The sequence below is a fragment of the Nicotiana tabacum genome, chromosome 23, assembly GCF_000715075.1.
Source record: "Nicotiana tabacum cultivar K326 chromosome 23, ASM71507v2, whole genome shotgun sequence".
Taxonomy (NCBI): Eukaryota; Viridiplantae; Streptophyta; class Magnoliopsida; order Solanales; family Solanaceae; genus Nicotiana; species Nicotiana tabacum.
The window spans coordinates 12,935,457-13,007,545 of NC_134102.1; the positions used below are offsets into that span (position 1 = coordinate 12,935,457).

Consider the following 72,089-nt stretch of genomic DNA (forward strand, 5'->3'; position numbering starts at 1 on the left):
GATTTTGTAGAGGTGAAGAATGTTTGGACTACCAGAAAGGAGCTGGAGAATCTTGGGTTCCTTGTCGAGGCACTCACGGTCGGTGGAATCGAGGAGGAGGGATTTTTCGATGGATTTACAGGCGAAGGAATGACCGGTGACCGGTGAGAAGCAGCGGTAGACGGTACCGAATCTACCACGCCCGATTTCTTCGCAGATTTGGAAGTCGCTTTTCAAGGCTTGGCTCATATTATTATTTAGGCTTTTTTGTTTGGTGTTTGGGGTTTTGTTGAAGGAAAGAGGTGGTATTTATAATAACAGAGTAGGGGAGGGGTTTTGTGGAAATCGAGAAAAATCGAATATTCGCATAATGCGCTGGTAGGTTTTACTTGGAGGACAGAAGAGAGATTTCAGGACGACGGTTTGTCTTTTATTTTTATTTATTATTATTATTATTTGAGTTTAGGTTTTACATATATTTGTAGTATAAAAAATATTTTATAATTAAATTACTTAAACGAAAATTGTGTGTAATTTTATTTAATAATATTGTGAGTGATATACTTTAATCATTTTAAATATAGCAATAGTGCTCGGACTTACTTTAGTATTCCGTTTGTTTCAATTTATGTGATATAATTTGATTCGACATAAATTTTAAGAAGCAAATTTTTTAAAATTTGTGATTATAAGATATTTAATACGTATACTCTTATATATGCTATAAAATTTGTGTGCTGTTAATGTTTTTTTATTAAAAATAAAATAAAAGTTTTAATATTATATTTTTAAATATAAGAATGTATTATTCCATTTATGTATTAATAAGAAAGTCACAGGGGAGTAACACTTTAGATAGGGGGGAACTCAACCCATGCAAGGTTCATGCTTAAGCTGTTTGCTTCCCATTTTAAATTGTCTATAATGTGCGGTCTGAAACATTCTTTTAATCTTTTAAAACCATTTTTATATAGCTCATATAATTATTTGTTTTATATGAGATTCTTTTCATTCTAATTCGTTTGAAAGAGCAAGATAAATTTCTAAATTTGATTTTTTTATTTATTTTAAGCTTTTATTTTATTTTTAATAACATTTTTTATAATCATAAAACTCTAGCAACACATTTAAAATCACAATTTTTAAAAATATCTTTGATATGCGCCATACAAAATAAAGTAAAAGTAGTACTCCCTCGTCCCATTTTATATGATGATATTTGATTTGATACATAATTTTAGATTTTTTTAAAAAAATTTATGATATAAAACATGCCATAATTATATAACTCAGTTTAGCTTTGAAGATTACTCAAATTTACTCTTGAAAAGCAAAAAGTATCACATAAATTGAGACACAGACAATATTTTGATTTCAAGAATTAGAAGTTTCGTGAGTAAATATTGTTATTTTATATGGACAAATATTATCCATGGACAAATGGCTAATTTTCAAAAAAAAAAATAATTAGATATCTTATTTTATTTTCACTAATTAAACAATAGTAATATTTAAATAAGATTTTCGTCCCCGTTGAAAGATGTACCCTCTAATTGTTGCTTTCAATCGTTGAATTCTATTCTTTTAATATATGCCACAATAAAAACAATGAAACCCAAAACTTTATGAATGATGAGAAAGTAGCATATCTTTTGCAGCACTACTTCGTCTAATAACTTAATTGTGTAAGCAATTGTGTCATCTTTCATTTCTTTTTTCTTTTTTTTGGTTTCCACAAGTGTCCGGTACCCGCATTGGAGCCATTCGGGGAGTAGCGCTCCCTACCAAAAAAAATTTCATACTCATGGCTCGAACTCAAAATTTTTAATTAAGGGAGGAGCAGCCTCATCCACTTCACCACATACAATATTGTGAACGGCGAGAAGGTGGACTTTTCTGTATTAAATTGAAAAGGAAACTTAAATTAAAAAAAGTACTAGGAAATTTGGACTTAATTCTTTTGAGAACTAGGTTGAATCCCTCAACCTGGGACTTGTTGCTACTGGTGTTGCTAGATAGACGTAATCCCAAATTCCATGCTTATGCAAGATTTAGAGTTACTTTACTCCTTAGTTGTAAGGTATTTAATATTATCATATATTCTTTTAATTTCACTAAATAATAGTCCCATTTGACTATTGTTTCATATTATTATTGGCGGGTTGGATATCTTGTTAATTAATATGCGCACTAGTATTGGTAATTTGGTATATATTTTGCTGGATTATTGATGCGTGTAAATATTATTGAGGTGATTATTTTATTAGCTAAAAGTGATGTAATACCAAAAATAGCCTTAATTAGTTGTCGGGATGTTTACTAAATGTGAACTACCATTAACTTGATTATTGCGTTCTATAAAACAAGTTAAGCTAACATAATTGACACACTTGGCTTGTTACTATTGAGTTCTTTGTTGGGCTTGAATCACATCTACTTTTTCGTTAAAAGAGAAAAAAAAATATATATATATATATATATATATATATATATATATATATATATATATTATATAATTTTACCTATAATAATGATAATATTTCCAAAAGAATTGGGAAATGATTTGGGGATTAGATAGTAGATATTGATAAGGATAAAACAAGATTAAAAAAATTGTTTTTCTTTTGATTTGTTAAAATGAACAAGTAAAAATAAAAATGTATTTTTAGTATGTTGACCAATTAAAAGTGAACCGAAGAGTAATACACATTTAAGAAGGTTGTACTTTAATAAATTACAACACAATTTGAAGGAGGCATGTGGTTACTAGATAATATCAAAATGGACCTCAATTATTGCAGGACAACTGATTAATTCAAACTTTCCTCTTAAGAAAGTGGTGACGATCCCACCAAGCAAATAAGATCAAAATGCTTATCTAATATTTCACTTTTAAAATATAAATAATAATTATATTATTAAGTTGTCATTGAAAAGGAAGACTTAACGTAACTGGTAAAGTCATTGTCACGTGACCAGAAAGTTAAGGGTTCGAATCGTAGAAACAACCTCTTATAAAAATGTAGGGTAAGATTACAATAGACTCTTACTATCCGACGCTTCCCTAAATCTCATGCACAGAGAGAACTTAATGCAACACGTTGTTGTTTTTAAAAAAAAGATGCCATTCACTTCACGATTTGAAGGTTCCCCACTCTTTGATTTTTAGCCTAATGTCACAGGTGAAAACTGAAGATTGAGCTGGTCCACTCATTGTTTGCCATCATTATTAATGTTTTTGCAATTGTGCATCATGATTACAGGACGATCCAATCTCATCGGAGGTCTAAAGCAAAATCTTAATAAGAGGCCTTAATATATATTATTTAATAAACATCATTTTTGTTAAAAATAGACAAGTGAGGATGTAAAATTAAAAAAATGAGAACTTAGTTTTATAAAACACAGAAAATTAAATGAATTTAACGTTGATTGCATCACAACTGAAATGGGAGAACCTAGAAAACATAAGTGACTCCTTTTTTTTAGTAAATCCCTTTCTATATTTGGTAACAATTCAACTTTAGATTTTTTCTTTTTACCATTAATGAGATGATTTCTAGCCCAAAAACTTTTATGATTTATTTAAGATTACAAGTTTCAAAAGTCTTTCTTTATTTCATGAAATCCATGTCCAGTCAAACACTTTCATATAAATTGGGACGAAGAAAATATAATTTATGTAAGTAAAATAAATAATAAGTTAGATTATTAGATATAGTTACGTGACCAACTAATGAATAGAGAAATATTTAAGTAAAAAAGTAAAATAAGATTGACAGAAAACTATTTTAATTATATTAATTAGAGGAAGCAATTGAGTTATTAAAAATTAATATGACAATAAAGAAATAAATTTATCAATAATAAAAGATAATTATATAAATAATATACTACTATATACACAAAATACTAGTAATTTTTGGGGCCTTAAATTTTTGGAGCCTATTTAGGGTTGGGGCGCCGTGATCATGAAAGGTTGTGACAAGAATAAAGTATTCTTCTAACTTTAACCATAGATTATGAATTAGAATAGTAAGAATGAAATCACCTTTTATAGGAATATTTATTTCCAAAGTAAAATTTTGTGACACAAATTCGAATTAGTCGAACCCGGTAACAAACAATCCGGATGGGAACCAAAAGTAAATTGCTTACCCCAATTTTCATTCCTTTCTTTTGATGAAATATCCTTGAACCAAGTGGAGTATAAGAAAACCAAGCCAACTGTTCTAATCCCCACACATCCTCGTGATCTCTGGGGTCTCAAACACACTCTATATATAGACATATCACATCTGTTTCTGTTAGTATAGTGTTGAAGAATCTTAGAATAATGTACTAAGTACTATAATGTTATCTTACTAGTACTTCTTTTTCCCTTTTCTAATTGACAATTTGGATTCTTTCTATGCACAATTATATCTAATAAAATTTTCAAATTTGTCGTATTGGTCGTCCTTTTATTCCTGCTTATAAGATATATATATATATATATATAAATACCTTGAACCAAGTGGAGTATTAAAAACCATGCCAGCTTTGGTATTTTCCTATCCCAATTCCAAGTGCTGTGGCCTCAATAACATCTGTTTCTGTTAGTATTATTAAACTGAGGAAAATGGTGTTGAGGAATCTTTTGATAATTCCAAGTTAATTTATTTTTCCTTTTTGATTGACAACTTGGATGCCTTCTAGAATAGCCCATCTTGTACTAAGTGTTTGTAGAAATAAACAAGAAAAGATTCATTGGATTCAGATAATATATAAATCATTCGATTATTGTTGCATAATTAAGACTTATAACAACAACAATAATATACTCAGTGTATTCCACAAGTGAGTACAAGAAAGATAGAATATACGTAGATTTTACCCCTAGCTTATGAAAATAGAAAAATTATTTCCTGTAGACTATCGACTCTGCATAATTAAGACTTGAAAATATCATACAAAAATTAACCCAGTGACAACCTGGGAACAGTGTTGATTCCTAAGTTTGGATTCAGATTTCTTTTAAATTTTTAAAGCTAGTACTAGATAAACTTTTAGAAAACTAAATTTCTGCGTTAAGGTTTCGAATAAGTTTTGGAAAATCAATATTTGAGTAATTTTATTTAATGAGAACTTCTTTTTTGTAAGATACTAATATAACAATGTCTTGTTTTCATACAAAGAGACTTCGATTTTAGTCTTTGGCGAAGTTTCTTAAAAGATCCTTCCAAGTTCCAACCTAATTTCCTCAATAGAAACTTTTCCGATTTCTAAAAAAGTAAAAATGCAAACTTCTTATAATAAAAAAAAAAAGTTGTTCTTTTTATTTCCTAAATTTTCGTCGTAAGAAAATTGTCAACAACGAATAACGAACGTACGGTCGATTAGAGTCAAAAAAAGCAGTTTGAAATTTGAGACGAGGAAGCTTAGCAAAGAAGTGTACGGTACTTTAAGCACATTGACTAAACAATGGCACAAATAACACTACTATTGAATGGTCCACAAAACCCACAACAAAACAGAAAATGAAATTATGGTCCCAAAACATCCCTATTTTCTACTAATGTGGTCCTAACCTCCCGTGCATCAAGAACCAAGAGATTCAGATATTTCTGGTGTTATTTCCGCGTCTCAGTTTAGGTGAAGAGACAAGCAAAGGTACGTAGTAACCTTTCGTAGTACGAAAATATTTCCTTCTGATCAATAAACAAAAAGATAAAATATGAATGACGAATATGAAAACGCTTAATTTTTTTCTGATTTTTAAATATAAATATTTTTCATTTCTTAAAAATGATTTATAGGTCTAAGAATTCACACGAAAAATAGTATAAGGCACAAAATTTCGTAGGCGTTTGGACATGATGAATTGATTGATTGATGTCTAAAAGAAAGTAATATTTGAAATTAAATTGAAAGAAGGTATTTAGGAATTATAATTGTATTTGAACATGAAAATAAATTTGCACAAATGTGTTTGAATTCTATGATTGTTAAGCCTTTTGCTCATTAGAAGTCGTAGGTGGGATTACGTACGTGGTCTCATCACCAACAAGTAAACCAAAGTAAAGTTGATGACTACTACTAAAGAGTAAAGAAAAATGAAACCACCACTACCTCCCCCTAAATGTGTAAAATGTGGAAATAATAAATTCTTGTCGAAACTAAGTCGGCTGCCAGAAGCCTTAAAATCCACCTTCTTTGTCCCAATTTATTTAAACTTTTTAATTTTGATTATGAATTTTTTCAATTTTTTGAAATAAATTTACATATTCGGAAACTGCGTCAAAAAGTATTATAAGACGCAATAATTACTAATTTAAAATATTTAAATGACACATGAAAAAATTACAATCAAAGAGTAATTTGTTTGACTTTCAAAATTCGAACACTTTTACATAAATTAGGATGAATGAAGTAATATAGATGTGTATCTAGATGACTATATATCGTACCTATGCTTGCAAATTAGTTGGTACGGTTGCAACCACTACCCTCAGTTTACTTGCACATAATTTGTTTAATCTCCTATTATTGAGTTCAATTATAGTGTACATCTATTAATTAATTTAAAATTTAAAATTCGTCTCTAACTCTTTGTTAAAAAAGACGAGCAATCTTAGGGACGTGGGACTAACAAAACATGGATAAGGACTTTGATAGAAATCTGGCGATTAATTAGAGACCATTTATAAATACAAGAAGGGAATACGAGAGCAATATCAGCACCTGCTAGTATTTAGACAGCGCAGCTAAACCCATGTGGTAGGACAAATAGCGCTATCATTTTTTTAATATCAAGGAGATATATATATTGTTGGAATAAGTGTTTCAATAAAATTAAAACGATGTATTTGATAAATTAATGTATTTATAAAAGACTAGTATTATTTTTCAAAGTGAATGAATGTGAATTCATTCTTGATTTACCACGTACGTTTTGGTTTTAGCAAATACATTTGATCTTCCAAATTCATGAATATATTCATGATCTTATTAAATGATAAACTTGTCTTTCAAGAGTTTTTAGCCTATAAATAGGGCTGATTTTCTTTGAAAAATACAAGCAAGTCACATACTACTTTTTCCTTAAAATATTATAAGAGACATTGATCAAATGGTGAAAATATAGATTCAAGAATAGAAGAGCAACATTCTTGAATGCTACTTGTTGTGTGGCTTAGTTGAATCCCGGAGATAGAGTTGTCATTTATTCTTCCGTTGATCGTGGAAGAGACTCCAACTATCTTCAAGAAATATTTTCTCTATGTGCCTCTAAGCCAAGTAAGTTTATTTTTTATTTTCTAATATTGTTGTAATCCTTGTTCTAACAATTTGAAGATAGTTTGTCTCTATGGCTACTATATCAATTTCGAGTGGTGTTCCATCTTTGCCAAATCCAAATTTTGAAATATTTGATGGCAAAAACTTTCCTAGATGGCGTGAAAAGATGAAATTCTTTCTACGACGTTTGAAGTTAACATATGTTCTTGAACAATCTTGTCCCAATGCTCCTAGTTCTGAGGTAGCAACTAATGAGGCTACTTCGATTAGAGAACAAATTCTTAAGTGGCAAGATGATGATTATTTATGCAAGAATTATATTCTTGAAGCAATGACCAACAAATATTATGATCAATATTTTGCCAAGTGCAAATCTGCCAAAGAACTTTGGGATACTCTTTAAGCTTTTTATTTGTCAGAAGAGGCGAGCTTAAAGAAGTTTCTTGTTTCAAATTATATGGAATTCAAGATGATTGATGACAAGTCAATCACTGATCAGGTGCAAGAATTCCAGTTTATAAATAATAAAATTGCTGTTTCTAGAATTAATCTTGATGAAAACTTTCACGTCGGTGTTATTATTTCAAAACTTCATCTGTCATGGAAAGAGTACAGAAGCAAACTTTTACATAAGAAGGAAGATTTGACTCTTGAACAATTGTTGCAACATTTGCAAATTGAACAAGAGACTAGAAATCGTGACACTAATATTTTCAAGGAACCTGTCATGAAAGCTCATGTGGTTGAAGAGAAATCAACCAAAAAGGAACCGGATAATAAGAAATTTACAAAGATAAAGAAAAGTAAAAATTTTAAGCGTACTAGTGCTAATTCTAAGTCAAGTGAGTGTTATCACTGTCATAAAATTGGTCACTATGCTCGTGATTGTAAAATTCTTAAAGATGAAAAGAAGAAAGGAAAAGTCAACAACAATATAAATGATGAACTTGTAGCGATGGTCACAGAAGCATTTGTAGTAGAAAATCAAGTTGAATGGTGGATAGACACCGGTGCAACTCATCACATATGAGGTGATCGAAATATTTTTAAGACCTATGAATTAGTGGGGGACGATAAAGTCATGTATATGGGAAACTCGTCCTCTGCCAAGGTTGTAGGAAAAGGAACTGTTGAGTTGAAGTTTACTTCCGGAAAAATGCTCACGTTGAAAGACGTATATCATGTTCTTGACATTCGGAAGAACTTGTGTCAGGTACACTACTTTCGAAGCATGATTTTAAAATAATTTTTGAGTCAGATAAATTTATTTTATCTAAGAAGGACATGTTTGTAGGAAAAGGCTATGCTACAAATGGCATGTTCAAACTCAATATTGATAATGAAAATATTTCTGCTTATATTGTGGAGTCTCTGGATTTATGGCATGAACGTTTAGGTCACGTGAATTTTAGATCCATTCAACTTATGGTAAATTATGGATTAATTAAAAATTGTGGAAAAGATCATATTGCTAAGTGTCTGTGATGACCCGATAGGTCATCTTATATTTTAGAAACTAATTCTACATTTCGAGGTCTCACAAACCTCATCTTAACCTCTCTCGATTTGCGTGTGCAGTCTGAGTGTTCTTCCGGAAGGTCTATATGTTAAAAACTGATAAAAAGAGAATTTTTGCCTTAAAAAAATCAATCTAAGTTGACTTCGGTCAATATTTTTAGCAAACGGATCCGGATTCGTATTTTGACGGTCCCGGTAGGTCCGTATCGTAATTTGGGACCTGGGCGCATGTCTGGAATCGAATTCCGAGGTCCCTAGCTCGACACATGGAATTTTGATAAAAAAAATTAAAAGTTTGGAAGTTTAAGGATTTTTAGAATTGATTGATGTTTGGTCTTGTTGATACCGGGTCCGTATTTTAGTTTCGGAGTCCGATACAGGTCCACTATAATATTTAAGACTTGTCTGTAAAATTTTATAACACTCCGAAAAATTTCGAAGTATTTAAGTGTAAAGCCCAGTAAAGTTTGCAAAGGAAATAATGTTTCATGATGTCGGAATAGGCTTACGTGTTTGAGGATTGTAGAAATTCTTCGCTGCGAGCTTACTCGCCGCGGCTCGGACTTTTTGGGTTGAACAATGCATCGGAAAGTAAAGGAAAATTTTCAGCGAAAAACTGCATTTATGCGGTCCATTATAAGACCGTAGAACCACTCTGCGGATCGCATAATGGCCGCAGAGTGAGGCAGTTAATTGGGTCAATTGGAAGCAACTATGCGGTCGACTATGCGACCACATAACTGTTATGCGGTGCATTATGTGACCGCATAATAGTTATGCGGACCGCATACACAGACAGTTCTTTTGGCTATTTTGTAACCAATTATGCGACCGATATGCAGTCCGTATATCGGTTATGCGATCGCATACCTTATTCCGGAGCTTCATTTTTGGGTTTGTTAAACTCGATCCTATTTCGTTAAATACACTCTTTGGGCTATTTTTGAGACATAATATGATATTCTAGAGTGAGAGAGAGTGCCCTAAAGTGAGAAGATGTTCTTCAATAATTATTCTTCAATTCTTGCTCAAGTTTTGGAAGATTAAGAAGGAAAGCCCACTAGGTCTTCATCCTAGAGGTAAGATTCTACACCATAAACCCTAATTTCGAAATTTTCTGAAAAATGGGTAACTAACAGGATAATTTTTGGGCATGAGAGTTGTTATTTTACATGCGTGTTTTATCAAAGGGTGTAGGAAGATTGTTGAGCTAAAAATGGTAAAGATTGGGTTGTGGGATGATGGAATCCGTCATAAAAAGGACATTAAAACCTTATGCATACCTAGTGTTTAATAAAATGCTCAAGTGAGCTAGAACCATGATCATCTTCCAAATTTTGATTCAATTTGTTATATTTCTACAATAGATTGAAGTTGCTAAGAATTCCGGAACATTTAGAGTGTAAGGAAGCTCAAGTGAGGTATGTTGGCTAAACTCTTCTCTTAGAATTGAATCCCACGATAATCATGTAAATTATGTAAGTCCCGAGTGATTCATTATGAAACTGGCTAATCCGAGTAAGATTGGGGTTGAAAGAAATATGTTCAACAAGCATCCCAAATACTTTATTCATGTTATGTTACCAATTGAGGATGTGTTAAAATATGGGATGTGCATTAATAATGTTTCGACTTTAAGTCAAGTTTAAATGAAGGCTATTATGCCAAGTTTTGTGAAATATCTCTATGTGCCTTAGACTCTAAATTGCTCACATGTGTACTACACACCTTGATTTGAATTGTAATTGTTGTTGTTGATGATAATGATATTTGAGATTGATAAGGTGAGCATGAAATACTGAATATGGCCAACGTGCCAAGAATGATCTTATAATTATGGCCATTAGTGCCAATGAAATAAAAAGATATGAAAGAAATACGAAATGCGATGATTGATATAATAAAGTTGATGTCTCAAATAAGACAACCTAGCCGGTCGGGTCGTGATCGAACACCATGCCGCACACATGGTGGTGATTGTGCTGAAAATTATAATTAAAATGGTAATTGTGGTTGATGTCCCTAATGGATAGCCTAACCGATCGGATCGTGATCGGACTCCGTGTTAAAGACAGTGGTACTGATATTGAGAAAAATTATGGTTGATATCTCTAATGAGATGGCCTAGTCGATCGGGTCGTGATCGGACTCCGTATTAAGAGTACGATGGTACCGGTATGGAGAATAATGGTATTGTGGATAATGGTATATCGATATTAAAAATCTCCCAATGTGAGATATGAAAATTAATTTGAACAATGTCTTGATCCTAAATTGGGGTTTGATGTTAATTAAGGTTTTCATTGATATTATGATAATCTTATTTGTATTATTTGTCATTCTATAGAGAGGGTGTTTAGTTATACATACTAGTGCTATTCGACGCTGCATCTTTCAATGGATGCAGGTGGTTCCACAGCAGGAGATATTGGTTAGTGATAGCATTGTACCTTCTTCCCAGCTGACTGGGTAAGCCCCACTTCATTCCGGGGTCATGAATCTTTTGTACTTTGTGTATTCTGTTTGAGGTATAACTGGGGCCTTGTTGCCGGCATTATCATTGTACTCTTCTTTATCCATAGAGGCTCCATAGACATAGCGTGAGTTGTGTATTGGTGCTGGTAAGATAAACTATGCTATGTTATGGTTATATTATTTATCCATTTGAGACTTTAAAATGGTGAAACTTATGGTAAAAAATTGGTAATTGCAGACATGACCACTTTATTGTTTAATTATGGAAAACATATATTCTCTTTATTCATGAATGAGTTTGGGTAGAAGGAATCTAACAAGCTTGCTCAGTCGAGTTCACTCGGTTGAGCGCCGGTCGCGCTCCTCGGTTTTGGAGCGTGACAAATTTGGTGAGAAACGGAGTTGATTTGACGTAATTCGGACGTGCGGTTGTGAAAATAGAAGTTTTAAAGTTTTCTTGAAAATTTTATTTGATTTGGTATTCAATTATTAGTTCTAGGTGTTATTTTGGTAATTTGATAGCGCGAGCGAGTTCGGATGATATTTTAGGACTTGTGTGCATGTCTGGTTTGGAGCCCCGAGGGCTCGGGTGAGTTTCGGATAGGCTTCGGGGTGTTTTGCACTTAGAAAAATCTGATTTTTCTGCAGTTTCATGTGCCTTCTGGTTTCCTTCTTCGCGTTTGCGAAGGCACTCTCGCGAATGCGAAGTAGAAACTGGGATGGCTGGGTTTTTCTTCTTTGCGAATGCGAAGTCTGGGTCGCGAACGCAGAGCGATCGGGGCTTTACTCTTTGCGAACGCGACCAGCTCAACACGAACGTGTAGTGTTTAGGACCTGGGGGAGGGAGTCAGTCACTCTTCATCGCGGACGCGAGCAAGGACTCGCGAACGCGAAGGCCAGGGGGCATAGCCTTTACGAACGCGATAAGAATTTCGTGATCGCGTAAGCTTGGCAAGCTCAGATCTTCGTGAACGTGACAGTGTCCTTGCGAACGCAATGAACACTGTCGTCGAGCTATTAAACAGTCCCATTACGGGACTTAAGCCATTCTTTCAACTTTTCAAAAGCCAAACGGCCTAGAGACGATTCTCCCAAGCTAAATTCTTCCCCAAAGTGTTGGTAAGTGATTCTAAACCATTTTGTTTCAATTACCCATTACATTTCATGAATTTCCAACCTAAAATCTAGGATTTCCATGGTAGAAATTGTGGGTTTGGGTAGAATTAGGGATTTTTGGAAAATTGAGATTTAGACCTCAAATTGAGGTCGGATTCCAAAACTAATTGCATATTCGGGCTTGGGGGTGAATGGGTAAATGAATTTTGGTCCGAACCCCGAATTTTGACCAAGCGGGTCCAGGGTCGATTTTTGACTTTTTGGGCAAAAGTTTAGGAAATCTAAATCTATGCAATGTAATTGATTCCTTTAGCAATGTTTGATATTATTGAGTCGTTTTTGAATAGATACGAGTGGTTTGGAGGTAGATTCTAGAGGAAAAACTGTGATTGAGTATTGACTGGCCTTCAGAGCGAGGTAAGTGTCATGGTTAACCTTGGCTTGAGGGATTAGGCATTATTCGCTTATTTGCTATGTGTTTGTATGTTGAGTATAACGTATAGGTGAGGTGACGAGTACCTATGCGTTGTTGTTGAGTCATAACATGCGAGTGAGTCTTATTATTGTAATCGTGGTATTCCCTGATCATATTGTTCATGATATTGATTGGGTATTGACTCAAAGTTGAGGTTAGTAACGTGAAATTGAATGTTGAAGTAAGACTTGTTCTTGATATTTCTATCTCCCTGTTGTTATTGTTTATTGTCTTGGTGAGGGATAGTGTTAAAGCACGAAGGGTGATTTCGTGCAACATTTTGTGAGTGAGTGATAATGCCCGAAGGGTGATGTCGTGCCATGTTATGAGAGAGATTTAATGCACGAAGGGTGATGCCGTGCCATTTTCTATTGTTTCTTATGGTGAGGTTTAGAGTAAAAGCACGAAGGGTGATGTTGTGCACGTTCCTTTACTGTGTTTACTTATTTTTTTCTGTTAAAGATATATCGATTGATCATGTTCTCATTCCTGTTGTGATTCCTTGCCATGTAATCCCCTCAGCATGTCCTCTTCCCAATATTTCTCGCCTTGCTTCTTTAGTTGTTGTTATTGTTGTATATATTGATATATATTGCACTGGTTTATTTGTAGGTGTCTTGTCCTAGCCTCGTCACTACTTCGCCGAGGTTAGACTCGACACTTACCAGTACATGGGGTCGGTTGTACTGATACTGCACTCTGCACTTTCTGTGCAGATTTTGGTATCGGCTCAAGTTGATCGAGATTTTAGCTGTTGGACCCGTTATCCGGAGACTCAAGGTAGATCTGTCGGCGTTCACAGACCTTGAAGTCCCCGTCTATCTTTTCTGTTTTACTATTTCTTTCATTCAAACAGTTGTATTTCTCTCAGGCTATTATTTGTAGTGAATTCTAGAATGCTCGTGAATTGTGACTCCAGATCCGGATGGTAGTAATTAATGCAGTTTTTATACTATTCCGCACTCGCTATATTTTATCTTAGCTTATTTGCTGTTATTTACTGAATGTAATAAGAATTTGGCTTAATAATCTCTATCGTTGGCTTGCCTAGCAAGTAAAATGTTAGGCGCCATTACGGTCCTGACGGTAAAAATTTCGGGTCATGACAGTGTCTTACTTATAGTAAGTGCAAGATAACAAAAAAGCCTTTTAAGTCAGTTCAAAGAAAATTCACACTTTTGGAATTAATCCGCATTGATATTTGTTAGATGGATTGTATGTCACGTAATAGAAAGAGATACTTTATTACTTTTATTAATGTTCATTCAAGATATACATATATCTTTTCATTAAGAACAAAATATGAGGCCTTTGAGACTTTCAAATCATATAAAGCAGAAGTTGAGAATAAATTGAGTTTGAAAATTAAATCAATTAGATATGATAGAGATGGAGAGTACTTGAGTTCAGATTTTATTGATTTTTGTGAAAGACAAGGTATTGAGAAATAATTGACTATGTCCTATATACCACAACAAAATGGTATAGCTGAATGGAAAAATAAGACTTTCATAGACATGGTTAATTCTATGCTTTATGGATTTGGTGTGCCTGAAAATTTGTGGACTGAAACTTTATTTTCAGCCTGTCATATTTTAAACCGAATTCCTTCCAAGAAATTTGATACATCGCCTTATGAACTTTGGAAGAATCGAAAGCCAAATATTAATTATTTTAAAGTGTGGGATTATTTGGCTCATGTTAAATTACCAGATCAACATATGGCTAAGGTTGACTATAGAGGAATTGATTGTGTGTTTATTGATTATTCTCTAACCAGTAAGGCTTATAGATTCTTAAATCTTGAAACTCCAAGTACACACACAATTGTTGAATCTGTACATGCTAACTTTTTTGAGCATATTTTTCCTAAGAAAGAAGGATCTCCAAAACAAGATACAAGTTCTTCTACACCTCATCTTAAAAGAAAAGCAGTTGAATCATTGGAAGAAAGTCAACCAAGATGTAGTTCTAGATCAATCAAACCAAGAGATTTTGGACCTGATTTTCAAGTCTATTTGATAGAAAAAGATCCTGAAAGTTATGTTGAAGCAATGTCTTCACATAATGCCACTTTTTGGCGTGAAGCTATTGATGATGAAATACATTCTATCATGTCAAAAAATACGTGAATTTTATCAGATCTTCCTCCTGGATGTAAACCTATTGGCTGCATATGGGTTTTAAGGAAGAAATTGAAGTCTGATGGTACTTTAGATAAGTACAAAGCACGCTTGATGGTAAAAGGTTTTACTAAAATGAAATATATTGATTATTTTGATACTTTTGCACCAGTAGCGGGATCACATCCATTCGGCTTTTAGTTGTTTTAGCAGCAATTTATAGATTGATAATTCATCAAATGGATGTGAAGACTGTATTTCTGAATGGAGATTTAGATGAAGAAGTTCACATGAAACAACTAGAAGGATTTGTTATTCCTGGTCAGGAACATAAAGTTTGTTAGCTTCTTAAATCTCTTTATGGATTAAAACAAGCTCCAAAGTAATGTCATGAGAAATTTCAAAAAATTATGATTTCTAATGGCTATTTAATTAATGATGGTGATATTTGCATATTTAGTAAATTTCAAGGAAACTCTGGTGTTCTAATTTGTCTATATTTAGATGACATATTGATATTTGGAACTGATATTGAAAGGGTCAACGAAACTAAATAATTTCTTGCTTCTCAATTTGAAATAAAAGATCTTGGAGAAGCTGATGTGATTTTGGGCATTAAAATTATAAGATCAACTAATGGTTTGACTCTTACTCAATCAAGTTATATTGAGAAAGTTCTAAAGAGATTTGGTCATTTTGACGATAAGCCTGCTCCTACTACATTTGATCCTAGCATCAAACTAGTGCGGAATTCTAGTGATGGTGTTGATCAATTGACTTATTCTCAGATTGTTGGGAGTCTAATGTATGCCATGCATTGCACTAGGCTAGGTATTGGTTATTCAGTAGGAACCTTGAGCAAGTTCACTAGTAACCCCGGAGTTGAGCATTGGAATGCCTTAATTCATGTTTTAAGGTACTTAAAGGGTACAATTAATGTTGGCCTATATTATTCTACATTTCCAGCAGTTCTTGAAGGCTATAGTGATGCTACTTGGAATTCTGATCCGAATGACTCTAAGTCTATTACTGCTTGGATTTTCATTTTGGCTGGAGGAGAAATCTCATGGAAATCAAAGAAGCAAACATGTATTACTCACTCAATAATGGAATCAGAATTTATAGCTATGTCTTCTGCTGGAGAAGAAGCTGATTGGCTTAGAAGTATTCTGGTAGATATTCCTATATGGAGTAAGCCAGTGCCACCTTTGACTATCTATTGTGATAATAAAGCTACTATATTTTGGGCTTCAAGTGATTGTTATAATGGCAAATCAAGACAAGTTCGTTTTAAACACAATTATGTGAGAAGATTATTGGAGGATGGCGTAATATCCCTTCAATATGTGAAATCCATGTTTAATTTAGCATATCCTTTGTCTAAAGGATTAGGCAAATAGTTGATGGTAGAGACTTGTAAAGGGATAAGAATAAAACCTGTTGTAAATTGACTGTTCTTTATAGAAATCCTACCTAATGATATCATCTTAGGTTTAAAGGGACAAACAAGTAATGTTACAATAATTGAGCACATTAATAAAATTTTCATTTTCAGAAAATTTGTGATAGGTGTGCATATTCCTACTGTAGAGGAGGATGAGATTTTATTCTCTTAATAAATCTATAAGATCGATTTCGGTTGGGGTGTGTAGGAACACTCTTGATAGATTTACCGATACTTTGTTGTGAAGGAGGGCGAGATTAATTTCTGTTAATGAATTCATAGACTATTTGGTCGAAGTATGCAAAGTAACTCTTGATGAATTCACCGCTTTAAGTACGACGTGGAAGCCGCTTCAATAAAAATTTTGACAGGAAAATCTTAAAGCACTTAGATAAAAGGATTCATGACACATGGTCGTACGGTGTCAAAGAATATCGATTTTCATCGAAAAAATAGTAATGTGCATAAGGTAATTTCTACTTCATTCAATGAACTACTTAGTTCAAGATTCGTTTACCAAATAGTCAATGATTTAGAATGCCTTCACTAGCTAATAATTCAAGTCCAAAAGATACCATTATTGATGCATGTTACTAGATTAATGTCTCAAAATTTTCAAAATTTCTTGAAACAAGTGGGAGATTGTTGGAATAAGTGTTTCAATAAATTTGAAATAATGTATTTGATAAATTAATGTATTTACAAAAGACTATTATTTTTCAAAGTGAATGAATGTGAATTCATTCTTGATTTACTACATATGTTTTGGTTTTAGTAAATATATTTGATCCTCCAAATTCATGAATATATTCATGATCTTATTAAATGATAAACTTGTCTTTCAAGATTCTTTAGCCTATAAATAGGGCTGATTTTCTATTCGAAAATACAAGCAAGTCGTATACTACTTTTTTCTTAAAATATTATAAGAGACATTGATCAAATGGTGAAAACATAGATTCAAGAATAAAAAAGCAACATGTTCTTGAATGCTATTTGTTGTGTGGCTTAGTTGAATCCCGGAGATAGAGTTGTCATTTATTCTTCCGTTTACTCGTGGAAGAGACTCCAACTATCTTCAAGAAACGTTTTCTCTATGTGCCTCTAAGGCAAGCAAGTTTATTTTTTATTTTCTAATATTGTTGTAATCCTTGTTCTAATTTATATGAGTTCTTTTTAAATTTAATACCCGATATTCGAGGTAAAATCTCGCATAATTCGAAGGAATTTTTACATTCTTATACACTATTTGAAACTTTATTACCTTCCAGTTTCAATTTAATTACATTATATATACAAATTTACCAATTATATACACTTTAGGAGTTAAATGAGTATCCTTTTATATTAGGAATCAATTATTTCCCATCCTTATTCTCTCTCCCTCCCTCCCTCCCCCCCTCTCTCTCTCTCTCTCTCTCTCTCTCTCTCTCTCTCTCTCTCTCTCTCTCTCTCTCTCTCTCTCTCTCTCTCTCTCTCTCTCTCTCTCTCTCTCTACGTCTCTCTCTATCTCTCAATCCCTAATTCCAGTAATGTAGAGCAAAGGAAAAGAGAGCAGCAATTCCACCATTGACATCCATTAAAAAATTTTGAATTCGAATTTGGGTTTTTAAAAAATATTATTTGTTTGAATTGGGTGTTGTTGTAAACAATTGGGAATTCTCTCTACGTCTCTCTCTATTTCTCAATCCCTAATTCCAGTAATGTAAAGCAAAGGAACAGAGAGCAGCAATTCCACCATTGACAACTATTAAAAAGCTTTGAAGCTTTAAATTTTCAAAAACTATTATTTGTTTGGATTGGGTGTTGTTGCAAACAATTGAAAATATTATTTGGAGTTTATATCTCAATTTTGAGGGTGTTTTGGTGAAGATTAGACTTGGTTTTGGCTGAATTTCAGATTGAAACTCGTAGAAGAAGAAGACATGACATGCATTATACTTACGAAATTGTAGTAAAGTTGTAGTAACGTTGTAGAAAAATTATATTCTGTTGTTTATATATATTTTTTATTTAAATATTGTATGAAAGTTGAACAATATTGTATAAAAATTATATTTAAGTTGTATGATATTGTAGTTATATATAACTGGGTGAAAATAATGTGTGAAAGTTGTAGATAAGTTGTATAATATATAATTAGTTGTATGATATTTGTTTTTACTATGTATAAATCAGATACAAAATATATAAAAGATATATTGTATAAAAAATATATTTAACTTGTATGATATTGTAGTTGAGCTTAACTATGTAGAAATAATGTATGAAAGTTGTAGATAAATTGTATAATATATAATTAGTTGTATAAAATTTATTTTTACTATGTACAAATCAGATACATAATATACAAAAGAAATATTATATAAATTTTGTATAAAATTTACATTTAAGTTGTATATTATTGTAGCTGTATTTAACTGGATATCTTTAAAGACTTGCATAGAAATATTTTTTCCTTAGGAAAAACTTCTATTGTACAAATTGGTTGTTTTGCTTACATTTTTTACTTCCTTTTTAAACTTTGATTTTAACAGCGGGCGAATTGGTGAATTTGAGACCCTTCGCAATCGCTGCTACTGCCACTTTAAAATACATCATCTTTTCTTTAATTATGGTGGTCATTGAAATTGTGAGTAGAGAAAGTGTTTCAGGCGATTATAGGGATACAGCGGTATAAAAGCCCATTTTAGGAGAATAAAATATTGATAGCATTGAAAGTGAGATGAATATGTGCATCATAACTTAGCAATGAGTATATTTTTGTTCTCCATCATTCATTAATTAAGGCGGAAGAAAAATAAGGAAAGAGAAGAAGAGAAAAAAAAGGAAAAAAGTGTAACTAAATTACTTGATTGAATGCACTAATAATTGATTGAGAGTCTTTTAAGGTGGAATGTATATATTTTGTAAACAAAACTTGTTTAGGTCGGGTAATTAACTAAATATGAATATTTTGGTAATAAAGTTTTAAATAGTGTATAAGAAGATAAAAATCCCTAATTCGAATTTGTTCGGTGTAAGGCCCATTAAAGGAATAATGTTTCCTACAAAGTTTTTTTTGTCCATTCCAGTGACTCAAATTTTCAAGACTTTTGTTTAATTATTCTCTCCATCCTAACACAATCCACAGTGGTGGAAGATAAATGAGTCGATGTAATATTGATATGAATACTTTAACTACCTATTGGGTGGGGTGGGAAAGGAGAAAAGGGAGGTGTGAAAATTCAATTTTCTTTATATTGCTATTTCTCTATATATATATATATATATATATATATATATATATATATATATATATATATATATATATATATATATATATATAGTAATTTCGGAAATGATTTTAAAAAAATAAAAAATAAAAATAATTGAACAACTTTTATTAAATACGAAATATGACGGATTAACAACCGTAAATTCAGAATAATCGTCGATCTGATGGTACGTACCCCACAGTCACTAACCTAAAATTTTGAATACGAATATCAGGATGGATAAATGATTTAGAGAGCGATCATGGAAAATTTTACAAGAGATTGTTTATATAAAGTTGTGCCTATAGGTCATGAGTTCGAGCCGCGGAAGTAACCACTAATGCTTGTATTAAAGTAGGCTATGTGCATTATACTCTTTGAAATGCGGTCATTTTCCCGAGTCAATGCAGGATGCTTTGTGCACCGAATTATATTTGTTTTCTTTTAAATAAAATAATGTGATTGAGTTAAAAACGAGAACCAGGCCCGGTAAACAACGCAGCTAAACCCATGTGATAAGTTATGTGGAGCTATTATTTTTCAAGTAAAAAGACAGAGAAAAAGAAAGGAAGAAATGAGAGAGCCATAAAAAAGATATGTTGGCTAACGTATCAAAATTTGAAGATTGTGAGATTGATATGAATCGGACATATGGGGTGGGGGCTACTGCCAATTTTGTGGAAATTTCGTAAGTTGTCTTAATGGAATGCATGTGACTTGTTTTTTTGGAATCTCTTTACTTGACTCGAACGTTTTGTGTCTTGTGGATGGTCCATAACTTTTGAGTTTTTCCAAAAGACACTCATTTGACTAAAGGATAAGCAAGCAGTGCTTTTACATACATAAGAAAGTGAGAGAGAGAAAAATAGGTACAAGTGCTTATGAATTATAAGTCCCATAAGTCTAGGGTCCATGTGCCGCAACAAGTTGTAATAGAGCGGTAAGGACGACTTCATTCTTTACGGAGGTTTTAAGTTCGAACTCCGATTATAAAATCAGTTTTAATAAAGAACGAGTTACCCCTAAAGTATAACATAATTCCAACACGAGTTCAAATTAATCAAATCCCAAAACAGATAGATATAGAAGGGGCAAAAGCAACAAAAAAAAAAAAAATAGATACACATGTTAGGATGTGGTGATGGTAGTGCTGCTTTTATGTCTTGAAAATGTAAAAAAATAAAATATCCAATTATATTATTTATAAGATAATTGGTAAATATCAATGGTTTTCATTTTAATGATACTACCGAAACCTTTACTCAGTGAATTGGCTAGGCGGCCCATAAAAAATCTCTCTTTTTAGTCAAATTAAATAAATTATATTCCTGTTTCTTTGCTATTGATTCAATGTCTTAACTTTCTCATTGCTTGAATTTAGTCAGAGATGCATTTTTCTTCACATTTGAATAAGAAAACAAAATTAAGAAGAGGAGAAGGAAAAGGAAACTTAAAAAGAAAAAAAAGAGAATATACTTATATTATGCTTATGGAACATGAAAACTCCGTAGAAGCCAGCCAACAGTGTCAGTTTCTTCTAGTATTTAAAAGAAGACTAACTGACCATACTTTTCACATTGAAGGCTTTTAGGAGAAATTTGGGGTTGATCAAAATTTTGAATTTACGTATATTCGCCTTTAAAAAACTTGGATTTCTCAGGAAGAACAAGCATTAAATAAATGAGTCCCTAGGTCAGTTCAACAAAGTTAGGTTGCAAAATTCAAACTAGTCTGCCGATAGAGTGAAGTATAAATTTTTGTTTATTATTTACTACTATGAGTAAATCATGGGAGATACTGTGGTATCACAGATATGGTGTGTTTGATATATATATATATATATATATATCACTCTAAGTATATGGTTAGCTTTTTAATTTCTTAATAACTACAATGGACTAACCTGTAAATTCCTAGGAAAAAATATATATATATATATATATATATATATATATATATATATATATATATATATATATATATATATATCACTCTAAGTATATGGTTAGCTTTTTAATTTCTTAATAACTACAATGGACTAACCTGTAAATTCCTAGGAAAAAAGAATCGTAACTATAACCTATTAAATTATTAGAAATTTATTCGACTGAGACCGGAATGCGGTTAAAGAAGCAAGTGCTAAGAGTTAGTTTTGAAAAGAAGAAGTGAAAGGAGTGATACCAAAAAAAAAGTATGGGGAATAATCTTGAATCATAGAACAAAACATAGTTTAAATTTTGCTAAATATGAACTAGAAATTTAAGAACAAGAGAGGGAGTATCGAATAGGATTTAAAATATATTAAATTATTCTTTACAATTAAAAAAAATATATCCTTTATTTCTTTAAAAAAATCGTTTTACTTTACTATGTATGGAAGCTATGTATATTGTTTTGATGGGGTGCTGTGATTGGTTCTTTGAATCTCTTTGCTACAATTTATGAAATGCTTCTGGAAGAGACACCTATATTGATTTATAACATTAGTCGATTCTCAAATTTTACGGCTTTAGTACTTTCAAGACCATATTTTTTATATTGGTTTGAGTTTTTCTAGAACATATAATAATTGACTAAAAGAATAAGCAAGTAGGGTTATAAAGAGGCATGAGAGTGCTTATAAAGTAGTAGTAGTTCTATTACAAGTCAAAGGTGCGTTAGTTAGTTTGCATGTGGTTGGTTTAAGTTGTGTCCAAGCATTATTTGGGAAAACGTTGCAAGTCATCCCAAGAACAAGGTGGATAGTTTTTGGTGGGAGGGAGCCGAGAGTCTATCGAAAACAGTCTCTCTATCCAAGGGTAGGGATAAAGTCTGTGTACACACTATCTTCCCTAGACCCCACTAGTAAAATTATAGTGGATTGTTGTTGTTGTTGTTGTGCAATCTCAGCAAGTATGGGCAAATAGGCAAATAATATGCCGTCAAAGTTGTATATTTACGACCTATATGTCACGAATAATTCATAGAATCAGCAATTAATACTTGCATTAACGTATGCTGCCTACGTCACACTCCCTTAGAATGCAACGATTCCCCGGACTTGTGTGAACGCATGGTGCTTTGTGAACCAGACTGCCATTATATATTGTCAAGGATAATATGATGAATAAAATTTCTTTATTTTTTACTAAAGTTCAAATCTTAAGAATGAAAAAAGGTTCTGATAAAAAGTATTTTTCACTTTAAAAGAATAAATTCGAATTATCGGAGCCTCAAAGCACAAGGGAAAACCAAATAAAAAAAAAGCAAGGCAAGTAGGTTAGCTTCTTACTTGAATTAATGTAATGATATGCAGGATATACCATATTCTCTATATAAATTATATTCAGAAGTTCCAGTTCTTTGAAAGGTGCTAGGCACTTGGCAGCCTCCATTCCTTTGACTTTCTCATAAGTTGAACAAATGTGCTTGACAGAAAATATTTTTGAAAAATAAATTATATTTTAGTGGTTAGTTAGCAAAAGATTTTTTTCAAGGAAAACAATTTTTACTGAATGAAAAAATATAAATTCCCAAATGTGCTTGACAGAAAATATTTTTGAAAAATAAATTATATTTTAGTGGTTAGTTAGCAAAAGATTTTTTTCAAGGAAAACAATTTTTACTGAATGAAAAAATATAAATTCCCAAATGTGCTTGACAGAAAATATTTTTGAAAAATAAATTATATTTTAGTGGTTAGTTAGCAAAAGATTTTTTTCAAGGAAAACAATTTTTACTGAATGAAAAAATATAAATTCCCAAATGTGCTTGACAGAAAATATTTTTGAAAAATAAATTATATTTTAGTGGTTAGTTAGCAAAAGAAACTCAGTATATTACAAACATAATCATCGTCCTACACAACGATTGAATGCCCTGGATACTGTAAACCCGCCCAATGATCCGGCCCAATATGAAGCCCAAAAAGGGAAGCAGAAAGCCCATTTTAGAGTAGCCGGCCCAATTGTATTTCTCATTGAGCTGTGTATTTCGTGGAAATGACACTAGGTAGCCACTTTTAAGTATGATATTTAAAATATATCTACAGTTTACAATATATTTAAAGATTAGTCAATTTTCTCAAATTTCAGGAAAAGGCGTCCTGAAATTTAAACCTCAATTGTCCTAAAGTTCGAAAATTGCGTCCAGAAATTTGAATCTTATATCCTGAATTTTAATTAGCAGTTCAAAATTCAGGACACTTAGTCGTGAATTTCAAATAACAGTTCAGAAATTCAGGAAACTTAATCATGAATTTCAAGTTAGCAACTCAAAAATTTAGTATACTAAGTCCTGAATTTCAAATCAGCAGTTTTAAAATTCTGACCACAAAAATTTAGAGTCCTGAAATTTTCTAAATTTTGGGACGAATTGGCTAATCTTTAAATATAATGTAAGTTATCAATATATTTTAAATAGCAGGAGGCCCGTGTATTTTGAATCAAAAAGTACATATTTTGGTCAAATTTTTGAAATTGAAAGACTAGCTAATAAAAGCAGGTTGGTAATTGATAGTTAAGTCTAGGGTGCTCATGGTTCGGTTTGGATCGTTTTTTTCTTAAAAAGAAACCAAACCAAATACGTCGATTTTTCAAATATTGAAACCAAACTAAACCAATTAAGTCAGTTTTTTATCAATTCGAATTTTGTCGGTTTTTTAATTTTTTCGGTTATTTATCACTTTTTTCTTAAATATGAGACATACACTACCAAACGCATTTTCCGGCAACTATATTTTCAACATAACACTATCAAATTAATTGCTCTTTGAGAAATCTATCATTTACGAAGATATATTGATGATAATTGAATCAAATAGTGATAAATAATTTAATTATTCAATTAAAAATTATTTTTAACATGAAATAAATTCTTGTACTTAGCAAAAGAAAACTACCAATCAAACTAGAATGTAAAAGCAAAGAATTAGATTATTAAATAGCAAATAACTAGACTAAAAATATACATGACTAATATGTACCATAAAATTTTAGAAACTTTATATAAAAATATACATATATATAGGTGTAACAATAAATTTAAATAGCTACTTTTATAGTTGGTTTGGTTCGGTTTTTTCCGGTTATTTTTTGATTAAAACCAAAACCAAACCAAATTTGATCGATTTTTAAAATTCAAAACCAAACCAAATCAAACCTAAAAAGTATCGATTTTTTTGGTCGGTTTGGTTCGGTTATTCGGGTTTTTATGAACACCCCTAGTTAAGTCCATTTGGTCTTTGACGAATTGTCTTTGCCGTATCTTGTTTTTTGTTTTGTTTTGTTTTGTTTAATAAATTCAAGGCTTCCTAGAAAAACGTGTATTATAAATTCTTTCTAATTGGGAAAGAGTTATAACCCCATCCAAAAATCTCCAGCAAGATTTCAGGAAAAAATAAAACAAGAAAAAAGAGAAGAAGAAACAGCTTCTGAATTAAAGAATTGAAGATGATTAAATATGGAAAAGAGCGTATTCGGCGGTTATTCGTTTTCAAAGTCATGAATAAACTATATATATCATATATGGCGGTATTCCGATGATAATATTAATCTGTTTGCATTTGAATACATATATGCTACTACAATATTATATTTAGATTTGAACATTGAGCAATTAAAAATTGTTTGTTTTCTCATCATCTTAATGTGTATAATTTGTCTCTATCAAAAATTACTATCATAGAATTAAATAAATTAGTAGAAAAAAATATTGTACCCAAAAAATATTCGAATATTTACTGTAATAGTTTACATGGTTGTTGTATAAATTACTTTTCTTATGAACAACATTCTAAAAGCGGACAATAATATTTGTAAGGTGGTAGTTGATGGCGGTGATAGTTGTGGCTGGCGGATGAGGCTGGTGGTGATGGTTGACCTTACATACAAATGTCCGTTGTTTAAATTTTTTTTTTAGGAAAAATAACACTGTATAACCGTTTTTAAAATAATAGCCGAAAAATATTTTTTTTTGTATACATATATTTTTGTATGTTATATACAAAAAATATATAAATTTTATACACATTTGTGCCTATCCGATGGAATTCTGTCACGGGCGATATTTCGCCCTTTCTTTTTGTATGATCAGAATAATTTTTTTATAATATAACTTCAATTCAATAATTAAGAAAAAAGGGCGAGAAAGGACAATAATGGGTTTATATATCATCAAATTAAGCAATTCTTGCAACCCGAAGTTAGTGCACTTTGTTCTCTAAAAACTACACATAAACAAAAAATTAAAGAAAAGTACACCTACTCAATAAAACAATGAGGAAGGAAAGAAAGAGAAAAAAAATAAGAAGCTTTACTTCATTATATGAAATTAATAGCAATCATCCACTAAATTACACAATATATACCATAGTTGACCAACAAATATATAGGGGAAACTTTGCTGGCATTGGGCTACATGTCGTTAACTACTCACAGAGATCGAATGCTAGCTAAAGCAGCGGCTAATCTAGAAGTTTGACTATGGATTCACCTAAATTCAGTATCTTTTGCTCAAATCTTCTCTATTTATAAATATTTGAATGTAGATCCAATCATTATTACAATATTAATTTGAGGTCGTTGTAGAAAACAATAAATTTTAAATTCTGGATCCGCCAAGTACCGAAAACGTATCAATCGTCAATATGGAGATGGTGGGGGTGGGAATACTCCTGGCCTAACTCTGTAGCGATCCTTTGTGGCAGGATCAGGAACTAGTAATAAATGACTAATTATTGTACCGGAGCTCGGCGGTGGAGGAGGCGGCGGAGCAGGTCTCCTCCTGGCAGAAACAGCTAGCAGTGGCCAAATTCCTAAACCTAAAGAGGCTTTGTCTATGCAGCTATTTTGAAATATGGCTACTTCTTGAATTAGTAGTAATGCAATGATATAAGTTATAATCACCCTCATACTTTAATATGGAAGCTGTGAAATTTCTTCTCTTTTTTGTTGATTTCTCTAAAATCTTATTGCTGGAGGTATTGGATTATAACTTTATTTGATTCGTCAGAATTTATAATGCAAGCCTTGCATACTAGGAGGGCTTGAATTTGTCAAAAACTTGAAAGAAGAAACAACATTAATATCAATTACAACAACCTTGAATTAGTCTTTAACTTCCTTATCAGTCCGTCAATTTTTTGTTTCACAGAAATTCCTCCGTTAATTAATGGGGAGAAAATGACATGGGGGGTGGGGGTGATTCTCTAATATGCATGCACTTGTAATTAGCAAGGCAATTTCTTTTAGTCTGGAAACCTTGCATGTTCACATGATCAAAATATGACTTTCTCTAAACTCCCCAAACATGTTAGGGGACTTACAAACATGGACAGATGGAATTTCCATTATTTAAGAGCATATAAACGGAAGAGAGGTTTGGCACAACCGGTAAAGCTGATGCCACGTGATCAGAAGGTCACAGTCGAACTGTGAAAACAACTTTTCGAAAAAATGTAGAATAAGATTGCGTACAATAAACTCTTGTGGTCCGGCCCTTCCCCAACCCCGCACATAGCGGTAGCTTAGTGTACTGAGCTGGACTTTCAAGAGCATATAAACTAAATCGGCTCACATTATATATGAACTCCCTTGAACCATCTTAGTGGAAGAGGGTGGCAATGATGACTATGCATTGGTGGTTTGTGATAGTCACGCGGTGGAGGCTGACGATAGAGGTGGTTGGTAGTGATGTTCAGTGGTGGCGTTTTGCAAGGGAGGCAGATAATTGAGATTGTTGTTTTTCAAGGAAAATAATTTTTATTGAATGAAAAAATACAACTTCCCTCACTATTTTGATAAAAGTAATTTTCCTTTACAACTATCTCTTCTTCGAACAAATTCAGTATATTACAAAAAAAAAAAGAAAATCATCCTCCTGTACACCCCAGCAAAGGTTCAGTAGACCAGAGATCGATTATAAGCACGGTGGAGCTACAGTTTTGCTTACGGGTTTTGCAGTCCGAACCCTGTACATGTGTATAAATAAAACCGGGGGAGCATCTCATCCATGATCGAGTACATCTGCCGCGTGCGTTCTCACCATCTGTGAGAGAATAAGAGAATGATACTTAGCACAACATCAACTGCACGATAGGAGATGAAGACAATAGTCGTTTCCTAACACCACATAGCATCTCGAAGTTAAGTACGGATGTCTCCCTACCGATCCGCAAGACTCTACTACGCCTGCTCATAACTTGTGAGACCTACATGAACCTAGTGCTCTGATACCATGTTGTCACGACCTAATTTCCCAATAGGCCGTGATGGTGCCCAGCGTCGCTACTAGGCAAGCCAACAATGAACTAGCCATGTATCTAATTCCTTTGACATTTTAGAAATAGTTGATTCTTAATTATTAAATAAGTAAGAGGTGAGAAATTTAATAAAATAAAGTGTAAAAAATTATAAGAACAAGTGTAGTGAAATAATTACTCAAAAATCATCAAGTGTCTACTAGCAAAATTTTCAAGACGTGGTGTCACAAGTGTATGAGCTACTAGTAGAATATATAAAACACTAAACTACTGTCCGAATGGAATAGATAAAAAATAAAAGCAAAAGAGAAACTCCGGGTGCTACAGGATGGACTCGGAAAGCAGCTCACCACGAAGTCTCGAAGTATCAGGGGTGTGCACTGGGATAACCACCAGATGCACCTGCCTCAAAACTTGCACGATTAGTGCAGAAGTGTAGCGTGATTACATAAATAACATATAACCAGCAAGTATTCAGTCTAACCTCGAAGAAGCAGTGACGAGAGGTGGACATCGACACCTACTATGGGCCAACGATAAAATACCAAAGTTCTAAATAAGCATGGATCATATAAATAATAAATATAACTCAGTAACAAATAATGAATAATAATTCTTCCACTAATAATAAATTCTAAGTCAATTTATGTCATTAAGTAATTATAACCGCTCAAGCCATAAAATAATATCAAATATAATTGGGCTCCGAGTATTATCACACACGATTTATGCTGAGGTCGTACATTCCGATTCATAAAATATGCCATGTGCACTGCCGAGGGTCGAACGACACGAACCATAGATGCATCTATTAACCTCCCGAGGTGAACAACTCGCTCCCATGAGAGTAGAGGAAATTTACCTCGCTCGCGGAAATACTTGCGACGCGAGTGAACATGAATTTCTTAGAGTTATTATAAAATTCTTCTATTCTTCCCAAACATAAGAAGTCTATACTAGAGACTTTAAATCTACAATTCCTTAATCTCAACTCTATTTAAGACAATTAATATGCATAATCAACATAACAGTGCAAACAAAGCATGATGTAAATCTAAGACTACCCGAACATCACATGGAATTTAGTTACGTACGGACTTTCGTCACCTAGTGCGTACGTAGCTCCCCACACAAGTAATTCACAACAAATACATCTAAGGGGATGGGTTCCCTCGTACAAGGTTAGGCAAGAGACTTACCTCATTCTCAAGCTCACTTCCGATCTACAAATATGCTTTAAATCCTCAATTCGGTGATAAACGACCCAAAACTAGTCAAATGTTATAATAATTAACCAATATACGCTCAAAAGTTAATAATTTAGCTATTAGAGTAATTATCCAACCCAAATTAGAAGATTCTTAAAATTCACCCCGGGTCTACGTACTATGATTCCAGAAATATTCGAAGAAAGTTGTTACCCATAACCTCAAGAACTCAAATATATAATTTTTACCTAATTCCATAACCATTTTCGTGGTTAAATCCCATTTTTATCAAAACCTAAGTTTTTCATCTAAACCCATAATTTTCATAATTTTATATGTTACAATCTACCCATAATCTATGTATTTAACTTATATTGGATAGAAATTACTTACCTCAAATAGCTAGGTGAAAACCCCTCTCTAAGAAGCTCTAAAAGCGCCCAAGAAGTGAGAAAAATGGGTTAGAAATGGCTTAAGTCCCATAATAAATGAGCCTTTCTGCCTCCAGGACTTCCGCTTTTGTGGATATATGGTCGCATCTGCGGCTCCACATCTACGGAAAAAGCCTCGCAGATGCGGCTCCCCCTTGTTGGCAAGTTATTTGAGAAACGGTAAAGGTTATACTTACCTTGTGTTCATATACTGTATCTCAAGCTCGTGTCGCGTAATTCGATAATTCCTTTCCTTTCTTGTGGAGCGGGCCGAATGCCTCGACATGATTATATATTCACTATCATGCATGTATATTTGTGTTCTTCCTTTATTGTGGAGTGGGCCGCACGCCTCGTCAGTAGAATAGATGCATCTACGGTTCGTGCCGCTCGACCCTCGGCAGTGTACACATTATTCTGGATCGGGTCGTACGACCTCGACATAATCATGCATTATATCGCTAGTAGTACGAATATTCACGAGATTATCCTTTCACTAATGCCTGGCATTTTATATGGTATTGCGCTTATTCATTTGATATTGGCACTTGATATTTCTGAGCTGTTGAGATAGAATACGAGATTGAGAAATTGATATCGTTAGAAAGAAATTTTGGAAGATTGTGTTAGTTACAGTTTTACCTCACTACTACTGTTGTGCTTCTTTTATGTTTATGATTTACCATATTGATTTAGTGGACCACTAGTAAGTGTCGATATCGACCCCTCGTCACTACTTCTTCGGGGTTAGGCTAGATACTTACTGGGTACGCGTTGATTTACGTACTCATGCTGCACTTCTGCACTAAATGTGCAGGACATGACAGGTTCATTTGGTGATCATCTTGGCGCATAGGCGCAACTGTTGAGGAGACTTTATGTGAGCTGCATTCCAGGCCATACATCGCAGTCCACAGAGTCTCCATTGTACTACTTATTTTATTCTGTCTTATTTACATTCTGGACAGATGTATTATTATTATGGTACTCCTTAGTAAATGCCCATGTACTTGTGACACCGGATTTTAAGGGTGTTCTAGAACTTGTTATGGATTGTTTTACACTGATTCACTTTCACTTATTATTTTAACGAAACTGCACGTAACTACGATTTATTTTAATGCACTAACCTAGTTATCCAAGAGAGACTTATGTTTTTTAAAAATGGTAAAGGACCTCAGGACCGATTTTGCGGGACCGCTGCTACGACGCGTGTGCCGCACCTACGGCTTTGGCCGCTTCTGCGGTAGCTTCCTTCACACCAGCGCGTTCGCAGGTGCGCACCCTCACCCGCATCTGCGGTTTCTAGACTGCCTACGCTGAGCCACTTCTGCGGCTGCTGGCTCGTTTCTGCGAGCTCGCACCTGCAGCTGGCCCTCCGTAGGAGTGATTGCACCAGAAGTTGGATGCTTCAGCTATTCATCCAAGGCCAAACGACTTCCGCGCATCGTCCGAATGGCATCCGGGGCCCCCGAGGCCCCGCCCAAACATACCAACAAGTTTGTAAACATAAAACGAAATCGCTCGCACCCTCGGAATGCGGAAAACAACATTAAAACTAAGAATCACAACCCAAAACCAATGGGATCAACTTATGAACTTCAAATTCTTCCAACTTACTCTGAACGCGCCGATTCATACTTAAACTACTCGGAATGATACCAAACTTTGCGTGCAGGTCTTAAATCACCATACGGAACTATTACCATGCTCAGAATCACAAACGGACCTCGATAACACCAAAATCTACTCCAAACCAAATTTAACGAACCTTTAAACTTTCAATTTTATGCGCCGAAATGATACCGGGTCATCCAAAAGCCGATCCAAACATATGCCCAAGTCCAAAATGATCATACGAACCTATTGGAACCGTCAAATCCCGGTTCCGAGATCATTTACTCAAAATGTTGACCAAAGTCAAAATTAGGTATTTAAAGACAAACTAAGAAACCGAGTGTTCCGATTTTAACCCGAACCCTTCCAAAATAGTAAAGGTACATACGTGGAGTCTTATCTATGGGAATATGGATCTAGAAAGTAAAATGACCGGTTGGATCGTTACAGTAAGATTAAAGAATATTTATGTAACAAAAAAATTCGAAAAGCCCGAAAATCCGACAAAATCGAACAAATCCAAACCGATATAATTGGTTGGTTTGGTTTTGATAAAAAACGAACCAACCCGGTCCATGTATACCCCTACTTGCATTTTTGCTCAATTGAAGCAATGTTTGAAGGGGAGTCTTGGTTTAATTGGTAAAGTTGTAGTCATGTGATGAGGAAGTCACAACCTCACAGGTTCAAGCTGTGGAATCTCTTGCAGAAATGCAGGGTAAGACTGCATACAGTAGACCCTTGTGATCCGGTCTCTTCTCGGATTCAGCACATAACGGGAGTTTAGTACATTAGGTCGCCCTTATGTCTTGGTAGGAAACTTTTGATTAGTCAAAAATGTGGAAAAAGAAGAAATATACTCCTCCCGTTCCCATTTAGTTATAGGATAAGGTTCAACGTGTTCATACAAAAAAAAATATACTGTATTAAAGAGTAATTTGACTAATCTATCCCTTATTAATTTTATAACAAAAGATATAAATTTTCATCACTGTAGTATTGTGCAACATATAAAAACCATCCTCTTATGGCCTTTCATCTGACATAATTTGATATGAATTATGCAATTTCGATAAATAAGAAGTTTATTTATGTTCTTCTAAGTCAAAGTAGTCGTCGAATTATTTGAAAACGAGACATTATCTTAAATTGTATATTCAACGTTCAGAGTCCATTTTTGCCCCAGAAATGTTTTCAATTAAAAATTTATTTACTTTACTCTTGAAAATATATAGTACTGTACTCCCAGCTTTATAGAAAAAGTTGACTTTATCTCCACTGTTAAGTCAATTCATTTCAAGTTATGACGTTTAATAATTTGATTCTTAGAGTGGTATATATGATCATTTTAAAAAAAGTGGTATATACAATCATCTCATCTAAAAATTTAAGCTTTTAAAAATTAAAGAATGCACTTTTATTACTAGTTAATTATATTTTCACATGCTCCCTCAATCATGATTCTTTTTCATGAGTCAATCACGTAAAAAATTATTTTTATAATGTGTTACAATGAGACTCTAAAGTTGAATCTATGAACTCTTCCTTATCTTTTTAAATGAGATGGTCACACGCTTCAACAATAACGTCTCTAAATTAATATAAAACCTAAACTAGCTTGAACACGAAAAAAGAAAAAAAATCTTAAAATAGGTGCCAATCTATCACGAAAATGGAGTGACTATGTAAATCATGAGAAGTCAATGCAAATAAATTTGTTGGACTAATTCCTTTGAACAAGAAAGAATAACGCGTTATATATTTTGACTATGTCGTCAAGAAAACAAACTAAAATATTCACAAGTTGTACCTAATACCTAAAATTGCTAAAAGTGAAAAAGAAAATTCTATAAGCGAGCTAAGGCCCCTTAAATAGCACCATTATATATATTCATTCATAATTCTCACTTAATTCCATACATCACAATTTGATACAATTATGAAGTCAAATATAATTTCATTTCTACTGATATGTTTGTTCATCTCCAGCCATTGTGTGGAAGCTGCAATATTATTCGCACAAGGAATTGCCAGAGAATTAAGAGACAAAGTAACACCGCCATCACCAGAAAAAAATAAGAATCTTTTTATGTTTGCCCCTCCTAATCCTAGGGCACAACAACTTCCGTAGCCGCCGCGGCCACCACCACCATCTCTACCACCACCACCACCTCCACCAGAACCAGCAAGTCCATGAGCACCATGTTCACCACCACTAAGTTAAATATGTTGCCGGAATCGGAGCTAGCCTATTAGGTAGGGTTGAGCTGACCCCAATTATTTTTGTTTAAATATAATATTTGTATTAGAAAATTTATTAAATATATATAAATATTTAATTATGGATCCAATCACTAAGATAAGTTATGGCTTCCGAGACAAATTCAAAACCCATAAATTTCAAATTCTGATTCCGATTTATTCCAAGAAGAAAAGAGTAATTGTAGATTGAGCTAGCTTGTTTGATTGTTTCTGATCGATTTTGCTAAGTAAAGAGGTTAGACAATAACATGTTTCCCACCCACATGTACTACCCTTTTTTTTTTTTTTTTTTTTTTTTTTGTGGGTGCTTAGATTTGGTTTTGGAAGGATAGATTTAGGATTAATATTGTTGTGATATATTTTCTTATTATAATGTATTATTTTCATTGTTTTGCTTTGGTTAAAAATAAAACGTGTTTGAACAATCTGGCTGAGAATTATGATTCATTTAACATCAGAAGCGATAGAGAATACTATAGAAACTTGTACAACGTAACGACTATCGAGGGTTTCATTATACAAGCTCAAGAATCTTATGAAATTATGATGTTTACCGGAAAAATCGGATAACATTAGATTTGTGGATGGTTCTAAGGATATGCGATACAATTTGATATAAATCGCGTAGAGAAATGAAAATATGTGTATTGTTGACTGTAAGAACAAAAATAATAAGCAAAAAGAATGAATAAGTGAAACAAGCACAAAGGGATAACTATCAATATAAGAAGTGATCTTTTTTTCTTCCCCCTTTCTAGCTTACAAGGATTCCCCTTTTATAGAAGAGGGTCATTACCAAAATACAATAAAGTAAAACATGTAGTGGAAGACCCATGATGACTTGTCTCTTCCTTGATTCCCGCCAAGATTCTCTCTCTTGGTGTGGTTGCAACGGCTCTTGTCTGTGAGCTCGATACTAGCTCGAACTCGTTACCGGGTCGGGCCCTTCGGTCTTGGATCGAGTTCGACCTTCGAGATGGGCGTCGCGCATTTCCGACCTCGAAGCAGTGCCTAGCGGATCGATTCGGTCACGGGCTCGATAGGATTATCGAGCCGCCTCCTCGAGCGACCTTCGGGCTCGAGGTTCGTTAGTACCGACCTCAAAGCTCACTCCCAAAATCTCATTCCGACTTCTTAACACTCGAACTCGATCGAACTTAGGAAGGCCGAAATCTATTTCGACCGTATACAAATAGTTCCCTCGTTTCTCGAAAAAGAATGTGGCGAGAAACGATATGATTTCCCAGCAGCTCGATCAGATATACACTGATGTTTTTATCGATCCCGACCATGACGTATGTAATGCTCGATCATCTTATGCGTCTTTATAGTCCCCGACTTCATTGAGGATACCCGAATTTTCTCTTCCCCGATGGGAATTGCTAGTTACCTTCGGTCCTTGGTGACCGGAGAAGATCAATTAGTGATGAATGCAGAGCGGCTTCCTGTTTTTTCAACGAGGCCCAACATGCTTTGAATCGGATAACTTCTGATGGCGTTTTCGCCGCTTCTGTACAAAAATTTTGTAAATATAAATCTTTCTTCTTTTTTTTTTTTGAAGAGAAATGGCGCTTCAAACTAAATAAACAGTTTGAATTTAAATCTCTGTTGCCTTCGGGCCTCGTGGGTAGTCCCCTTTGTTTTATCGGGTTCGAGCGTCCTTCAGCTTAAATAGTCAAGTGTTTGTTTTAATTCGAAGAAATGAGTAGTTTTGCTTGAACTAATGCAGCCCGTAGGCGTAATAGTCGAGCGAGTGATGGCTCGAACTCGAAATAAAGGTAGCCCGTAGGCTTAGCAGTCGAGTGAATGATTCGAATTTGATGCAATGTAGCCCGCAGGCGTAATAGTCAAAGTAGCCCGTAGGCTTAATGGTCGAGCGAGTGATTGCTTGAACTCGAAATAAAGGTAGCCCGTAGGCTTGGCAGTCGAGCGAATGATTCGAACTCGATACAATGTATCCATAGGCGTAATAGTCAAAGTAGCCCGTAGGCGTAATAGTCGAGCGAGTGATGGCTCGAACTCGAAATAAAGGTAGCCCGTAGGCTTAGCAGTCGAGTGAATGATTCGAACTTGATGCAATGTAGCCCGCAGGCGTAATAGTCAAAGTAGCCCGTAGGCTTAATGGTCGAGCGAGTGATTGCTCGAACTCGAAATAAAGGTAGCCCGTAGGCTTGGCAGTCGAGCGAATGATTCGAACTCGATGCAATGTAGCCCGCAGGCGTAATAGTCAAAGTAGCCCGTAGGCGTAATAGTCGAGCGAGTGATGGCTCGAACTCGAAATAAAGGTAGCCCGTAGGCTTAGCAGTCGAGTGAATGATTCGAACTTGATGCAATGTAGCCCGCAGGCGTAATAGTCAAAGTAGCCCGTAGGCTTAATGGTCGAGCGAGTGATTGCTCGAACTCGAAATAAAGGTAGCCCGTAGGCTTGGCAGTCGAGCGAATGATTCGAACTCGATGCAATGTAGCCCGTAGGCGTAATAGTCAAAGTAGCCCATAGGCTTAATGGTCGAGTGAGTGATTGCTCGAACTCGAAATAAAGGTAGCCCGTAGGCTTGGCAATTAATTATTATTGCGCATTAATTAAATTGTGTAGATCATTGTTACGCATTAATTAAATTATTTTATTTTATTATATTCTTCATTATTGATTTTATGTTTATATTTTTAAATTTGCTTGACCTTTTCCTGCTAATTGTTTTATCTGTTTAGTTGGAACTTGGTTTCGTTTATTCTGTGCATTATTTGAAGGTTGATTTTTTTTTAAATTAAATATTATTAATACGAAGTATTTGACATTTTTAAACTTGATATTGAAGCAACGTATTAAAGATTTTAAAATATTATTTTCCTGAATTATTTACTCCTGATTATTTTTGTAAGCTTTTCATACTTATTGTGATGGAGCCGTGAGCTCTTTATTATGGAAAAATATTATTGTTGAATTATTTTGACATGAGCCGTGAGCTCTTTATTGTGGAAAAATATTATTGTTGAGTTATTTTGACATGAGTCGTGAGCTCTTTATTATGAAATAATATTGTTGATGAATTATTTTGGCAAGTTAAATTATTTGAGCACCTGAGGTGCAAATTATGATATATTGTGATATTGATACGCATGCGGTGGTATAAGGTCTGGGTATTGAAACACATGCGGTGAGATAAGGGTGGCTTGATACGCGTGGCTAGTAGGGGAAACTACTAGAAGTCATGCGGTGTGATAAGGATGGCTAAAACGCGGGATGCTATTTTGGGAAAAATATTTTCTTTAAAATATATTGTGAAGGCTCCCGCGGTGAGATAAGGAAATGAGATATTGTAAAATTATTTATAATTTGGGACTACGAGGCGGTACCTCGGTAGTGCCCTTGTTGATATTGATTTATGGCCATAGTTGCCTTCGATTAATTGTTGTGATTTTCATAAAGTTGAAGGAAATTATGTTTTGATTCCACGAGATGTTATTTGCAATTATTTGGTGTCATTAAATGTGACATACTATTTGATTCATTTCCAATGTCATTTTATTTTACTATATTGTTAAACAATTTACCATGCCATTATTATATTCCAGTAGGGCCTCACCTGACCTCGTTACTACTCTACCGAGGTTAGGCTTGGCACTTACTGGGTACCGCTGTGGTGTACTCATACTACGCTTCTGCACATCTTTTTGTGCAGATCCAGATACATCTTACCAGCCTAGACGTCAGTGAGTTACCTGCGCACGGAGACTTCGACGTATATCTGCCAGCGTCCGTAGACTCCGGAGTCCCCTTCTATCATTTATGTTGCTTCCTTATATTTTATTTAGACCTTGATATATATAGAGACATTGAGAATAAATTCTTAGAAGCTTGTGATTTATTTCTACCGGGTTTTGGGAGTTGAAATTGTTTGAATTATAATTTATTTATTTCAGATATTTATTATTATTCCGCATTGATAGGCTTACCTAGTCTTAGAGACTAGGTGCCATCATGACATCCTACGGAGAGAATTTGGGGTCGTGACAAGTTGGTATCAGAGCACTAGGTTCATAGGCGTTATGAGTCACAAGCAGGTTTAGTCGAGTCTTGAGGATCGGTACGGAGACGTCTGTACTTATCTTCGAGAGGCTATGGAACTATTAGGAAATATTCACTTCTTTGATTCCTTATCGTGCGCCATTGTTGATTTCAAAGTTCTAAACAATTGTCTTTTTATTCTCTCACAGATGGTGAGGACACACACAACTGGATCTGATGATCAGACACCCGCGCCCCCTGTTGGAGCCGAAAGAGGCCGGGGTCGGGGCAGAGGTCAAGCCAGAGGCCGAGGAAGACCACGTGGTTTAGCCAGAGCACATGCATGAACTGCTGCACAAGAGCTACCAGTAGCTCCAGTTGGAGAGCAGGCACCTGAGACGCCTGTTACTACTCCTGCACTTCAGGAGACTCTTGCCCAGGTTTTGAGCATGTTTGGCACTTTAGCTCAGGCAGGATTAATTCCACTTGCTCCTACCACATCTCAGGCTGGGGGAGGAGCGCAGACTCCCGCCGCCCGTACTCCAGACCCACGTGCCCAAGTTGACTATGCCCCAAAGGTTATACCAGTGCAACCAGTTGTCCCAGTTCTACCTGATATTAGGACAACAGTTTCAGAGGGGGAGCAGCTTAGGCTCGAGAGGTATACAGAGTACCACCCTCCCACTTTCAGCGGTTTAGCTTAAGAGGATGTTCAGGGTTTTCTGGAGGAATGTCACCGTATCCTTCGTACTATGGGTATTGTGGATTCCAGGGGGGTTTCTTTCACGACATTCCAGTTTAGAGGAGCAGCCTACCAGTGGTGGCGGGCATATGAGTTGGAGAGTCTCGCTGAGGCATCTTCACTCACTTGGACTCAATTTTCGGATATGTTCTTAAGGGAGTATGTTCCTCAGAGTCTTAGGGATGCATGGCGCGCAGAGTTTGAGCAGTTGTGCCAGGGTTCTATGACCGTGTCAGAGTATGCGGTCCGATTCAGTGATTTGGCTAGGCATGCACTAGCCTTGGTTGCTACTGTTCGAGAGCGGGTCTGCCGATTTATTGAGGGGCTCCACCCAAGTATCAGATTCAGTATGGCTCGAGAACTATAGATGGACATCACATACCAAATGGTGGTGTCAATTGCTAGAAGATTGGAAGGTATGCGGACTCGGGAGAGGGAAGAGAGGGAAGCTAAGAGAACCCAAGATTCTGGAACATATAATAATTCTCGTGCCCCAGTTGCAGCCCATCATGGTAGAGGTTATGTGAGCCGTCCTATTGATTCAGCACTTCCAGCTTCCAGTGGTATTCCGACTACTCCCAGACCTCAGGTTCCATATTATGCACCACCAGTGTCTTCTGTACCTCCTGTACGGGGTGCTTTCAGCGGACAGTCTAGTCGATCAGGCCCGAGCCAGTCCCAACAGCCACGTCCTCCGAGGGCTTATTTTGAGTGTGGTGACACTTGTCATATCATGAGGGATTTCCCCATACTTAGGAGGGGTGCACCTCCACGGATTTCTCAGGCCCCACCTATTCCACAGGGTCCTCAGGCTTCTTAGGCCATGATTACTGCACCAGTTGCCACTCCACCTGCACAGCCAGCTAGAGGTAGAGGTCGGGCAGGTAGAGGTTGCCCTAGAGGGGGAGGCCAGGCCAGATATTATGCCCTTCCTTTTAGGACAAATGCCGTTGCATCCGATTCTGTTATCACAGGTATTATTCCAGTTTGTCATAGAGATGCATCAGTTTTATTTGATCCAGGCTCCACTTATTCTTATGTGTCATCTTATTTTGCCCCGTATTTGGGCATATCACGTGATTACTTGAGTTCTTCTGTTTATGTATCTACACCCGTGGGTGAATCAATTATTGTGGACCGTGTGTATCGGTCGTGTTTAATTGTTATTAGTGGTTTTGAGACCAAAGCTGATTTATTATTACTCAGTATGGTGAATTTTGATATTATTTTGGGCATGGACTGGTTGTCGCCCTATCATGCTATTCTTGATTGTTATGCCAAGATGCTGACATTGGCTCTGCCGGGTCTACCGCAGCTAGAGTGGAGAGGTACCTCGGATCATGTTCCTAGCAGGGTTGTTTCATTTCTTAAAGCTTAACGAATGGTTGAGAAGGGGTGTGATGCGTATCTGGCCTATGTGAGAGATGTTAGTATTGATACTCCTACTGTAGAGTCAGTTCCTATAGTAAGGGATTTTCCTGATGTATTTTCAGCAGATCTTTCGGGTATGCCACCCGACAGGGATATTGATTTTGGTATTGATTTTTTACCGGGTACTCAGCCCATTTCTATTCCACCATACCGCATGGCCCCAGCAGAGTTGAAAGAATTAAAAGAATAGTTACAGGATTTGCTTGATAAGGGTTTCATTCGGCCTAGTGTATCGCCCGTGGGGTGCTCCTATCTTATTTGTAAAGAAGAAGGATAGTTCTATGCAGATGTGTATTGATTATCGCCAGTTGAAAAAGGTTACAGTGAAGAACATGTATCCATTGTCATGTATTGATGACTTATTTGATCAGCTTCAGGGTGCCAGGGTATTCTCTAAAATTGACTTGCGTTCAAGCTATCATCAGTTGAAGATTCGGGAGCCAGATATTCCGAAGACTACTTTCAGGACTCGGTACGGTCATTACGAGTTCCTTGTGATGTCTTTTATGCTGACCAACGCCCCAACAACATTTATGCACTTAATGAATAGTGTATTTCAACCCTATCTTGATTCCTTCATCATTGTATTTATTAACGACATTCTGGTGTATTCCCGGAGTCGGGAAGATCATGAACAACACCTGAGGACTGTGCTTTAGATTTTGAGAGAAAGGAAGTTATATGCAAAATTTTCAAAGTGAGAATTCTGGCTTGATTCAGTGGGATTTTTGGGTCATATAGTTTCGTGTGAGGGGATCAAGGTTGATCCAAAGAAGATTGAAGTAGTGCAGAGTTGGTCCAGACCGTCCTCAGTTACGAAAATCTGGAGTTTCCTTGGTTTGGCTGGGTATTATCGCCGATTTGTAAAGGGTTTCTCTTCTATTGCTGCATCTATGACCAAATTGACCCAGAAGGGTGCTCCGTTCAGGTGGACCGAGGAATGTGAGGAGAGCTTCCAAAAGCTCAAGACAGCTTTGACTACAGCTCCAATATTGGTATTACCTACAGGTACATGATCTTATACTATGTATTGTGATGCGTCATGTATTGGTCTCGGTGCAGTGTTGATGCAAGACGGTAGGGTGATTGCCTAACGCGTCCAGATAGTTAAAGGTGCATGAGAAAAATTATCCTGTACATGACCTGGAGTTAGCAGCTATTGTTCATGCCTAAACATTTGGCGGCATTATTTGTACGGTGTCCATTGTGAGATCTACACCGATCACCAGAGTCTAAAACATCTGTTTAAACAGAAGGATCTTAATTTGCGGTAGCAGAGGTGGTTGGAGTTGCTTAAGGATTATGATATCACCATTCTCTATCATCACGGGAAGGCCAATGTGGTGGCCAATGCCTTGAGTCGTAAGGCGGAGAGTTTGGGCAACTTAGCATATTTACCAGTAGCAGAGAGGCCTTTGGCCTTGGATGTTCAGGCCTTGGCCAACCAGTTTGTTAGATTGGATATTTCTGAGCCGAGTCGAGTTTTGGCTTGCGTGGTTTCTCAGTCTTCTCTTTATGATCGTATCAGGGAATGCCAGTATGATGACCCCCATATGCTTGTCTTTAAGGATACAGTTCAGTACGGTGATGCCAAGGAAGTCACTATTGGAGATGACAATGTATTACAGATGTGGGGCAGGCTATGTATGCCTAATATGGATGGCTTGCGTGAGTTGATTCTCCAGGAGGCTCACAGTTCGCGGTACTCCATTCATCCAGGTGCTGCAAAGATGTATCAGGACTTGAGACAACACTATTGGTGGAGGCAGATGAAGAAAGATATAGTGGGGTATGTATCTCGGTGTCTAAATTGTCAACAGGTGAAATATGAGCATCAGCGACCGGGTGGATTACTTCAAAAGCTAGAGATTCCAGAATGGAAATGGGAGCGGATCACTATGGATTTTCTTGTTGGGCTCCCACGGACTCAGCGGAAGTTTGATGCAGTTTGGGTGATTGTGGATAGGCTGACCAAATCAGCCCATTTCATTCCTGTGATTACTACTTACTCTTCAGAGCAGCTGGCTCAGGTATATATTCGCGAGATTGTTAGACTTCACGGTGTACCAGTATCTATCATCTCTGACCGGGGTACATAGTTTACCTCACGGTTTTGGAGGGCAGTACAGCGTGAGTTAGGTACTCGGGTAGAGTTGAGTACAATATTTCACCCTAAAAAGGACGGGCAGTCCGAACGCACTATTCAGATACTGGAGGATATGCTTCGTGCATGTGTGATAGATTTTGGGGGTGCTTGGGATAAGTTCTTACCACTTGCGGAGTTTGCTTACAACAACAATTACCAGTCAAGCATTCAGATGGCTCCGTATGAGGCCTTGTATGGTAGGCGGTGCCGGTCTCTAGTGGGTTGGTTCGAACCAGGCGAGGCTAGACTTTTAGGTACAGACTTGGTTCAGGATGCCTTGGAAAAGGTTAAGTTGATTCAGGATCGACTTCGTACATCCCAATCTAGACAGAAGAGTTATGCGGATCGGAAGGTTCGTGATGTTGCATTCATGGTTGATGAGCGGGTATTGCTCCGGGTTTCGCCTATGAAGGGTGTGATGAGGTTCGGGAAGAAGGGCAAGTTGAGCCCTAGGTATATTGGGCCTTTTGAGATTCTTGAGAGAGTTGGAGAGGTGGCTTACAAACTTGCACTACCACCTAGTCTCTCTGCGGTTCATTCGATATTCCATGTTTCTATGCTTCGAAAATATCACGGCGATCTGCTCATGTGTTAGACTTCAGCTCGGTTCAGTTGGACAAGGATCTATCTTATGTTGAGGAACCAGCGGCTATTTTAGATAGGCAGGGTCGAAAGCTGAGGTCAAAGAACATTGCTTCCGTGAAGGTTCAGTGGAGGGGTCATCTGGTCGAGGAGGCGACTTGGGAGGCCGAGCATGATATGCGCAGCTGTTATCCACACTTATTCACCAACTCAGGTACTTTTTCTAACTCCGTTCGAGGATGAACGTTTGTTTTAGAGGTGGAGAATGTGATGACCCAAAATGTCATCTTTAAATTTAATGATTAATTATGTGATCTAAGCACTATTTATCATTACTCGATTTGCGTGTGCAGTCCGTAAAATTTTTCCGAAAAGTTTTTATGTGAAAATGGATTAAAATATGAATTAGAGCTTTAAAATACAACTGAGTTGACTTTGGTCAACATTTTGAGCAAACGGATTCGGATTAGTGTTTTGACAATTCCGGTAGGTCCGTATCATGAATTGGGACTTGGGCGTATGCCCGGAATCAAATTCTGAGGTCCCTAGCCCGAGATATGGAATTTTGATGAAAAATTTAAAGTTTAAGTTCAAATAGTGATCGGATATCGAATTATGTGCAAATGACCCCGAAATAGAATTTTGATAATTCCAACAGCTCTGTAGGGTGATTTTGGACTTAGGAGCGTGATCGGAATTTTATTTGGAAGTCCGTAGTAGAATTAGGCTTGAAATGCCGAAAGTTGAATTTTTGGGAAGTTTGACCGAGGGGTTGACTTTTTGATATCGGGGTCAAAATCCGATTCTGAAATTTTTCATAGCTCCGTTATGTCATTTATGACTTGCGTACAAAATTTGAGGTCAATCGGACTTGATTTGATAGGTTCTGGTGTTGTTTGTAGAAGTTGAAAGTTTCAAAGTCCATTAGGCTTGAATCTATGTGTGATTCATGATTTTAGCGTTGTTTGATGTGATTTGAGGTTTCAAATAAGTTCGTATGATGTTTTAGGACTTGTTGGTGTATTGGGTTGAGGTCCCGAGGGCCTCGGGTGAGTTTCGGATGGTTAACAGATCAAAAGTGGGACTTAGCTGCTCCAAAAGCTGCTGCAATTTTTCTGTTGGAAATGCTGTCAAAATCGAACTTCCTGAAAAAAAATCGAGCCGAGGATCGAAGGTAGGCTCGAGATCCATGATCGATGGCAGGCTCGAGAGTCATGATCAAAGGCCACTAATCGAAGGCCTAGGATCGAGGGCTATGACCAAGGCAAGTGATCAAAGGCCATAAAGATCGAAGCCATGATCGATAGCCAGGATCGACGGCTGTGATCAAGCCCCAGGGTCGAGGGCCATGATCAGACTCCCCATGATCGGACTCCACGATTGAGGTCAGCCTGGACAGATCCGTAAGTTATAAAAACAGGGGGGCTTCGTCCCATTCGCCATTTTTAACAACTTGGAGCTTGAGCAGAGGCGAATTTTTGATATATTTTCAAGGAAAAACATTGGGGTAAGTGTTCTTAACTCAATCTTGGTTAGATTACCCGAATCCATCACTGTTTTTAACATTTAATTGGTGATTTAAGTTGGAAAAATTTGAAATCCCTCTTGGATAGATTTGAGGATTTGAGGGTTAAATCGTTATTGGAATTTAGTTATTTTGGTATGGTTATACTCGTGGTTGAATGGGCGTTCATATTTCGTAACTTTCGCCGGATTCCGATATGTGGGCCCCACGGACAAATTTTGAGCTAATTTCGGATTTTATTGAAAAATGTAATATTTTCTTATAAAAGTAATTACTATAATTTTTGTTGACTGTATCGAATTAATTATGACTAGATACGAGTTGATCAGAGTCGGAAAATCGAGGAAAAAGCATAATACTTGGTTAAATTGGGGCAAATCGAGGTAAGTGACTTGTCTAATTTTGTGTGAGGGAAATTCCCCTAGGATTGATAATTATAATATGTGAAAAGTCGTGTACACGAGGTGACGAGTGTGTACACGGGCTAAATGTGAAAGATTGTGTTTTAAATTGTGTAGATCATTGTTGCGCATTAATAAAATTATTTCATTTTGTTATATTCTTCATTATTGATTTTATGTTTATATTTTTAAATTTGTTTGACCTTTTCCTGCTAATTGTTTTATCTGTTTAGTTGGAACTTGGTTTCTTTTATTCTGTGCATTATTTGAAGGTTGATTTTCTTTAAATTAAATATTATTAATATGAAGTATTTGACATTTTTAAACTTGATATTGAAGCAACGTATTAAAGATTTTGAAATATTATTTTCCTGAATTATTTACTCCTGAATATTTTTGTAAGATTTTCGTACTCATTGTGATGGAGCAGTGAGCTCTTTATTGTGGAAAAATATTATTGTTAAATTATTTTGACATGAGCCGTGAGCTCTTTATTGTGAAAAAAATATTGTTGATGAATTATTTTGGCAAGTTAAATTATTTGAGCACCTGAGGTGCAAATTATGATATATTGTGATATTGATACGCATGCGGTGGTATAAGGTCTGGGTATTGAAACGCATGCGTTGAGATAAGGGTGGCTTGATACGCGTGGCTAGTAGGGGGAAACTACTAGAAGTCATGCGGTGTGATAAGGATGGCTAAAACGCGAGATGCTATTTCGGAAAAAATATTTTCTTTAAAATATATTGTGAAGGCTCCCGCGGTGAGATAAGGAAATGAGATATTGTGAAATTATTTATAATTTGGGACTACGAGGCAGTACCTCGGTAGTGCCCTTGTTGATATTGATTTATGGCCATAGTTGCCTTCGATTAATTGTCGTGATTTTCATAATGTTGAAGGAAATTCTATTTTGATTCCATGAGATGTTATTTGCAATTATTTAGTGTCATTAAATGTGACATACTATTTGATTCATTTCCAATGTCATTTTATTTTACTATATTGTTAAACATTTTACCATGCCATTATTATATTCCAGTAGGGCCTCACCTGACCTCGTCACTAGTCTTCCGAGGTTAGGCTTGGTACTTACTGGGTACTGCTGTGGTGTACTCATACTATGCTTCTGCACATCTTTTTGTGCAGATTCAGGTACATATTACCAGTCTAGACGTCAGTGAGTTACCTGCACACGGAGACTTCGAGGTATATCTGCCAGCGTCCGCAGACTCCGGAGTCCCCTTCTATCATTTTATGTTGCTTCCTTATATTTTATTTAGACCTTGATATATAGAGACATTAAGAATAAATTCTTAGAAGCTTGTGATTTATTTCTATCGAATTTTGGGAGAGAGAGAGAGAGAGAGAGAGAGAGAGAGAATAAATTTTCTTAAACTGCTGTGGTGTACTCATTCTTAGTGATTTATTTGATTGTGCGCCAGGTTCTGCCTGCTGAGAAGCTATTCATAGAAGGGGATTTCAATGGGCATATTGGGTTGACCGCAGGTGGTTATGGCGAGGTGCATGGAGGCTTCGGTTTTGGGGAGAGAAACGGAGGAGGTACATCGTTGTTGGACTTTGCTAAGGCTTTTGGGTTGGTGATTGCGTACTCTAGCTTTCGGAAGAGGGAGGGGCATTTGGTTACTTTCCAAAATGCGGTGGCGAAGACCCAGATTGACTATCTCCTCCTCAGGAGGTGTGACAGAGGGTTGTGCAAGGATTGCAAGGTGATTCCGGGTGAGCTACTCGCGACGCAGCATAGGCTCTTGGTGGTGGACGTTGGTATTATGTTAAAGAGGAGGAAAAGGTCTACTCGAGGAAGACCGAGAATCAGGTGGGGAGCCTTAACTAAGGATAAAGCCCAAGCATTGGAGGGGCAGTTGTCGGCTATGGGAGCTTGGAGGAGCAGTGGTGACGCGGGCACTATGTGGTCAGCGACAACAGACTGTATTAGGGAGGTTGCGAGAGAGGTGTTAGGGGTCTCGACGGGCGTCTCTGGTGGGCATAAAGGAGACTGGTGGTGGAATGAAGTGGTCCAAGGTAAAGTGGAAGCAAAGAAGACGGCGTACCTGAAGTTAGTTGGGAGCATAGGTGAGGAGGAGAGACGAGTGTGCATGGAGAGGTATAAGATAGCTAGGAAGGAGGCTAAGCTGGCGGTCACAGAGGCTAAGAGTGCGGCTTATGACCGTATGTACGAGGAATTGGGGAAGAAAGGTGGGGAGAAGAAGTTATTCCGGCTGGCCAAGTTGAGAGAGAGGAAGGATCGGGATTTGGACCAAGTGAAATGCATCAAGGACGAAGATGGTAGAGTATTGATGGAAGATGCACAGATTAAGAGGAGATGGCAGACTTACTTTCATAAACTTTTGAATGAATAAGGGGATCGGGATATTGTGCTAGACGAATTGGAGCATTCCGAGAGTCACCGTGACTTTGGGTACTACAGGCGTATCGAGGTTGAGGAGGTCGTGGGAGCTATGCGTAAGATGAGTAGGGGCAGAGCGACCGGGCCAGACGAGATTCCGGTGGATTTTTGGAAGTGTGTGGGGATAGCAAGTTTGGAGTGGTTGACTAGGTTGTTTAATATTATTTTTAAGGGGAAGAGGATGCTAGATGAGTGGAGGTGGAGTACGGTAGTTCCATTGTATAAGAACAAAGGTGATATCCAGAGTTGTAACAATTATAGGGGTATCAAATTACTGAGTCATACCATGAAAGTGTGGGAGAGGGTGGTTGAAGCGAGGGTGAGGATGACAGTGTCTGTATCCGACAACCAGTTCGGGTTCATGCCGGGTCGTTCGACTACAGAAGCTATACACCTTGTTAGAAGGTTGGTGGAACTATACAGAGAGAGGAAGAAGGATCTGCACATGGTGTTTATTGACCTAGAGAAAGCGTATGACAAGGTTCCTAGAGAAATTCTCTGGAGATGCCTGGAGGCAAAAGGTGTGTCGGTTCCATACATTATGGCGATTAAGGACATGTATGATGGGGCTAAGACTCGGGTTAGGACAGTATGAGGTGACTCTGAGCATTTTCCAGTTGTGATGGGGTTACACCAAGGTTTTGCGCTCAGTCCGTTCTTATTCGCCCTGGTGATGGACGCGTTAACAAACCATATTCAAGGGGATGTGACATGGTGCATGCTATTCGCCGATGACATAGTTCTGATTGATGAGTCGCGAGCCGGTGTTGACGAGAAGCTGGAGGTTTGGAGACAGGCTCTTGAGTCTACGGGTTTCAAGCTGAGCAGGACGAAGACGGAATACCTGGAGTGTAAGTTCAGCGCTGAGCCAGGGGAAGTGGGCGTGGATGTGAGGCTTGATTCGCAGGTCATCCCGAGAAGAGGCAGCTTCAAGTATCTTGGTTCGGTTATCCAGGAGGGAGGAGAGATCGATGAGGATGTCACACACCGTATTGGGGTAGGATGGATGAAGTGGAGGTTAGCATCTGGGAGTCCTGTGCGACAAGAGAGTGCCACCGATACTCAAAGGTAAGTTTTATAAAGCGGTGGTTAGACCGGCCATGATGTATGGGGCTGAGTGTTGGCCTATTAATAACTCACATATCCAGAAGATGAAAGTAGCAGAAATGAGGATGTTGCGGTGGATGTGCGGACACAATAAGATAGATAAGATTAGGAATGATGATATTCGGGAGAAGGTGCATGTGGCTCCTATTGATGACAAAATGCGGGAAGCGAGGCTTAGATGGTTCGGACATGTTCAGAGGAGAAGCTTAGATGCTCCTGTACGGAGGTGTGAGCAGCTGGTTGTGGAGGGCACCGGAAGAGGTAAAGGGCGGCCTAAGAAGTATTGGGGAGAGGTGATCAGGCAGGATATGGCGAGACTCCAGATTTCCGAGGACATGACACTAGATAGGAAGATGTGGAGGTCGAGTATTAGGGTTGTAGGTTAGGAGGTAGTTGAGTCGTGCCTTATTTCGTACCATTGTGGGACTAGTCATGTAGGATTTTTGTCTGAGATAGCTAGTGGCAATGTTGTGGATTACTATTTCGCTTTTCAATGCATGTCTTATTTACTAGCTATCACTTTTTCTTTGCATCTTTCTTCTAGATTTTATGGTGTTCCTATTGTTCTTATGATTGTCGTGGTGATACTAATATTTACTAATATTGTCTCCCTTTGCTTTGCATCCTTCTTCTGGATTTCATGGTATTTCTATTTATCATATGATTGTTGTTGTGATACTAATATTGTCTCCTTTTTGTCCTTTTTTATTTTTGTTTCTTTTTGAGCCGAGGGTCTTTCGGAAATAGCCTCTCTACCCCGTCGGGGTAGGGGTAAGGTCTGCGTACACACTACCCTCCCCAGACCCCATTAGTGGGATTTTACTAGGATGTTGTTGTTGTTGTTGTTGTTGTATTTATTATTATTTTGCATTGATAGTCTTACCTAGTCTTAGAGACTAGGTGCCGTCACGATATCCTACGGAGGGAATTTGGGGTCATGACACAGAGGGGTAGAGAACAGATGCAGTAGGACAAGAGGACCCGATTCTCGGGAGAGTTTAGAGGTGCCCCGGCTAGGGGCAGAGGTCAGGTTGGGAGGGGTCAACCTAGCAGGCCCACATATCCAGCACCACCATCCACTTCCTCGGGGTGCTCCAGCACGACCCTACTTCAATGCCATGCCAGAGAGTTCATGTCGCCCACCAGCCATCGAGGGTCCTTCTAGTGGGTATTCAAGCCATCGGGGTTAGACTTCGGAACAACAGTTTGTGGAACTAAAGGGGTTGTTACGAGTATGGGGATCTGGGTCACATGAAGAGATTTTGTCCCAGACATCGGGGCAAGGAAGTATAACAGGGTCATCATCCTATGATTACTGTGTCAGCCGTTCGACCGCCCAGAGGCGAAGAATAGACAAGTATGGGCCATCCTTGAGATGGAGGCCAGGTAGGGGGAGGTCAGCCAACTATTGTTCAGCACGGTGGTGACCAACCAATCGACGCTCCAGCTAGATTCTATGATTTTCCGGCTAGACCTGAGGTAGTGGCCTCAGATGCCGTGATCACAGGTATTATTTCTGTATGTGGTAGAGATGCTTTGGTATTATTTGATCCAGGGTCTACCTATTCATATGTGTCACATCTGTTTGCTCATTTCCTAATTATTCCTCGTGAGTCCTTGGGTACTCTTGTGTTGTGTGTCCACTCCTTTAGGTGATGCTATGGTTGTGGATCGGATCTACCGGTCCTGTGTGGTTACATTCTGTGGTTACGAGACTAGAGCGGACCTTCTGTTACTTGATATGATTGACTTTGAGGTCATCCTGGGCATGGAATGGTTATCCCCATATCATGCCATCCTTGATTGTCATGCCAAGACTGTTACTTTAGCGATGCCAGAGTTGCCGAGATTGGAGTGGAAGGGTTCCTCCGTCAGTACATCTAGTCGGGTTATCTCTTTTGTGAAGGCACGATATCTGGTCGAGAAGGCTTGTTTGGCGTATCTAGAATATGTTCGGGATACCACCGCAGAGTCTCCGATGATTGATTCAGTGCCAGTAGTCCGGGAATTTGCCGATGTGTTTCCTTCTGACCTTCCAGGCATGCCGCCAGATCGTGATATTGATTTCTGTATTGATTTGGCTCCAGGTACCCAGCCTATATCTATCCTACCGTACCGTATGGTTCCGAAAGAGCTGAAGGAACTGAAAGAGCAGTTTGAGGAGTTATTGGCAAATAGGTTTGTTAGACCGAGTGTATCACCTTGGGGTGCACCAGTGTTATTTGTGAATAAGAAAGATGGAACTATGCGGATGTACATTGATTATCTCCAGTTGAACAAGATTACCATCAAGAACAGGTACCCGTTGCCACGTATTGATGATTTGTTTGACCAGTTGCAGGGCGCCAGGGTGTTTTCTAAGATTGACTTGAGATTGGGGTACCATCAGTTGAAGATCCAGGACTCAGATGTTCCGAAGACTGCCTTTCGTACCAGATATGGTCATTATAAGTTTCTAGTGATGTCCTTCGGCTTGACTAATTCCCCAGCAACGTTTATGGATTTGATGAACCGAGTGTTCAGACCTTATATTGATTCCTTCGTTATTGTCTTCATTGATGACATCTTGATTTACTCACGTAGCCCGGGGGAGCACGGGCAACATTTGAGAGTGGTACTTAAGACCTTGCGAGAATAGAAGCTATATGCTAAGTTCTCCAAGTATGAGTTTTGGCTAGAGTCTGTGGCATTCTTGGGGCATATGGTTTCAGGAGAAGGTATTAAGGTGGATCCCAAGAAGATTGAGACAATTCAGAGTTGGCCTCGTCCTACTTCGGTGACTGAGATCAGGAGTTTCCTAGGGTTAGCAAGTTATTATCACCGGTTTGTGCCGGGCTTTTAATCCATTGCGGCACCTTTGCCTAGATTGAGCCAAAGGGGTGCTCCTTTCCATTGGTCCGATGAGTGTGAGGCGATCTTTCAGAAGCTCAAGACAGCTTTGACCACAATGCCAGTTCTAGTGTTACCTTCCGGTTTGGGGATGCATACAGTCTATTGCGATGCTTCACGCATTGGCTTGGGTTGTGTCTTGATACAGGAGGGGCGAGTTATTGCATATGCTTCACGTCAGCTGAAGATCCATGAGAAGAATTACCCTGTGCATGACTTAGAGTTGGCCGCGATTGCCCATGCTCTTAAGATATGGATGCATTATCTGTATGGGGTATCATGTGAGGTTTATACTTATAATCGCAGCTTATAACATTTGTTCAAGCAAAGGGATCTCAATTTGAGATAGCGTAGATGGCTTGAGTTACTGAAGGATTATGACATCACCATTCTTTATCATCCAGGCAAGAAAAATGTGGCCGCGGATGCCTTAAGCAGGAAAGCAGAGAGTATAGGTAGCTTGGCATTCATTTTAGTAGAGGAGAGACCATTATCTTGGGACATTCAGTCCTTGGCTAACAAACTTGTGAGGTTGGACATTTCCGAGCCCAGCCAAGTTGTTGCATGTGTTGTTGCCCAGTCTTCATTATTGGGGCAGATTAAGGCTCGGCAGTTCGATGATCCGCATTTGGCAGTCCTCAGAGAGACAGTACTATAGGGTGGTGCCAAGGAGGTTTATATTGGCGAGGATGGTGTTCTGCGACTCTATGGTCGCCTATGTGTTCCTAATGTCGATGGCTTGAGGGAGAGGATTCTAGAGGAGGCACACTTCTCGGTATTTCATTCATCCAGGAGCTACGAAGATGTATTGTGACCTGAGACAACATTATTGGTGGCGGCGGATGAAGAAAGACATAGTTGAGTACGTGGCTAGGTGCTTAAATTGCTAGCAAGTTAAGTACAAACACCAGAGGCCAGGTGGCCTGCTTCAGCAGATGACTATACCTGAGTGGAAATGGGAGCGCATTACTATGGACTTTGTGGTTGGATTGCCGCGGACCTTGCGGATGTTTGATGCAGTTTGGGTCATTATCGACAGGTTGACCAAGTCAGCACACTTCATTCCGGTTGCGACTACCTATACTTCAGAGAAGTTGGCCCAGATTTATATTCAGGAGATAGTTTGGTTGCACAGTAAGCCTGTTTCCATCATATCAGATAGAGGACCTCAGTTCACTCCGCATTTCTGGAGAGCCTTACAGAGTGAGTTGGGAACCCGTGTAGAGCTCAACACAGCATTTCATCCACAGACTGACAGGCAGTCAGAGCGGACAGTTCAGATATTGTAGGACATGCTGAGAGCATGTGTGATTGACTTTGGAGGATAGTGGGACCAATTCTTGCCTTTGGCCAAGTTTTCTTACAACAAAAGTTATCAGTCCAACATCGAGATGGCTCCATTTGAGGCCTTATATGGTCGGCGATGTCGTTCTCCCATCGGGTGGTTTGAGCCCGGCGAGGCTAGGCTATATGGTACTGATCAGGTGAAGGATGCCTTGGAAAAGGTAAAGTTGATTCAGGAGCGACTTCGCACAGCACAGTCCAGACAGAAGAGTTACGCAGATCAGAAGGCGCGTGATATATCATTTATGGTAGGCGAGAAGGTTCTCTTGAAAGTCTCGCCGATGAAGGGTGTTATGAGATTCAGAAAGAAGGGCAAGTTGAGCCCAAGGCTTATAGGTCCATTTGAGGTGTTGGGGGGAGTTGGGAGGTTGCTTATGAGCTTAATTTACCTCCCAGCCTATCCGGGGTTCATCCATTTTTTCACGTGTTTATGATCTGGAGGTACCATACCGATGTGTCATATGTGTTAGTCTTCATAACTATTCAGCTAGATGAGAGCTTGGGCTATGAGGAGGAGCCAATTGCTATTATTGCTAGGCAGGATCACCAGTTGAGATCCAAGAGGATTTCCGGGTAAAGGTTCAGTGGAGGGGCCAACCAGTCGAGGAGGTGACCTGGGATTCCAGGTGGACATGCGGAGTAGATATCCACACTTATTCAACACTTCAGGTATGAATCTAAACCCGTTCGAGGACGAACGTTTGTTTAAGAGGTGGAGAATGTAACGACCCGACTAGTTGTTTTGATTTCTAGAACCTCGTTCCCCTAAATAAGGCTTCCCATACTTGCTTTTATTGATTTATTACTTGCGGGGATGGTTGGTTCGGGATTTGGAAGAGTTTGGGTTGAAATCGGAACACTTGGTTCCTTAAGGTTGGCGTAAAAGGCTAAGTTTGACTTCGGTCAACATTTTCAGTAAACGACTTCGGTATCGGGATTTGACGGTCCCAATAAGTTCGTATTATGATTTCGAACTTGAGCATATGTTCGGATTGGTTTTTGGATGACCCGAGAGCGTTTCAGCGCCTAATAGTGAAAGCTGGTTCATGAAGGTTTTAGAAGTTCTTTAAAATTTGGTTTGGAGTGGGTTTTGATAATATCGAGATCCAAATGGAATTCCGAGACCAGGTATAGTTCCGTAGTGTCATTTAAGACTTGCACGCATAATTTTGTGTCATTCTGAGTAGTATAAGTATGTTTCGGCGTATTGGAAGTAAATTGAAGGACTTGAAGTTCTTAAGTTTGATTCAATTGGTTTTAGGGTGTGATTCTTAGTTTTAATTTTGTTTCGGGCGTTCTGAGAGTTCGAGCGGGTCCGTTTTCTGATTTCAAACTTCTTGGTACGTTCGGACGGGGCCCCAGGGGCCCCGAGTGTCAATCGGACGAGGCTCGGACCAAGTTGGAATTAGGAAGCCAAAGCTGAAGCTCTAGCTGCTGTCATAATCGCACCTGCGCTTGGTCAGCCACTGGTGCGAGCTCGCAGGTGTGAGCCCCATGATTGCAGATGCGTCGCAGCATAGGCTGCCCAGCCATCGTAGAAGCGGAATAAGGACCGCACCTGCGAAAGCGCATGTGCGAAGGCAGGCATCGCATGAGCAGGCAGTGTCACTGATGCACGTCATTTATTGCCGATGCTTGGCCGCAAGTGCGATCACCTGGGCGCAAAAGCGAGACGAGGCAGCCTGGCTTTGGTCCGCATCTGCACGAGTTGTCCGCAGAAGGGGAACCGCAGTGCGGAAGTCGCTGAAGGGCAGTGATGTTTTAAATCTGGGTTTGAGCACTTTTGCTCACTCCTTACTCTTCTTGTGGGCGATTTTGGATCTGGTTAGAGAGGGGATTTCCATCAACTAGTTGAGGTAAGTAATTTCTACCTCATGTGAGTTTAATACATAGCTTATGGGTAGATTATAACATGTAAATTAGTAAAAATCATAGGTTTAGAGGAAAACCTAGGTTTTTGATAAAAATGGAGTTGTAGCACGAAAATGGTTACAGAACTTAATGAAAATTACATATTTATGTTCCTAAGGTTATGTGTAACAACTTTCTTTGAAAATTTCAAGAATCCGGGCACGTGGGCCCGAAGGGGGGGGGGGTGAATTTTTGGAATCTTGCATTTAGGGTTGGTAAATTTCTTATATAGTAGGGACATGAACTTTTAAGCCTATATTGATTAGTTCTACATTTTTTGGATAGTTTTGGATTGTTTGGCACCAAATTGAGGGTTTGGGCATAAGCTTGGACCGGGAAGTAGGCCTTAAAGTGAGGTAAGTCTCTTTCCTAACCTTGTAAGAGGGATGTTTCCCCATAGGTGAACTTAATTAATATATGATAAATTGTGGGGGCTACGTACGCACGAAGTGATGAGAGTCCGTACGTAGCTACTATTCTTGTTATGTCTAGGTAGTTCTAGGCTTACACCATGTTTTGTGGGTACCGTTATCTTAACATTATTTTTATTTGCATTGAATGGAACTAAGTTGAGGATTTCAAGATTTCAAAGGTTTGAAGTAGATTAATATTTTGAAAAGAATTAAGAAACATTATGTTATATTTATATTTAACTGCATCACAAGTATATTCCGTGAGCGGGGTGACTATTTCCACTACTCTCATGGGAGCGGGCCGTTCGTCTCGGCAGGTTAATAGATACATCTATGGTTCGCACCGTTCGACCCTCGGCAGTGCATATTTTACATTTTCATGATTGGATCGGCCGAACGTCCTAAGTGGATTTTTTGTGTGATAATAGAAGTGGAAGTCCTATTTATAATTGGTATAAATCACTATTTTAGAGATCATTTGTTTAAAATGAACGAAGTATTTTGGTTTCTTAAATATGATGAAAGAACTATACAATTATTTCTTGTTCTGAATTTATTGTTAGTTATGTGTATCATGCTTATTTAGAATCCCATATTATTATATTGTTGGCCCTAGTGAGTGTCGGAGTCGACCCCTCGTCACTACATCTTCGAGGTTAGTCTAGATACTTACTGGGTACATACTTTTATGTACTCACGCTACACTTCTGTACTTGACTGTAAAGGATTTGAGGCAGGTGCATCTGGCCACCAGTCCGACGCGTAGATTGATGTCCCAGCTCGAGATTTCCCGGTGAGCTGTCCCTTTGAGCCGTTCTGCAGCAACTGCAGTCTCTCTTATGTTCTCTTATTTCCTTTCTATTTCCTTTCAGACAGTAGGCTAGCTTTGTTTTGTATATTCTACTAGATTGCCAACATATTTGTGACACCAGGTCTTGGCACACACACTAGTAGACTTATGATTTTGGTTTGCTCATATGATTACGATTAGTATTAATGGATTTCAAATATTTATGTTAAAAATTTCAAAATTCTAAATCTTTTTTATATATAAGGAAAAAGCTATCGTTTACAAATTTTTCTAAGGGGGAAGTCACTAGTTGTGCAGTGTTGGCTTGCCTAACAACGGTGTTGGGCACCATCACGGGCTATAATAGAAATGGGTCATGAAAGTTTATGTACTCACACTACACTTTTGCACTAATCATGTAGGATTTGAGGCAGGTGCATCTTGCAGTCATCCCGACGCGCACCCCCGATACCCGTAGGCCTAGTGGTGAGATGCTTTTCGAGTCCGTTCTTCAGCACGCAAAGTCTCTCTTTTGCATTTCTTCCTGTATACTCTATTTCAGACAATAGTTTAGTGTTTTGTATATTCTACTAGTAGCTCATACACTTGTGACACCAGGTCTTGGAAACACGCCAGCAGAATTTGATGGCTTTTGAGTATTTATTACACCACACTTGCTCTTATATTTGTTTATGTTTTATTTTATTAAATTTTTCACCTCTTATTTACTTAATAAATAGAAGTCAACTATTTTGAAATTGTTAAAAAGAATAAACACATGTCTAGTTCACCGTGTTGGGCACCATCACGACTTATAGGAGAAATTTGGTCGTGACAACATAGAATCAGAGCACTAGGTTCATGTAGGCCTCACAAGTTATGAGCAAGCCTAATAGAGTCTTGCATATCGGTGCAGAGACGTCCGTTCTTATCTTCGAGAGGCTATATGGTGCTAGGAAACTACTCTTTCTTCATCTCCTATCGTGCAGTTGATGTTGTGCTAAGTATCTTTCTCTTATTATCTCATAGATGGTAGGAACACACGCGACAGATGTACCTGACCATGGAGGAGTTGCTCCCTTTGTTGCTAGAGGCCAAGGGAGGGCTCCAACTCGTGGTAGAGGACGAGGATGTCCCAGAGATTTTCCATTTGTACCACCAGTGGATCCTGTGGAGGATCCTGCTATTCAGAATCAGGGCGAGGTGCCTGCAGTGGAGCCAGCCCCAAGGGATTTCATGTCCGCACCAGGATTCCAGGTGGTCACGGTCCGTGTGCTGCGGTTCATGTATTCTATGATTCAGGCTGGTTTATTTCTAGCAGACTCATCCATATCTCAGGCGGGAGGGGGAGCACCGACCCCTACCACTGAGGTTCCTGGGCATGCAACTTCCATATATCGGACCTCAAGTTCACTACCCGTGGGCAAAGCCCAGCCGGTTGCAACAGCTATACCTGAGCCCAGACCAGCTGCGGCCGGCGAGCCGCAGAAGCTATTGGATAGATGGACCGGGCTACATCCTCCTGTCTTTATAGGTGAGCAACATGATAACCCCCATGACTTTATTGATCATTGTGGATGCCCAATTTTGCCCTCATGTTTTTATAAATGTGACATATGCTTTTAAAATATCATTCCCGCGTCATCACCAATTCACAAGAGTCATACAAGTATTTTCTATAATTTTAAATATTTAAAATTGATTTTCTTGCATTTAAATTATTTAAATATGTATCAATTATCCCTTTAAATTATTTTCATAATATTGTTACTTCATTTATATAGTTACATTCGTATTTTTAGCTATTTACACAATTGTTCCAAATAATAACCTATATTCTATAAATAGTTACGTTTATTATATCAGTTATGCCAAAATAGCATTCTATATTTTTATAATTCTGAGTTATTAATTTTAAGCATTTATTTCATATTTTTTTTATTAGACAATTTAATAATTTGTTTTAATTAATTGTATGTATTTTAAAATGTGGCCTAAATCAAGCCATTTTCTCACCGAATTAGGCCCCCAAACACCCACACCTTAGCCCAATAACCCCCAGAGCCTAATCCAAATGACCCCTGTGATTAACTCAGTAGTGACCCACTTTAAACGACCCGCTACGCCTATTCTTTAATCCAGACCGTTGATCTCTCAAGATCAACGGTCCATGATAACCCCACCCTTTTAATTACACACGCCCCAAACCCTAGCCCATTCTTTAGAGACAGTCGCCTTTGAACCCTCTCTACTCCCTTATCCTCTCAAACCCTAATAGCCGCTTCCTCTATCCCCCCCAATTCCAATTCTAATATGAAATCTCTCCATGATATTTCTTCCATATATGCTCGATCTCTCCGTTATTTACACGGTTTTGGTATCACATAATACTTGCCTATCTTTGGAAAGCATACCGTCCTAAATCAAGCACAATCATTTCCAGACATTCTAGACTTAGATGATATTTCATCTATATACACTCACTACCAGGTTATATGGGTCCGATTTACCAAGATCCTCGGCCAATCTTTGATTTCCGTCGAACTAGGGTTTGAAATTTCAATTTTTCTTATTTTCTAGTTTTATTAGTGATTGCATGTGATATTCTTTCCTTATTTGTGATTGATTAACTCTTTTCCATGTTTGATTGTTCAATTTCTACCACTATATAAACCCCCTATCCCTATTCCTTTTCAAGCTCTCAAGGATTCATTACTTAACTATTATTACCGCTACTGTTCTCTCAACTCTCATTCTTCTATACTTTTTTCACTCTTGGCTCTTGACCGGCTAAAATCCAAGGCCACCAGAACCCTCTCTAGCGACCTCCCTAGTGTGAGCACTGCCCGGGGCTCACTTGAGACTCCTGTGAACTCTGACGCACTAGGATTTGGGTCTTTTGGTTGTTCTCTTTGCTGCTGATATTCGAGCTATTGATGACACATAGTTTTCTCTTCTATTTGTTTGTTGAATCCACAGACTGGTAAGTGTCTCACCCTTTTTAATTCTATCCTCTTTGCTTGTTTCCAATGCTTTGTATACCCATGTTGTTTGAACCAATATGACTCAATCATTATGCTATTATCATTGGCAATTTTACCTGCTTTGCAGCTATCCTACAATTCTGAGTATTCGAATGTTACAACCTGTTTAGATTTTAAAAACTCTAATATGTTCAGTTTGAATGATTGTGTACCTTAAGTTTAATTTGTTATTCCGCTGTTTATTGTGAGTTTTTCTCATGCCTTGTTCTGGAATCTCGCACTGAAATTCTTTGGGAGTCATCTTCTACCCAGAATTTGCCTTAATGAATTTTTTACTGATAATTCCTATATATGAACCTTGTTCTTACCTGCTTACATGAACCATATCTGTTGTCGCAATGCTTTAATCAAACCTGTTGCTTTGTCTTTGGTGTTGGGTCAATCCTGCATTCTTTTATATTGTTTATGCTTCTAGTTGAATCCTAATACATTCAGATTTCATGATCATGCATAGTTGACTAGCTTAAGTTCTGAGGCTGCCTGTTCTGTTTAACCTTAAGATAATATGTTCTCATGCCACGATACCTTTTTGACTGTGAGATCTTTGTTTTATACTCAGCATGATTAGGCTTCTCATCGAGTTCTTGTTTGCCTGTTTGTCATTTCCTGACTATGACCCTATCTGACCCCTCATGGCTTAGACCCCCTAAGGTTTAAAACACTTTATGGCTAATGCTCTATTCTGAGTTCATTCTGGAAAGCCTAGCGTGTTCACCTCATATGTGTTTAAAATGTTTGCCTTGTTAATCCAAAGTGGAATGTCTCCTTAACCCTCCTAGTGTTATGACTATCCTTAGCATGATCTCCCTTGCTTAATGATTTAAATTATGTTGCATCTACCATGTTGCAAATTGAGTCTATTGACTCCCCTAGTTTGGTGTTCTTTGTCTGATCAATACTGTCACTCTTGCTTCTCAAATGCCAATGTGTTTACGAATCATGCTGATATCATACAACCCGATTTCTATGAGGTATTGCTTTAGAACTATTTGGTTGGTTTCCATCCGTGGTCTATTAATTTATTTGGTAAATTGGTCAATATTATAACTATTGGATTGGATATGAGTCCATATGTGGCTTTGGGCTATGCAAATGGGCATACTCTCATGTGTTAGAAAGTGTTTGGATATGAACTTGCTATTCGAGTGAAAGAGTCTGTTGAAGGCCCAGGTAGTGCCATTAACTCTTCTCAAGTATGCTTTCTTGTTGGGCCTGTAATCATCTCGGTTCTGTAATATTTGAAGTTTGTTTCTTCTTTTATCTTTGGTCATGTAATAATTTGTAAACAAACAATGGGGAAGATTAGTGAAAGAGGTTGGGTTATTCTAATGCTTGCAGGAAAGGGTAGAAAACATGCCTATAAGGGTCTATGTGCTCTATTTGCTATTTCGTTCAACATGTCTTATTTGTTATTTCGTTTAGTGTGTTGTACACTAATAGAAATCATGCCTATAGGAATTACACACACACTTTACTTAACTTGTCAAAATATGTTGTCTCAAGTAATTACTATACTTGTTTCCATGTCTACTACTCAATGCTTTTAGATAACATGCCTATAGGATACAATAATACATGTCATTGCTAATCTAGATATCATGACTATAAGGTTTTAAATAATTGATCAGCTGCTTTCTGTTACTTATATAATGTCTCACTTAGATGACATACCTATAGGGATAAAGTGTTATAAAAACAAGTATAATTGTCAATTGTTAGAAATCCTCCCTATAGGATGTTATCATTCGCGAAAGAAACTGTTTATGGGATAGAAGCTGCCAATCCTGGGTTTTCAAGCTGCTTCACTACCTTATTATGCAATTACTAGAAATCCTGCCTACAGGACACTGTCACCTGCCTAAGAAGCATATCCATAAAATCAGCGCTAATATTTTAGAGTTCTGGGATCATTCCGCTACCTCATTACGTAGATAATGCCTATAGGACTTGCAACGCTTTAATATGCTTATGAGTTACTCTAAAACAATGAGCAGCACCACTTGTACAATACTGGAATTTAGAATCACCTAGAAACTATGCCTATAGGACTCTGAGTCTCGATTCTGAAACTATGTACTGCCTAAGCTGCCCGTGTGCATTTGTTGTTTATGTGTGGAGGCTAACTTGGGTCTTTAATTGAATTTATGTGAAGTCCTATCTATTTTGAATGTCGCTTAGTTTTACCATTTTGAGAAACCTAGGTGAAGTCTAGAACCATCCAAATAGTAGGTCCAAAGGCTCTTGTACCATAGGTATGAGACAGGTAGTGCATGCAATGGATACGATTTAGAATTGAATTAGAGCACCTTTAAGTAACAACTTCAACATAGTAACTAGGTAGCAGGAGATGATAGTATGTACCCGCTGAATACCTTAAGGGAGTTGCGAAGTATTATTTATGTTGTACGGGGTGATCCTTTAGGCTAAAAAACTTAGGACCCCCTTTCTCTATATACTTGTTATTTACACTTAGTCATTTAATATAGACCAATGTAGGTGTATCCTTGTAATCATTAAGGATTTGTACCAATTCTCATGTGTTATGATAAGATTCTTTGACATCAATATTTTCTTTTGTTTATTTGATCACTGTAACACCCCGAAAAATTTCAAAGTACTTAAGTGTAAGGCCTGGTAAATTTTGCAAAGAAAATAATATTTCATGGTGCCGGACTAGGCTTACATGTTTGAGGATTATAGGAAGCGAGCCGCGGCTCAGACTTTTTGGGTTGAACAATGCACGAGAATGAAAAGGAAAATTTTTGGCAGAAAAATATAATTCTGTGATCCATTATGCGACCGCAGAATCACTCTGCGGGCCACATAATGGCCGCAGAAGTGAGCAGGAGAAGGGCCAGTCCGGGGAAGATATGCGGTCGATTATGCGACCGCATAACTATTTTGCGGTGCATTATGCGATCACATAACAGTTATGTGGACCGCATAGTGACCGCATACACATACAGATTTTGGCCATCTTTGGACACCAATATGCGACCGATATGCGGTGCGCATAACCATTATGCGGTCGCATATGCTACCGTAGAACCTGTTCTGGAGCTTCATTTTTGGGGTTTTAAAACCCGACCCTATTTCGTTAAATACACTCTTTGGGTCATTTTTGAGCTATTATCTGACATTTTAGAGTGAGAGAGGGTGCCCTAGAGTGAGAAGGTGTTCTCCAATAAGTTTTGGAAGATTGAGAAGGGAAACTAATCAGGTCTTCATCCTAGAGGTAAGATTCTACACCCTAACCCTCAATTTTGAATTTTGTGTAGAAATGGATAACAAGCAAGATAATTTCTGGGCAAGAGAGTTGGTTAATTTACAGGCATGTGTTATCAAAGGGTGTAGAAAGATTGTTGAGCTAAAAATAGTAAAGGTTGGGTTGTGGGATGATGGAATCCTCCATGAAAGGACCTTGAAACCTTAATGCACATCTAGTGTTTGATAAAATGCTCAAATGAGCTAGAACCATGATCATCTTCCTAATTTTGGTTCAATTTGTTATATTTCTAAAATAGATTGAAGTTGCTAAGAATTCCGGAATATTTAGAGTATAAGAAAGCTCAAGTGAGGTATGTTGGCTAAACTCTCCTCTTATAATTGAATCCCACGATATCCATGTAAATTATGCAAGTTTCGAGTGATTCATTATGAAATTGGCTATTCCGAGTAAGATTGGGTTGACCGATATATGTTCAACAAAGCATCACAAATGCTTTATCCATGTTATGTTACTAATTGAGGATGTGTTAAATTATGGGCTGTGCATTAATAATGTTTCGACTTTAAGTCAAGTTCAAATGAAGGCTATTATGCCAAATTTTGTGAAATATCTCTATGTGCATTAGACTCTAAATTGCTCACATATGTACTATACACTTTGATTTGAATTGTGTTTGTTGTTGATGATGAGGATGATATTTGAAATTGACAATGTGAGCATGAAATACTGAATATGGACAATGTGCCAAGAATGATCTTATAATTATGGCCACTAGTGCCAATGAAATGAAAAGATGTGAAAGTATAATGAAATGCGATGATTGATATAAAAAGGTTGATGTCTCAAATAAGACGGCCTAGCCGATCGGGTCGTGATCGGACACCATGCCACACACATGGTAGTGATTGTGCTGGAAATTGTAATTAAAATGGTAATTGTGGTTGATGTCCCTAATGAGATGGCCTCGCCGACCTGGTCGTGATCAGACTCCGTGCTAAAGACGGTGGTATTGATATCGAGAGAAATTGTGGTTGATGTCTCTAATGAGATGGCCTAGCCGATCGGGTCGTGATCGGACCCGTGCTAAGAGTACGGTGGAACTGGTTTTGTGAATAATGGTATTGTGGACAATGGTATATCAATACTAAAAATCTCCTAATGTGAGATATGTGAATTAATTTGAACACTGTCTTGATCCTAAATCGAGGTTTGATGTTAATAAAGGTTTTCATTGATATTATGATAATCTTGTTTGTATTAATTGTCATTCTATTGAGAGACTGTTTAGTTATACACACTAGTGCTATTTGACGGTACTAATGTCCCTTTTGCCGGGGACGCTGCATCTTTAAATGGATGCAGGTGGTTCTACAGCAGGAGATATTGATCACTGATAGCAGTACACCTTCTTCCCAGTTGACTTGGTGAGCCCCACTTCATTCCGGGGTCATGTATCTTTTGTACTTTGTGTATTCAGTTTGAGGTATAGCCGGGGCCTTGTTGCCGGTATTATCATTGTACTCTTCTTTATCTATAGAGGCTCCGTAGACATATTGTGGGTTGTGTATTGGTGCTGGGAAAGACAAAATATGTTATGTTATGGTTGTATTATTTGTCAATTGAGACTTTAAAAATGATAAAGCTATTGAAAATGAATTGGTATTGTATACATAAACACATTTTTGTTTAATTAATTATAATATGTATTATCTCTATTCGTGGTTGAGTTTGGGTAGAATGAAATCTAACGGGCTTGCTCAGTCGGGTTCACTCGGTTGAGCGCCGGTCGCGCTCCTCGATTTTGGGGCGTGACAAACTTGGTATCAGAGCCTAAGGTTTTAAAGTGTCATAGGATGTCCGTGTCTAGTAGAGTCCTTATTATCGGTGTGTTGTCGACCACATCTATAATTAGGATGCTACATGGGCATTTAGGAATAATACCCTTCTTTCATGTTCTTGATCGTGCGATAAAGCTGGTTGTAAGATTGTTTCTCCTTTAACTCCTGCGTTGCTCTAATTTTTAGTACATGGCACCTAAGAAGAAGGCAAGAACTAGCCAAAGAGCCAATGTCACCCCAGGAGTGACAGTTGACCCTATAATTGATGATGCGAGTGAGCACCTGAGGAGTGAGAATATTCCTCCAGTTACTACAACTGATCAGACCACACCTGTCCCTACACCTACTGAAGGTGCAACAGTTCCTCCAACTGATATACCAGTTCCACCTCCAATTCCAACTTCCCATTCTGGTGTTTTTGATGTTGATCTTAGGGGAGCCATACAGATGTTGGCTCAAATAGTGGCTTCCCATACCCAGAGGTCAAATGTTGCACCCACATCTTCTAGTCAGCCAGGGGATTCTACTGGTTCCAGGGTGAACAAGTTTCTCCAATTAGATCCTCCAGTGTTCACGAGTACTAATCGAGAGGAAGATCCCCAGGATTTCATTGATGAGATGCACAAGACTCTTAGAGTTATTCGTACTACTGAAACAGAGGAAGTGGAATTGGCCTCCTACTGCCTGAAAGATATGGCATATTCTTGGTTTGAACTATGAGAGGAGTCCCGTGAAGAAGGGAGCCCTCCGGCGAGGTGGGGTGAGTTTGCTGATGCCTTCATTGATCATTTCTTGCCTACCGAGACTAAGGCAGCCCGTGCTGCTGAGTTTGAGAACTTGAGACAAGGTAGCCTGAGTGTGTGGGATTACCATATGAGATTCGCGTACCTGTCTAAATATGCTATTTATATACTGCCCACTATGGAGGCTAGAGTTTGCCAATTTGTGCAGGGCCTTAGCCCCTTTATAATTAATGAGGCCGCTACAGCAGCCTTGAATTCTGATATGAACTATGGAAAGATGGTGGCATTCGCTCAAGCCACAGAGACACGCAAATTAAGGAGCAGAATAGAGCGAGAGGGTAGTAATAAGGCTGGTCTACGGGCAACTTTGGTGGTTCTTCAGGTGGTGGCAATTCAACATTCAGAGGAGGGTCATCAGGGCCATCACAGTCCTTTGCTCAGTCTTCAGATAGTGCACCACCATCAGGGCTTAGTCAGCAGCAGCAGTGGAGCCGTTTCAGGCCCAGTCAGGGCAACAGGGGATCTAATCAGCAGGGTCGTCATGGTGGTAGATTCCAGCGGCAGAGGAAGCCCCCATGACCTAGGTGTGGAAAGATGCACCTAGGAATATGCTACATGGACTTACCCATATGCTACGGACGCGGATTGAGGGGTCACATTCAGAAGGATTGTCGTTCGTCCCGCTAGGGTGCGGGCAGGGGCATGGCACAGCTAGCCAGTTCTGCAGCTACGACATCCTCAGCACCTCCTCCAGCTCGAGGCACTCCAACACCCGCAGGGCGTGGTGCATCTAGGGGTGGAGCACAGAGTTCGGGAGGATCCAACCGTTTCTATGCTATGAGGGGTCGCCAGAATTCAGAGGCTTCTCCAGATGTTGTCACAGGTATATTAACTGTCCAATCTCATGATGTATATGCTCTTATTGATCCCGGTTCCACTTTGTCGTATGTCACACCTTATGTTGCTAAGGAATTTGGGATAGAACCAGAACAACTTTATGAGCCGTTCTCTGTATCTATTCCAGTTGGTGAGTCTATTTTAGCCACGCGAGTTTATCGGGATTGTGTTGATACGTTGCATGGTCGAGATACCGTGGCCGATCTTATTGAATTGAGAATGGTCAATTTTGATGTGATAATGGGGATGGATTGGCTTTACTCTTGTTTTGCCAAGCTTGATTGCCGAACCAGAACTGCTAGGTTCGAATTTCCAAATGAGCCAGTTATTGAGTGGAAGGGTTATGATGTAGTGCCGAAGGGTAGGTTTATTTCTTATCTTAAGGCCACGAAAATGATCAACAAGGGATGTATTTACCATTTGATCCGGGTTACGAACACCGATGCTGAGGCACCTACACTTGAGTCCGTGCATGTTGTGAATGAATTTCCAGGAGTATTTTCGGATGAACTCCCTAGGATCCCACCAGACAGGGAGATTGATTTTGGGATTGATGTGATGCCAGACACGCATCCTATATCTATTCCACCCTACAGAATGGCACCTGCAGAATTAAAAGAGCTAAAGGAGCAATTGAGAGATTTGTTAGAAAAGGGTTTTATCCGGCCAAGTGTGTCGCCTTGGGGCGCACCGGTCCTTTTTGTAAGAAAGAAAAATGGGTCGCTGAGAATGTGTATTGACTATCGACAGCTTAATAAGGTCACAATCAAGAATAAGTACCCACTGCCAAGGATAAATGACTTGTTTGATCAATTGCAAGGTGCCAGGTACTTCTCCAAAATTGATTTAAGATCCGGGTATAACCAATTGAAGATCAGGGAGCGGGATATTCCGAAAACAGCTTTTAGGACCTGGTATGGGCATTTTGAATTTCTGGTGATGTCGTTTGGGCTAATAAATGCCTCAACAGCCTTCATGGATCTTATGAATCGAGTTTTTAAGCCATTCCTCGACTCTTTTATGATAGTGTTTATTGACGATATTCTTGTATATTCACAAAGTCGAGAAGACCATGTCGATCATCTAAGGGTAGTTCTGCAAACCCTGCATCAACACCAATTATATGCAAAGTTTTCAAAGTATGAATTTTGTCTTAAATCAGTCATATTCTTGGGTCATGTAGTTTCTAGTGAAGGAATTAAGGTTGATCCTCAGAAAATTTCAGCTGTGAAGAATTGGCCGAGGCCTACAACTCCAACAGAAATTCGCAGTTTCTTAGGCTTGGCTGGATATTGCAGAAAGTTTGTGGAGGGGTTTTCTACTCTTGCCTCTCCATTGACTAAATTGACGCAGAATGCAATTCAGTTCCAATGGTCAGATGCTTGTGAAAAGAGTTTCCAGGAATTGAAAGCAAGATTGACTACGACACCGGTGTTGACTCTACCAGAGAGTATAGATGGATTTGTGGTATATTGTGATGCTTCAAGAATCGGGCTTGGGTGTGTATTAATGCAACATGGGAAGGTGATAGCTTATGCTTCTAGGCAACTCAAGAATCATGAAAAGAACTATCTAACACATGATTTAGAACTTGCAGCAGTGGTATTTGCATTGAAAAATTGGTGTCATTATTTATATGGGGTCCATGTTGATATATTCACGGACCATAAGAGCCTTCAATATATTTTCAAACAGAGGGAATTGAATCTGAGGCAGAGAAGATGACTTAAATTACTCAAGGATTATGACATTGATATTTTATACCATCCAGGGAAGGCTAATGTTGTGGCAGATGCTCTCAACCGAAAATATATGGGTAGCTTAGCACATTTGGAGGCATATCAAAGGCCATTAGACAAAGAAGTTCACCGATTGGCTAGTTTGGGAGTTCGTCTTACGGACTCTAGTGAAGGAGGGGTAATTGTGAAAAATAGGGCTGAATCATCGCTTGTTGTGGAAGTCAAAGAGAAACAATACAACGACCCATTATTGGTTCAATTAAAAGAGGGGATTCATAAACATAAGACCATGGCCTTTTCTCCAGGCATGGATGATGGTACACTAAGGTACCAAGGGTGACTATGTGTTCCAAATGTGGATGGTCTCCGTGAAAGAATTTTGACTGAAGCTTACACTACTAGGTATTCCGTGCACCCAGGTTCTACAAAAATGTATCATGATCTTAAGGAAGTCTATTGGTGGAATAATATGAAGAGGAATGTGGCCGACTTTGTGGCAAGATGTCCGAATTGTCAGCAAGTGAAGGCAGAACATCAAAGCCCCGGTGGGATGGCACAAAATATAGAAATTCCAATGTGGAAATGGGAAATGATTAATATGGACTTTATGGTAGGATTACTGCGCACTCCGCGCAAGTGTGACTCAATTTGGGTGATTGTGGATCGACTCACGAAGTCAGCGCACTTTTTGCCGGTTAAGTCTACCAACACAGTGGAGCATTATGCTCAGTTGTATATCAAAGAAATAGTCAGGTTGCATGGCACCCCAGTTTCCATCATTTCTGATCGGGGAGCACAATTCACTGCTAATTTTTGGAAGAAATTTCAGCAAGGTTTGGGTACTCAGGTGAATCTTAGTACAGCCTTTCACCCGCAGACTGACGGGCAGGCAGAGCAGACTATTCAAATGCTTGAGGATATGTTGCATGCTTGTGTGCTAGACTTCAAAGGTAGATGGGATGATCATTTACCACTTACAGAATTTGCATAAAATAATAGCTATCGTGCTAGCATTCAGATGGCACCATTCGAGGCTTTATATGGTAGGAGATGTAGATCTCCCATTGGGTGGTTCGAAATTGGGGAAGCAGAGTTGATAGGGCCATACCTTGTGTATTAGGCTATGGAAAAAGTTAAAATCATTAAGGAGCGGTTGAAGACTGCTCAGAGTCATCAAAAATCCTATTCGGATATCCGTCGTAGGGATTTGGAGTTCAAAGAAGATGACTGGGTATTCTTGAAAGTTTCTCCCATGAAGGATGTAATGCAATTTGGTAAGAAAGGGAAATTGAGTCCGAGGTATGTCGGACTGTACAAAATCATTCAGAAGATCGGTAAGGTGGCGTACAAGCTTGAGCTATCACCTGAGATGTCATTAGTACACCCGGTGTTTCATGTGTCTATGTTAAAGAAAGTGGTTGGAGATCCGACACTCATTGTTCCGGTCGAAACTATTGAGGTAAATGAGAGATTGACGTACGAAGAGATTCCGATTTCTATTATTGATATGCAAGTCCAAAAATTGAGAAATAAAGAGATTGCCTCAGTGAAAGTGTTATGGCGAAACCAACAGGTCGAAGAGACTACTTGGGAGGCCGAGGAAGAAATGAAGAAAAAGTATCCTTATTTGTTTAAATGACCATGTATTTATAAAGTTGTGATCTATGAAAAGAATTCTAAGAGTTGCTTTCTATAAATTACGTATGATTTGTACATTTGATGTTAAGGGTGTTCCGTGCTGGTAATATAATTGCTTGTGAGGCCCTAATTGGTGTTGTTTTGTATTATGTTACGTTGTTAGCATACATATATGTTGTTAGGATGTATTTCTGGGGCTCTCTGACAGGTGGATAGGCCTAGTTACAAAGGAAACTCTAGCAAAAGTTTTGGAAATTTTGGGAGTTAGTCAAATTTGGGGTTGCTCGAATGTGGTATAAAACAAACTGAGTTGCATAAGATGTTAATAACAGGTTTTGAACCCTCATTCGAGGACGAATGATCCTAAGCAGGGGAGAATGTAACACCCCGAAAAATTTCAAAGTACTTAAGTGTAAGGCCTGGTAAAGTTTGCAAAGAAAACAATGTTTCTTGGTGCCGGACTAGGCTTACATGTTTGAGGCTCGGACTTTTTGGGTTGAACAATGCACGAGAATGAAAAGGAAAATATTTGGCAGAAAAATGTAATTCTGCGGTCCATTATGCGACCGCAGAATCACTCTGCTGGCCGCATAATGGCCGCAGAAGTGAGCAGGAGAAGGACCAGTCCGGGAAATTATGCGGTCGATTATGCTACCGCATAACTCTTTTGCGGTGCATTATGCGATCGCATAACAGTTATGCGGACCGCATAGTGACCGCATACATAGACAGATTTTGGCCAACTTTGGACACCAATATGCGACCGATATGTGGTCCGCATAACCATTATGCGGTCCTATATGTGACCGCAGAACCTGTTCCGGAGCTTCATTTTTGGAGTTTTAAAACCTAACCCTATTTCGTTAAATACACTCTTTGGGTCATTTTTGAGATATTATCTGACATTTTAGAGTGAGAGAGGGTGCCCTAGAGTGAGAAGGTGTTATCCAATAGTTGTTCTTCAATTCTTCCCCAAGTTTTGGAAGATTGAGAAGGGAAACGCACTAGGTATTCATCCTAGAGGTAAGATTCTACACCCTAACCCTCAATTTCGAATTTTGTGTAGAAATGGATAATAAGCAAGATAATTTCTAGGCAAGAGGGTTGGTTAATTTACATGCATGTGTTATCAAAGGGTGTAGAAAGATTGTTGAGCTAAAAATAGTAAAGGTTGGGTTGTGGGATGATGGAATCCTCCATGAAAGGACCTTGAAACCTTAATGCACATCTAGTGTTTGATAAAATGCTCAAATGAGCTAGAACCATGATCATCTTCCTAATTTTGGTTTAATTTGTTATATTTCTAAAATAGATTGAAGTTGCTAAGAATTCCGGAATATTTAGAGTGTAAGGAAGCTCAAGTGAGGTATGTTGGCTAAACTCTCCTCTTATAATTGAATCCCACGATATCCATGTAAATTATGCAAGTTTTGAGTGATTCATTATGAAATTGGCTATTCCGAGTAAGATTGGGTTGAACGATATATGTTCAACAAAGCATCACAAATGCTTTATCCATGTTATGTTACTAATTGAGGATGTGTTAAAATATGGGCTGTGCATTAATAATGTTTCGACTTTAAGTCAAGTTCAAATGAGAGCTATTATGCCAAAATTTTGTGAAATATCTCTATGTGCATTAGACTCTAAATTGCTCACATGTGTACTACACCCTTTGATTTGAATTGTGTTTGTTGTTGATGATGAGGATGATATTTGAAATTGATAATGTGAGCATGAAATACTGAATATGGACAACGTGCCAAGAATGATCTTATAATTATGGCCACTAGTGCCAATGAAATGAAAAGATGTGAAAGTATAATGAAATGCGGTGATTGATAGAAAAAGGTTGATGTCTCAAATAAGACGGCCTAGCTGATCGGGTCGTGATCGGACACCATGCCGCACACATGGTGGTGATTGTGTTGGAAATTGTAATTGAAATGGTAATTGTGGTTGATGTCCCTAATGAGATGGCATAGCCGATCGGGTCGTGATCGGACTCCGTGCTAAAGACAGTGGTATTGATATCGAGAGAAATTGTGGTTGATGTTTCTAATGAGATAGCCTAGCCGATCGGGTCGTGATCGGACCCGTGCTAAGAGTACGGTGGAACTGGTTTTGAAAATAATGGTATTGTGGACAATGGTATATCAATACTAAAAATCTCCTAATGTGAGATATGTGAATTAATTTGAACACTGTCTTGATCCTAAATCGAGGTTTGATGTTAATAAAGGTTTTCATTGATATTATGATAATCTTGTTTGTATTAATTGGCATTCTATTGAGAGACTATTTAGTTATACATACTAGTGCTATTCGACGGTACTAACATCCTTTTTGCTGGGGGCGCTACATCTTTAAATGGATGCAGGTGGTTCCACAGCAGGAGATATTGATCAGTGATAGCAATACACCTTCTTCCCAGCTGACTTGGTGATCCCCACTTCATTCCGGGGTCATGTATCTTTTGTACTTTGTGTATTCGGTTTGAGGTATAGCCGGGGCCTTATTGCCGGTATTATCATTGTACTCTTCTTTATCTATAGAGGCTCCGTAGACATAGTGTGGGTTGTGTATTGGTGCTGGGAAAGACAAAATATATTATGTAGTGGTTGTATTATTCGTTAATTGAGACTTTAAAAATTATGAAGCTATTGAAAATGAATTGGTATTGTATACATGAACACATTTTCATATAATTAATGATAATATGTATTATCTCTATTCGTGGATGAGTTTGGGTAGAATGAAATCTAACAGGCTTGCTCAGTCGGGTTCACTCGGTTGAGCGCCGATCGCGCTCCTTGGTTTTGGGGTGTGACAATCACCTAGCTTAATTAAATAATCCGCATAGTTTAAAATTCAACAGGGACCCACAGTTAAGGGTATTTATCGGGCAGATCGGACGGATAATTACGCTTAACGGTTCGGCTTAACGGTTAACGGATTATAAATGTAGTAATCCGCTAGCCATCCAATAAGACAATAGGCAAATTGGTATCAGATTAACAATTATCGGGCGGTTATCGGGCGGTTATCGGGCCGCTTATTGGCTAACCCAAATAGAAACTTTTTGAACAATCAATACCAAACAATTTCAAATCAATTCTAAATTTTTAATACGATCTAAGATCTAACCAAACAATATTTTTTAATTGAAGAGTCTTAAAGACTACTCATACTGTCATACATGTATTAACCAAATTTTTAATACCATCAAGACTAGGGATTTAGCCATTTAGAGTTTCAATAGTACTTTATATACATATGGGTAAAAGTGTAAATATAAAAAATCTTAACGGGTTAACGGTTTACACGATAAGAAAATTGAGTAAACCCCTCCCCAATTTCCCCTTGGGAGAGACGTGAATCACCTTAGGAACTATTCTCTCAATCTCACTTATTCGATACTATTCTAAAATTGAGCTTTTGGCCGGCTGAAAGCTAAGGCCACCAGATTTTGTTCACCTTCCTCCAGGGCAAGCACTGCTCAGAGTCCATTTCGAGGCTCCTGTGAACTCTGAAGCACTGGGGAGTTGAGATTTTTACTGGTCTACAATAATCACAACTATTATCGAAATTTTTGAGTTCTTCATCCTTTGTTTAGTTTGCCTGCAACTGGTTAGTGCCCTATACTCTTGCACTTCTACTTCTTTCTGTTCGTGTTTGTGTTATGTGCATTAGTGCTACCTGGAATTTCGTGAATTAATTTAAATTCTATGCAAGTCCTGATCTTAACTCATATGTGGATAGTCAAGTTTATTCATGATGCCTGCCTGATTCGTAATTGAAACCTGAGTGATAATTGTTGA

The 72,089-nt window shown here is 37.8% G+C and overlaps 1 protein-coding gene across 1 annotated transcript in view; it reads right to left on the minus strand.

The window, feature by feature from the left end:
• LOC107779140 (phosphoenolpyruvate carboxylase kinase 1) overlaps positions 1-269 on the minus strand; it is a 1,431-nt gene extending 1,162 nt beyond the window's left edge. Inside the window, exon 1 of the mRNA XM_016599490.2 lies at positions 1-269. This exon is cut by the window's left edge and continues 556 nt beyond it. Coding sequence (XP_016454976.1) covers positions 1-228 — 228 coding nt within the window. The 5' untranslated portion in view covers positions 229-269.
• Positions 270-72,089: the final 71,820 nt, after the last annotated feature.